We start from the raw sequence: 72089 nt of genomic DNA on the forward strand, positions 1-72089 counted from the left end.
CCCCGTCACACACAGAGATCACCGAAACGTAACAGGTTTTGTGACGTATCAACTACCTCACTAGTGATATCACTGTGTGACAAGCAGCAGGGAGCGGGCCCCTGGTGCGAGGTCGCTGATAGACAAAACTATCAGGACCATTTTTTTGCTTGTTGGGTCTCCTGCTGTGCAGCACGCATTGGTGTGTTTGACGGCGGGAGACCAACAAGCGTCGGACTGGCTACCGGAAGAATCTCCAGTAATGCCATGCCTGGATTCAGTTACCTGCATTGCATTCCGGAGCGCTCACCTGAGCTCCAGATGCAGCCTAGACTGCACCGTGAGCGCCGAGTGATTGATTCCCCAGCGATTGCGGTTCAGTTCATGACAGCTGAAGACATGCTGGGCTGATCTCCGGTGCTCTCACCTGAACTCCGGATTGCAGCCCGGCCTGTCCGCAGCTGTTATAACTGAACTGCAATCGCCAGGGAATCTATCACTGAGTGCTCACGGTGCAGTCCTGCAAACTCTAAGATCAGACCAGGCTGCAGCTAAGAACTCCGGAGTGCAATGCAGGTAACTGAATCTAGGCCTGGCATTACAGGAGATTCCTACAGTAGCCAGTCCGACGCTCGGAGCGCCCGTTCTGAGCAAGCAGGGACCAGTCGTTACACGGGTCTCTGGTGGCTGATCTCTGTGGAGATCTGCCTGATTGACAGCTCACCAGCGACCATGTAGCGACGTTCCAGTGATCCCTGCAAGGTCAGATCGCCGGTACGTCGCTACGTGTAAAGGGACCCTAATTGTAGATTGTTGTTCATCGGAAAATATAAGACATCCCCTGAAAATAAGTCCTAGCGAATCTTTCAGAGAAAAAATTAATTGTAAGACCCTGTCTTATTTTCGGGGTAAGACGGGTATATATATTTTACATTACCTTGGCTATTTAACAGAAAATGAGGAGAAGCGATAAATAACACAACTTTCAGTTGCACTGCGTGCTGATGAGTCGTCATAAGGAGGTATAGATGGAGGGTGCAAGCATATTGTAAGGGAGTTGTGTAGAGGGATGAGTGTAGGACTACTGACATGTCCCAAAGAAGGAATTATTTAAGAACAACAAAACTACAAAAGAGAAGGCATATGGTGTCGAAGACAACACTACAAATGTCAAGATATTGTATTAGTTTTATTTTACGTTACAACTCTTTTAGAAACTCCCAGAAAACCCCTTTAAGCTATATATCACAAGGCATTCTGAGACAGCAGGTTCTAAAATGGAGCTCCACACATGCCACATTTTCTACAATACAAGTATTAAAATTGTTTTCTCTCCTGAATCCATTTTTTGACATACAATTATACCTGATTTCTGGCTAAAACATTTCCCACATAGCAAACATGAATACGGCTTCTCCCCTGTGTGGACTCTTAGATGATCCACAAGATTAGATTTACAATTAAAGCATTTCCCACATTGTGAACATTAAAACGTCTTCTCTCCCGTGTGAGTTTAGATATTCCATAAAAGTTGATTTGGAGAAACTTAGGCGAAATAGGGTTAACTGGCTACAATAAGAATAATAATAATGAGATCTCATCTGGGAAAGTTGTGTGTGACACAGCTACTGCTGCCTGTGTAACAGGCTGTTATAGATCCATGGGTAATGCACACCGAGATAAGAGATCAGGGGGGGGGGGGAACACAAAAAAAAACAAAAAAAAAACGGTTCTTCTGCGCTGCCTCAATGGACGAAAAAAACCTCCTAATGGATTCAGTTGAAAATGCTTTATTAGTCTACTCACTTCAAAGCAATATATAGCAATGGTGACTGCATGCTGTATACTATGGTTTAGTCCTGAGGAAGGGGCTAGATTGCCCTGAAACGAGTACACAATTTTCAACTGAATCCATTCAGAGTCCTTTTTGTCCATTGAGGCAGCGCAGAAAAAAAAACGCTCATTTCCCCCCCCCCCCCCCCCGATTGTCTCCTAAGACTTGATTTGTTATTATAACTCCTTCTACATTCGGAACAAGAAAATGGCTTCTCTTTGTGAATTCTCTGATGGCGAACAAGATATGCTTTTCTATTAAAAGATTTCCCAATTTTCAGGCATGAAGATGGCTTCTCCCCTGTGTGAATCCTCTGATGTCCAACAATCTAGTTTCTTATAAAAACATTTCCCACATTCAGGGCATGAAACTGGCCTCTCTGCTGCGTGAGTTTTCCGATGCGCCACAAGACTTTATGTTTGACTAAAACATTTCCTACATTCCGAGTATGAAAATAGATTTTCATTTCTACGAGTTCTCTCATGCATAGAAAGATGAGATTTCTTTAAAAAAAAAAAATTTCCACAATCAGAAAATGGAAAAATTCTTTAAAGTGTTCGGTACTGGAATGGAGCAGGTTGGACGCTCAGAGAGGGTCAACTCAAGTACTGAGTATAATGGAAATCAATGGGCAACTCAAGAATTTTTTGAGAAGACCCTTAGGCTATGTGCGCACGTTGCGTCGTGTCACTGCAGAAAATTGTGCGGTGATTTGGCAGCGAATGTGCGCTTCACATCGCTGCAGAAACACTGCGTCATGGGTGCAGTGTGAATGCAGAATAGATGCAGATTTCATGTGCTCGGGATGCTGCCTCTCCCATAGACAGAGTGGGGGCTGCATCCAAAGCGCAAGAAAAGTGACATGTTGCTTTTTTTGAGCGCAGCGATTTGGATCAAAATTTCAGCTTGCAAATCGCTGCACTCTCAAACGCAACGTGCGGATGGATTATGCACAATCTTCAGAGATTGTGCTGGGGACGCAGGCGTTTACGCTCCAGTGCAATACGCAGCGTTAAGGCATGCAAAACGCACATGTGCGCACATAGCCTAACAGGAGGACTGGGGATGCAGGAAAAGCACTAAAATGAAATGGGAACAGCATTGGGAACATGCCTGACCGCAACTGTCACTCCAAGGTCGCTGCTGAAAACAAAAGCGGTTAGATTATTACTCCACTTTTATGGACTGAGAATAAGATACACAAAACCATAGATAAAATGGATTTTACAGGAAGAAAAAAAAAAAAGCCACCCCCACCCCTTAATAGCTGGGTCATCACTCACTGTAATTATTGTATTAGACATAAAGGAGGGCACAATACACATTTTGTTAAACTTGTTAGATAGGACTCCTAAACTCAAAGCATATGGATCAAATGTGAGGCCTGCCAAAAATTAGGAGAGACTGCAATACACCCTGGAAGACACAGAGGAGGGCCTAAGAAAACATTTTTTTCCCCATTTTTGAGGACCAGCTAGACTGGTAAAACCTATACACTAAGTGCAAAGGCTGAAAAATATTTATCCCTGGGGATTATACATTTATATACTTAAGAGAATTATAGAGGCAGGCCTCACACACATTCTAAAAAAAATGGAGGGCATCATAAACCCTGGAAAAATTAAGATTGATGATCGCTTGATGATCCTGTTGATATGGTGGCAGAGGAGGATAATAAAAACAAGAAACCATGAACTATGTAACTTTTTTTGGGTATTAAAGAGTGCATGGGAATACACCAGGAAAAAAGGAACATGTGAATTGGCTTTACATTCCGCTGCAGTCATCCGGTGGGGTTAAGAAGTCTGGTCCAACCCAGGTCTTGTTCATTTTGATAAGAGTCAGCCTGTCAGCATTTTCAGTTGAAATACGGATGTGCTTATCAGTTATTATGCCCCCGACAGCACTAAAAACCCGCTCTGACAAAACGCTAGCGGCAGGGCAGGCCAGCACCTCCAAGGCGTAAAGGGACAGTTCATGCCACGTATCCAACTTTGATACCCAATAGTTGTATGGTACAGAGGAATCACGAAGGATGCTGCCACAGTCGGCTAGGTACTCTTTCACCATCTTCCAAAACTTTTCCCTCCTTGTCAGACTAACCGGCACATCAGGGCCTGGGCCCTGGGAGGGTCTAATGAAATTGTCCCAGACCTTAGATAGTATTCCCCGGCCTCTTGTGGACCTGGTGTGTGTCTGCTTTGTCTTGCCTCCTTGGGTGCCCAAGGAAGTATGACCTCTGCCATCAGCATTGTCAGATGGAAATTTTTGCAGCAATTGCTCGACTAAGGCCTTCTGGTATTGCACCATTTTAGTAGCTCTCTCTGCCGCAGGAAGGAGAGATGGAAAGTTCTCTTTGTAGCGTGGGTCAAGAAGGGTGAATAACCAGTAATCAGTGTTGGCCAAAATGCGTACAACGCGAGCGTCATTAGAAAGGCAGCGGGACATAAAGTCAGCCATGTGTGCCAGACTCCCAACAGGCAAGACTTCATTGTCCTCAACAGGAAGACGGCTCTCCATCTTCTCCTCTTCCTCCTCCTCTTCAGGCCATCCACGCTGAACAGATGGGATGAAGTTGGTGTGGGTAGTACCCTCTGTAGTACAGGCAACCATCTCCTGTTCCTCCTCCTCCTCCTCCTCATCATCATCATTATCACCTAAGCCATGCTGATAATATGAGATGAGGCTAGGATCAGTAGTATCACCCTCTATACTTTCTTCCTCTATCTTCACTTGGTCCACATTCAAAGCTTCCTCTTTAATTGTAAGCAGCGAGCGTTTGAGTAGACACAGAAGTGGGATGGTTACGCTGATTATGGCGTCATCACCGCTCACCATCTTGGTGGAGTCTGCAAAGTTTTGTAGAACCTCACAGATGTCAGACATCCATGCCCACTCTTCGGCTCTTATGTGTGGAGGCTGACCGGAATGCCGACGGGCATGTTGTTGTTGGTATTCAACTACTGCCCTCTGCTGCTCACAAAGCCTTGCCAACATGTGTAATGTGGAGTTCCAGCGTGTGGTCACGTCACACACCAGTCGGTGAGCTGGCACTTGAAAGCGCTGTTGCAGCACTGCCAGACTGGCAGCAGCTGTAGCCGACTTGCGGAAATGGGTGCACACATGGCGCACCTTCACAAGTAGCTCAGGCAAATCTGGGTAGGTTTTCAGAAACCGCTGAACCACCAAGTTGAGCACGTGGGCAAGGCATGGTACGTGTGTGAACTTGCCAAGCTTCAGAGCAGCTACCAGGTTGCGGTCATTATCACACACAACCATGCCTGGTTGTAGGTTCAGCGGAGAGAGCCACAGATCTGTCTGATCTTTTATAGCTTTACACAACTCTGCGGCAGTGTGCGGTTTGTCACCTAAACAAATTAGTTTTAGCAGAGCCTGTTGCTGCTTCACCGAGGCAGTGCTGCAGTGCTTCCAGCTTGATATGGATGACGTGCTCCAAGATGACAGTTCGGAGATGGAGGATGAGGAGGAGGAGGGGATGCAGGAATTGGTGTAGAAGGTGGAGGAAACCCTGATGGAACTAGGACCCGCAATCCTCGGTGTCGGTAGCACGTGTACCAGCCCAGGATCTGACTCGGTCCCGGCTTCCACAAGGTTCACCCAGTGTGCTGTCAGGGAAATGTAGCGTCCTTGGCCACAAGCATTCGTCCATGTGTCGGTTGTTAAATGGACCTTCCCAGTAACTGCGTTGGTCAGGGCACGGGTGATGTTATGGGACACGTGCTGGTGTAAGGCGGGGACAGCACACCGGGAAAAATAGTGGCGGCTGGGGACCAGGTACCGAGGGACAGCTGCTGCCATGAGGTTGCGGAAAGCCTCAGTGTCTACAAGCCGAAACGGCAACATTTCCTGTGCAAGCAGTCTGGAAATGTGCCCATTTAGTTTTTGAGCCTGTGGGTGGGTGGCTGGGTATTTATGTTTGCATTCCAAGGACTGGGGTAGGGACAGCTGAATGCTGTGCTGGGACAAAGAATCAGACATGGTTCCTGATGGTGGTTGCGAATGTGCAACGACAGGTGAAGGGCAGAAAGCATCCATGCCTGCGTCCTCGACAGGGGATTGGCAAGCATGTTGCACAGGGAAAGAAGCAGTGGTGTCACCCGCAAACACTGATTGTGGATCCAGGCGTTCAGCCCAATTAGTCGGGTGCTTTGCTGACATATGCCTGAGCATGCTGGTCGTGGTCAGGCTGGTAGTGGTCAGGCCCCTGCTGATCCTGGTATGGCATAGGTTGCAAATGACTGTTCTTTTATCATCCACACTTTCTTGAAAAAAGTGCCAGACTGGGGAACACCTAACCCTTGGCCTGGGAACTTGCCGCATGTGGGTGCTATGGGGAATAGCTGCCCGCCTTCTTCCTCTGGCCACTGCCTCTTCCTGCCTGTTGTGGTGCTGCAGATCCATCCCCCTCTGCGCGGCGGTCCTCGCTCTGCATGGCACCTTCCTAGGTTGGGTATGTGACTTCATTGTCCACCACCTTCCACTTCCGCACTCTGGTAATCCTGACTTTGGACTGCTGATCCTTTTTTTGCCAATCAGCGACTGATAATACTCCACTTCATAAAAGGGAGATAAGAAGTTGTCCTTGGTGGGCCTCTCAACCGGTCTTCATCTGAAAAAAATAATTAGAATTTTTCAAGAACAAAATTGATTTTTCATATTTTCTAGTTAAGCCTGTATAGTGAGCGACATATGAGCACACAGTCAAGTCATATCAGAATACAGTCAATGCGAATTTGTTCTCTCCCAAAACTATCTTACTAATCCCACCTACTGGAGATATATTTTAGCTATCTCCAGTAGGTGGGATTAGTAAAATAGCACTATTGCAGAGAAATGAAAAACTCATTTGCACATGAGACAAAAGCAAAGTATAAAACAAAAGAAAAAAAAGTTGTTTTTTTTTACGTATGTTCATTGTTACGGTGCCTTGAATAAGTATTCATATTCCTGTCAACTTTTCCACATTCTACTCAAAAACAAAATGTATTATATTGGGATTTTAATGATATACCAAAACAAAATAGGAGAAGATATTTGTAACGTTTAAGAGAACTTATACATAGTGTTCTAAATATTTTAGAAATAAACATCTGAAAATCGTGACATGCATTAGCAATCACCGCCTGTAGTCAGGATTTTATTTAGGGGTATCCGAGTAACCAATTGCCTCCACAAGGCACCTAATTAGTACATTGAGTCCTTCCGTGTATAATGTATTCTCAGTATAACTACAGCTATTCTTCGATGAAGGAGGTTTGTTTGAGAACATTAGGAATCAAACATCCTCATGAAAACCAAGAAACACATCAGACAGGTCAGGGATAAAGTTGTAGAGAAGAGTAAAGCTGGGTTAGCTTGGATAGTGGGCATGGCTGGCTTTGTTGATGGACATGGTGAGGTTTCTTCCCGTCCACTATAAATCATACAGATCCCCGGTTCTATTATAATCAACTCTATGCTCACGTGGAATTAGAAAAATAATGTTACTACCAGGTATCAGCTATGTTGGTGGAGGCCCCACCCCATCTGGTCACATGGGCATGACATCAGCAGAGGTCCCTCTGTCCACTGGGATTTAGAGGTTACCCAGAATTGAGCAGTGACGTAGAAACAAGATATAAGGGCCCTGGAGGTGACCGGAAGGAGAGTTCTGGCGTGAAGAAGCAGGAGCTGAGAGACTCATGCAGGGATTAGAAAGGAGGCCTCCACTGCAGAAAAAAGTCAATGGCCCTAAGCAGTCCAGCTCAGGTAGTGTGCCAGAAGGTTACCCAGAGTCCATCCTGTGAGACCAAGTCCCCGACACCGCCTATCAAGACCCAGAGTCCAGACCGCGAGATCAAGCTCCCAACATCACCTGTCAAGACCCCGAGCCGCAGACCTCGCTTGTCAAGATAACCATCCTTGGGTGAATTGAAGGCGCCAGGCTGTGGCTTCTGGCTCGGCCGTGCGGTACTTAATGTGGGGACTGTAATGGTAGTGTCTCAAATGTAATCAATAACACAAGTTAGGGACTTATCGAGACAGAGAGACTTAGGACATAGTATTGTTGGGACCATAGACAGTGGCCCTGACATACATACTTCCCCCATAGTAGTTGATTTTGGGTTACATGTTATTTAGTAAAGTAGTGTTCTCCCTGTCTATTGCATGCGTAATATGGAGAGACTGATCAATTTTTCTTGTGATAATTCCCTGTATCCTCCCCATCCCAGTCGTGTTTTAATAAATACATTTGAGTCACCACTGTGTCTCCCTTCTCTGTGTGCTGCATCCTGCGCCGGCTGTTGCAGCTCCACTCCTGGTTTTGACTTACAAATACTGATGTAAAATACTGAACTTGTGAACGTGGCCTTAGCTGTATACTGCACAAATCTGTCCTTTAAGAAAGAATGGCAAGAAGTTTTTTTTTGTTTTTTTTTTTTTTAAACTTTTCATGACCTATGACGTACTGCTAGGCCATACAGCATGTCCGTCCTTTTAATGCAGGCTCGAATGGCGATCCCGCATGTTTCCTTGCACTTGTTGGCTGCTCTAAATCAGGCAAGGGTGAGTCTTCAATCTACCCGGACCTGTTAACCAGTTAAATCCCGCTGTCAATCTCGGACAGTGTGATTTAACGAGTACAGGACGAGAGCGTGTCATTTTCAGTTGCCATCGGAGGCCCAGTGACGTTATCATGGGGTGTCGATGGGTTGTCATGACAGTAGGGGTGATCTGATAACGTAGTTCCTGTGAACGGCGGCTGATCACTGGCGTTCACAGGAGATCAACACTTCTGCTGTTTGAAGCATCGCTCTGAACAGTAAAAGTGATTGGAGTGTGTGAGCTTCAGGTCCTCTATTAGACTACTAAAAATAATAAAGTGTAAAAAAAAGTTTAAAAATCAGAAAAAAAATTAAAACAAAAACCACAAAAGTTCGAATCCCCCCCCCCCCTCTTTTGCCCCATTGAAAGTAAAATAAAATAAAAAAAAACAAACAAACAACATTTGGCATCACCGCATTCAGAAAGATCAAAATAAATTAAATGAATCAGTAAGAGGAAAAAAAATAGGTTTTTGGTTACCGCAATATTCCAATAAAATATACCGTATTTTTCAGACTATAAGACGCACCCTGGTTTTTAGAGGAGGTAAATGGGAAAATAAAATTTTAAGCAAAAAAATGTGGTCATGACACACTTATGGGGGTAATGTCAACAAATTCTCTACTAAAGGTACCCCATCTTGGTAATGATCCTCCTGCCTTGTATACGATTCCCATTCTGGTATATATGTCCCTCATCCTGATATATACCCCCATCCTGCTCATAATATACCCCCCCATCCTGCTATATACCCTGCACCCTGTGGCACAGAAAAAAAAACAAAACAACCTTTTCCTCACTCCCTGCAGCATCGATCATCTTCCTCTCTTGTCACCGCCGCTGACCTGTGTGGAGCCGTTCCCTGCAGCATCGCGATGTTCTTCTGTCTGCCGATGTGTGTGGAGACTAGCGGTGCGTACATGGATGACGTCATCGCTGTGCTCACCGCTCTCTACACAGATCAGCTGGCCGGCAGACAGGAGGACATCGCGATGCTGCAGGGATCAGTTGCCGGTGAGTTTACCGTACTTATTTACTGCCCCCCTGCGCTGGTGATACGCGGGGGGCAGTGAATACAGCCGCACATGATCACTCCAGGCTGTAGTTGCCAGGGGTGATCACGCGGGCTGCCTCTTTACTATGTGCGCATCCCCCGCCCATCATCCCGCCAACCTGTCAGTGTCTGCTTCAGCGCTGAGAGATGATGGGCGGGAGGATGGGCGTGCATATATAATAAGCGGGCCCACGTGGTCACGGCAGGCGCTGCTACAGCAGCGCATGTCGCCGATGACCTGCACCACCGCAGTACCCTCATTCCTCGCAGCCCTACATTCAGACTATAAGATGCACCCCCCACTTGCCCCCAACATTTGGGGGAAAAAAGTGCGTCTTATAGTCTGAAAAATACAATACAAGGAGGTGGTGATCAAAACATTGCATCTACCCAAAAATGGTGTAATTAAGGCTATATTCACAATAGAAAAATGATTTTAAGAAATTACTTGAGTGAAGGATTAGCACACCTGCGGTAAAAAAAACGCACCAATAACGCAGGCCCGTTTTGGTGCATTTATGGTGTGTTTTCGGTGCATATTTTTCAGGTTGGTCCCTGCGTTTTTTAATGTCTTTACAGCAATAAAGCACGTTCAAAATGAAAAAAAAAAAAAAAAGATAGATGATAGATAGATAGATGATAGATAGATGATAGATAGATGATAGATAGATGATAGATAGATGATAGATAGATGATAGATAGATGATAGATAGATGATAGATAGATGATAGATAGATGATAGATAGATAGATCTATGATAGATATTTAGGGGAATAGAAAGATAGATAATAGAGAGCATAGATAGAGGGATAGATATTCCAGCTTTATTTATGATGTTCCCCCCCCCCCCACACACTGCACTTCTCGCGGCCGGTGGTGTGTTCACATTACCGGCCGTGAGAAATGTCCTGTAGTTACCCGCAGCCTCGCTCAGGAGCCGCATTCAGCACTCGCTCCCTGACCGAGGCTGCGTGGAGAACTGTCACACGCGGCTGGAGCAAGGCTGGAAGCGCCGCGGGACATCGCTGTGGATTACGTCGGAGCTGTGTTTCGGGTGGTTTTATACAGTGGAAAAAGAGGGTATTTTTGTCTTTTATTCAAAATAAAGGATTTTTTGGTGTTTGAGTGTTTCTTTACTTTCACTTACAGATTAGTGACGGCGTGTCATAGACACTGCCATTACTAATCTTGGACTTAGCGGCAGCTATTAGTTGCCGTTAACTCCTTATTACCTGGATGGCCACCGCATCATGGCATCTGGAAGAGCCAGGGACACTCCGGGACTGTCGCATAATGGATGAGACAGTCCCGGGGCAGCTGCGGCTGATATTCTCGGTTGGGGGAGGTGGGGGAGGGGAGGGGGGCATTAACCCTGTCCCTCGCCCTCCCCAGCCTGAGAATACCGGGCCGCCGCTGTGTTTACCTGGCTGGAAGGTAAAAAAAAAAAAAAAACAGCGGAGCACACGCTTTTTCTCCTCTTCTTCCTCCTCTTCCTGTCCTAGTGACATCACTTCCCTGCCCTGCGTTTTGCAGGGATGTACACTATGTCCCGAAAACGCGAAATAACACAGGAGTAACACAGGAGTAACACAGGAATAAGGCCCTGTGCGCACTTACCGGATTTTGCTGCATGTTTCGCTGCAGAAAATGTTCATAACATCTCTGTAGTGAATCACCAGCAAAACCTATGGGGAAAAAAAAATCCTGTGCGCACTGGGCGGATTTTGACAGCTGCATGTTTTGCTGTGGGATTCCCGCAGCAAAAACAATTGCATGTCAATTCTTTTCCGCACGTCGCTGCGGGATTTCACTCCATTGACTGCAATGTAATCGTGAAATCCTGCAGGGAATAACGCAGGCAGCAAATTCTGTGCGGTTCACTGCGTTTTCCTGCGTTACTCCCTGCGGTATTCCGCGGTTTACCTTCGGTAATGTACATCGCTGCCTGCGGTTTGCAGGGAAGTGATGTCATTACAGGAAGAGGAAGCGGAGCAGAGGGTAAACACACACACACACACACACACACACACACACACAGACCTATAGAATACACATAGAAAGCAAACGGAAATATAGAAAGAAAAAAAAAAAAAAAAAAAACAACAACACAACACGTGGGCTCCGCTGTATATTTACCGTCCAGCCGAGGTAAGCACACAGCGGCAGCCCGGTATTCTCAGGCTGGGGAGGGCGAGGGGCAGGGTTGATGTCCCCCGCCTCACTCCCCCTCCCGCAGCAGAGAATATCTGCCGCATCTGCCCCGGGACTGTCGCATGCATTATGCGGCACTACCGGAGTGTCCCCAGCTCTTCTAGATGCCGTGATACAGTGGCGATCCAGGTAATAAGGAGTTAATGGCGGCGGATCGCTGCCATTAACTCCAGGCTTGATCATGGCAGCGTCTATGAGACAGCTGACATGATCAACCCGTAAGTAAAGTGAAAAAACACACACAACGAAAAATCCTTTATTTTAAATAAAAACAAAAAAAAGCCTTGTTCACCCGTTTATTAACCCCTCCCGAAACAAAGCTCCGGCGTAATCCACAGCTCCGGCGCTGCTTACATCCAGCCGCGACTGACACAGCGCTGAATGAATGCAGCCTCGCAGCGAGACAACAGAGGTAACCACAGGGCATTTCCCACGGCCGGTAATGTGAACTCACTACCGACCGTGAGAAATGCAGCGATCTGTCCTCTATCTATCTATCCATCCATCCATCCATCCATCCATCCATCCATCCCTCTATCTATCCCTCTATCTACTATCTATCTCAGAAAGAAATGATTTTTATTTATTTATTTTTTTTTTCAATGTGCTTTATTGCGTTGAATGCAATAAAACACATGTACCAAACCGCACGTGGCAAAACCGCGGCAATACCGCGAACAATACCGCGGTAACACCGCATGCGGTTTGTCGCGGTTTTTTACCGCGGGTGCAGTAATCTTTCAGTGCCTGCGGAATTTTCTTGAGAAAATTCCATTTTTCAGTGCGCACATAGCCTTACACAGGAATAACGCACATCACTTGCTACCTGCGTTATTCCTGCGCCATTTCATGATTACATTACAGTCAATGGAGTGAAATAACGCAGTTAGCTGCAGAAAAGTAGTGACATGCTCATTCTTTTTCTTAAGAAAAAAACGCAGCGTGCGCACAGCTAATTTTTTTTTCCATAGGTTTTGCTGGGGAATGTCTGCAGAAAGGTTACAAGAATTTCTTAAATTTCTGCAGCAAAAACGGACCAAAAACGTGGGTAAAAAACCCAGTGTGTGAACATAGCCTTAAAACGTAAGCTCAAGACGCAAAAAATAAGCAATAACACGGCTCCAGGTCCCGGAAAATACGAACGCTATGGATCTTGGAAAATGGCAACAAAAACGCAAAACTATGTTTTAACCCCTTCAGCCCCCAGCCTGTTTTCACCTTAAAGACCCGGCCATTTTTTGCAATTTTGACCAGTGTCGCTTTGACAGGTTATAACTCTGGAACACTTCAACGGATCCTGGCGATTCTGACATTGTTTTTTCGTGACATATTGTACTTCATGTCAGTGGTAAATTTAGGCCGATATGTTTTGCGTTTGTGAAAATTTCGGAAATTTGGCGAAAATTTCGCAATTTTCAAAATTTGAAATTTTATGCCCATAAATCTGAGAGATATGTCACACAAAATAGTTACTAAATAACATTTTCCACTTGTCTGCTTTACACCAGCGCAATTTTTGAAAAAAAAAAAAAAAAATTTCCGTTAGGAAGTTAGAAGGGTTCAAAGTTCATCAGCAATTTCTCATTTTTCCAACAAAATTTACAAAAAAAAATTTTTTTTAGGTACATCACATTTGGAGTGATTTGAGAAACCTAGGCGACAGAAAATACCCAAAAGTGACCCCATTCTAAAATCTGCACCCCTCACTCTGCTCAAAACCACATCCAAGAAGTTTATTAACCCTTTAGGAGCTTCACAGCAACCAAAGCAATGTAGAAGAAAAAATGAAAATTTTACTTTTTTAAACACAAAAATGTTACTTTAGCCATAAAAATTAGTATTTTCACAAGGGTATCAGGAAAAATGCATCATAAAATGTATCGTGCATTTTCTCCTGAGTACGCAGATACCTCATATGTGGTGGAAATCAAATGTTTGGGCACACGGCAGGGCTCGGAAGGCAAGGAGCGCCATTTCACAGCAAAATTGGTTGGAATTATTAGCGGACGCCATGTTGCGTTTGGAGACCCCCCTGAAGTGCCTAAACAATGGAGCTCCCCCACAATTGACCCCATTTTGGAAACTAGACCCCTCATGGAATTTATCTAGCTGTTTAGTGAGCACTTTGAACCCCTGGAGGCTTCACAAACGTTTGTAATGTTCAGCCGTGAAAATATTTTATTCTTTTTTTTAACCACAAAATTGTTTTTCCAAACAGGTAGCTTTTTTTTCACAAGGGCATCAGGAAAAAAATGCACCATAAAATGTATTGTGCAATTTCTCTTGAGTACACAGGTACCTCATATGTGGTGGAAATCAATTGTTTGGGCGTACGGCGGGGCTCAGAAGAGAAGGAGCGCCATTTCACAGTAAAATTGATTGGAATTATTAGCAGACGCCATGTTGCATTTGGAGACCCCCTGAGGTACCTAAACAATGGAGCTCCCCCACATGTGATCCCATTTTGGAAACTAGACCCCCCCCCCCATAGAAAAAAAAATTAGTTTGGCAAAATAAAAAATAATAATAATTAAAAAAAAAAAATATATATGAGCGCCTGCCACTAAGACCAGTGCCAAACGTGAGAGCAATGCATGAATCTCGCATCGCATCATCCACTCCAGTCTGGAAGCGAGCAACTGCGCTGGATAATGCGATGCGAGAGGACGGGGCGGCAGATGGGAAAGGGCGCAGCGGATGGGAAAGGGCGCAGCGGATGGATGATGGGAAATGGCGCAGCGGATGGAGGAGCGGGAGGTGAGATGGGGATACCTACCTTACAGGATGGATCTAGGCAGCAGGATCACAGCAGACAGAAGAGGCAGCAGATGAAGGAGGCAACAGATTGAGGAGTGTGAGAGGGGGCAGTAGATGAAGAGGATGGGAGAGAGCAGGCAGCAGATCGGGGAGGGGGGCAGAGTCTGATGGGAGAGAGAGATGGCACATGGAGGAGGAAGGGCCCCGGGGGAGGGGGGGCCCCAGAACATGGAGGGGGGAGGGTGGCTTGCAGCACATGTGGGGGGAGGAGGTGTAGTGGCGATGGAGAAGGGGCAGCCGGTGAAGAAGGCTCTGGCCGATTGGGAACAGTGGGGGCCGATTCGGCTGAAAAAGGTGGGTGCGACGGCGGCGGGGACAGTGGCGAGCGTGGCGGCGGGGACAGTGGCGAGCGTGGCGGCGGGGACAGTGGCGAGCGTGGCGGCGGGGACAGTGGCGAGCGTGGCTGGCGGGGACAGTGGCGAGCGTGGCTGGCGGGGACAGTGGCGAGCGTGGCTGGCGGTGGCGATCGGAGCCGCGGCGGGGCGATCGGAGACAGCGGCGGGGCTGGCGGTAGATGAAGAGGATGGGAGAGAGCAGGCAGCAGATCGGGGAGGGGGGCAGAGTCTGATGGGAGAGAGAGATGGTACATGGAGGAGGGGGGGGCCCCGGGGGGAGGGTTGCTTGCAGCACATGTGGGGGGAGGGTGGCTTGCAGCACATGGAGGGGGAGGTGGTGTAGTAGCGATGGAGAAGGGGCAGCCGATGAAGGAGGCGGCGGCAGCCGATCGGGAACAATGGGGGCAGATTTGGGGGCAGCAGCGGCTGAAAAAGGTGGGTGCAACGGCGGCGGGGACAGTGGCGGGCGGGGCGTCCTGCCTTTACACTAGAAACAAAGTCTCCCGTAGCTGACAAGGACCTACAGTGATGTAATGCAGAGGGGTGGCCAGAGCAGCACAGAACAGCACAGTGCCCCGCCTCTTCATTACATCACTGCAGGTCCTTCAGATATGTGAGACTTTGTTTGTAATGCCAGGACCAAACTGAAGCATGGTGAGCAGCACAACAGTAAAAGTAAGGCAATAAATAATATATAAAGGCATTACTGTACACCTGGATGGGGTTGGATCATATACACAGTCATATATATATATATATATATATATATATATATATATATATATACACATACATACATACATACATACATACATACATACATACATACATACACCGTATTTTTCGGACTATAAGACGCACCGGACTAGAAGACGCACCCTTGTTTTAGAGGAGGAAAAGATAGAAAATAGTAAAATTAAAGTAAAAGAATGTGGTCATGACACACTGTTATTTTACTGCTGACAGTGTTGCTGAGGTAATAATATCCCCAAATTCTGTCCTCATATCCTCCTTTCTGGGTACCTTGTATATATGGCCCCCATCATTATGTGTGTGATCCTCCAATCTGGATTGTGTGTATATAGTGTGTGTGTGTAAAGAGATATATATATATATATATATATATATATATATATATATATATATATATATATATATATATATATATATATATATATATATATATATATATATATATATATATATATATATATATATATATATATATATTTATATATTTATATATATATTATATATAAATAATTAAATAAATTATTATTAGAGCTCTTCAAAGAACGGGAGAAAAAAAAAACAAAAACCAAAAAAAAAACGGAAAATCACAGTGAAGCGATAAACGCAAGCAATATGAAGTTCCATTTTCAATTTGTAAAACGCCATGTGGGGTAGATAGGAAGCAGATGAGACCAAAGTAGAACTTTTTGGGCTAAAAGGCAAAAAAACACTGTGGAGAAAACTGCACATCACCCTTAAAACACCATCCCCACGGTCATACATGGTGGTGGCAGCATCCTGCTATGGGTGGCATTTCTTCAGCAGGGGCAAGGAAGCTGGTCAGAGTTGAAAGGAAGATGGATGGAGTGAACTACATGACAATTCTGGAGTAAAACCGGTTAGAGGCGCAAAAAAAGACTTGAGACTGGGGTGTAGGTTCACCTTCCAGCAGAACAACGACCCCAAAGATATGTGCCAAGGAGACAACATACCCGCAGACTTTTCTGCAGGTTTGTCTGCAGGTGTACTGCAGCTGCTCCCCGGAATCCACAGCTATCCATTGCTGTGGTATATCTGCGAAGTTGTTGCGGTAAACCTGCGGAAACAGTGCCGATTTTGAGCGGAATTCCCGCGCGGTATCTCCATAGTGGAGGAGCGATAATTCCGCAGATATTTCCGCATGAATAATTGACATGCAGTTACGTGCGGCTGTGGGACATACAGCACTCCCCAAATCCCATAGAACAACATGGGGAGTGTCTGTACTTGCAAAAACCTACAGATTTATCTAGAAAATCCAGATTTTTCCGCAGCAAAATCTGCGGGTACGTTGTCCCGTGGGCAAATAGCCTAAACATTCTACCAGAGCTACAAAGGATGGTATACATCAGAGCATATTCCTGTGTGTGAACGGGCCCAGTCACAGTCCACATCCAAATTCCATTGAGAATCTGTGACAAGACGGGAAAAATCACAGACGTCTAATTACAGATAAATGTGGTCCTACAAAAGTATTCATTAAGGTGGTGGGGGGGGGGTTGAATACAAATGCACATCGCAGTGTTCAGATTAATATTTTTAAAATATCTAGAAAACCAGATATTTGCTTTACACTTAACAAATACATGTTACTTATGCGGGCTTTACACGAGACTATCGTGTGATGCATCGTCGGGGTCACGGTTTTCGTGACGCACATCCGGCATCGTTCACGACGTCCTCTCGTGTGACATCTCCGAGCGACGCAGTATCGCTCATAAATCGCGAGTCGTGTACTCGTCGCTCAGTTTTAAAAAGAAGGGAATTTTACTTCCTGTTCCTGTCCTGGCTGAGGTGGCAGCTTAGAGGAGAGCTCCTGCCACCCCTCACAGAAACCGACTAAAAACAGACCCCCCCGGACGAGCCACCAAACAGAGAGCAGCACAGGAGGTTACCTAAAGCAGACAGCTATGGAACGGTACCTCCTGAGAAGCTCTGGGAGCGGTGAATCAGCCTGGAGAAGCTTTGATATGGACAGAGGAGAAGATAAGATAATGGCGCCGAGCCTGATGGGGGAGGAGCCTGAACGCATGGTGAGAGACACAGAAAAGCAAACACAGAGCTGGAAGGGGAGAGTTAAGGGAGATATGAGCCAGGAGACAGGAGATAAGGAAGATATGAGCGAGGAGTCACAGGAGGACACAGCAGAAGAGAGGTGGATGCAGGGGACTGATGACGGTGGATCCCAATGGGAGGATGAAGGGGATATGGAGGCAGAGGGGAGAGAAGATGCAGGCAAAGCAGGGCAGCTCAGAGACACAGCAGTGTTGGAGGATGAAACTGACAAACAGTACAGGGAGATTAATCCCACTCAGACTCACAGGAAGTCAAATGCAAGAATTAATAATACCCCTTCCAAAGGAAACAAAAAGCAGCCTACTACACCAACATCACAAGCCTGCAAGCTATTGGGGGATGGAGGTGGTGGCCCAGTCCAGACAAAGAGAACTAAGAAAACAGCACCACCTGCAGGCCAAGACAAGTACACACAAAAGCTTAATGTGGACTATAAAAAACTGGCTGAAGAAGTGACATCACACTTGTCAAAAGAGATTAAAGTGGCTATTGAGGCAGCCATACAAACATCATTAGCTAATATGCAAAAACAGATAAATGCCCATGCATCTAGACTGGCAGAATCAGAGCAGAGAATATCTGACTCCGAGGAGACAATACTGGCTATGCAAGCACAAATAGCAGCTCTAGCAAAATCTAATGAATACTTGAAGGATAAAGCGGACGATTTGGAAAACAGATCGAGACGAAACAACCTACGTATAGTCGGGTTGCCAGAGTCTGTGTCGATTGGACAGTTGGATAATATATGCGAGTTGGAGCTACCGCAGGCCCTGGGCATAAAGGCGAAATTCAGAGTTGAAAGAGCCCACAGAGTGGGTCCACTGAGACACCAGGAGGCTAATAAGGGAGAGGGCCAAAACTCAAACAAGAATACCCCGATAAGAGCCAGGCAGGTGATTGTCAAGTACCTTGATTATAAGCATAAGGAGGAAATATTGAGGGCCTTTAGAGAACGAAAGCGTCCACTACAATATCAAGGCAACAGACTGCTAATTTTTGGGGATTATTCAGCGGAAGTATCCAGAAGGAGAAAAGAATTTACCAAAATTTGCTCATTTCTGTACAACAAAAAAGTAAAGTGCCAGCTATTATACCCTGCTACACTGAAAGTTAGAAACCCCAATGGCTCGTTTGTATACTACAAGGACTACAAAGAAGCAGAAAACATTCTCATGGCAGAGCTCAACAAGACTAGGTCAGAAAGGCAAGAAAAAGGAGCTAGTGGAGAAGGGAATAATAGAAGAGGATCCCCCACAAGCTCAGGAAGAGATGTGGGACATCTTGGGGGACAAAAGCAAGTCGAGACCAGGGAGGAAAGGAGGCCAAGCCCGGGTCGACAGCATAATTCTCGCCTGGAACACAGGAACCAACCCTTGGAGAGAAACCATGATACCTGAACTGGAACTCGCTCATTGTTTTTCCTTTTTTTGCCTGTTTTTTTTTTTTTTCTCTTCCCAAACAGGGAGAGGCGTTGAGGAGGATGCATTACGGAGAGAGGGTTGGGGAGGTGAGAGGAGGAGGGGGAAGGGAGAAAAGAGAGGAAAACATCCCAAAGTCTGGGTCCTCTTCCCCCCCCCCCTCTCTTTTTTTTTTTTTTTTTTTTGTTCTTCTCCTTTAATAATAATAATAATAATAATCTTTATTTCTATAGCGCCAACATATTCCGTAGCGCTTTACAATTCAGGAGGATCATATACAAACAAGTAACAGTTATAGAAATACAATATTTAGAGGGGAAAAAAAAAATACAACCCTGCTCGTGAGAGCTTACAATCTACAATGAGATGGGGGGAGAGGCAAGGTTCAAGTGCTTATTTACAATGACAATCCAACCATCTCACGGAAATGGGGCTGGATAATGGTTTCCTGGACCAGTGGGCCCGAGCCTTGAGATGCCTTTGGGTGCCATGGAGTTTGATGTGGAGCTATGTTGTGAGAGGTTGTAGAGGGACTATGTGAATCGAATCTGATTAGGGAGTGTGATAGGCCGCCCTAAAAAGATGCGTCTTTAGGGTGCGTCTGAAGCTGAGTAAGTTGTGATTTGTCCTAACTTCTTGGGGTAGAGCGTTCCAGAGGGTTGGTGCAGCTCGGAAGAAGTCTTGGATCCGGGAGTGGGAGGTTCGAATTAGTGTGGATGTTAGTCGAAAGTCGCTTGCAGAGCGTAGAGAACGGGTGGACTGATAGACAGAGAGGAGGGTGGAGATGTAGGGGGGTGCTGCACTGTGGAGAGCTTTGTGGGTGAGAACAAGCAGTTTGAATTGGATCCTATGATATATGGGCAGCCAGTGCAATGACTGGCACAGAGCAGAGGCATCCGAGTAGCGGTTAGCCAGATAGGTGACCCGGGCTGCTGCATTAAGGATTGACTGTAGAGGAGAGAGTCTAGTTAGGGGGAGACCAATTAATAGAGAGTTACAGTAGTCCAAGCGAGAGTGGATCAGGGCCACGGTGAGGGTTTTTGTCGTTTCCATTGTGAGAAAGGGGCGGATTCTAGAGATGTTCTTGAGGTGCAAGCGGCAGGTGCGGGCAAGAGATTGTATGTGGGAGGTGAAGGAAAGATCAGTGTCAAGTATAACCCCCAGGCAGCGGGCTTGTGGCCTAGGACTTATCGTTGTGCCACACACAGAGAGGGAGATGTCAGGTTGAGGAAAGTTGGAAGATGGAGGGAAAAGAAGAAGTTCAGTTTTGGAAAGGTTAAGTTTCAGATAGAGAGCAGACATGACATTGCAAACTGCAGTCAGGCAGTCACTGGTGTTCTGTAGTACAGCGGGGGTGAGCTCAGGGGAGGAGGTGTATAGCTGTGTGTCATCAGCATAAAGATGGTACTGAAAGCCAAATCTGCTGATGGTCTGACCAATTGGGGCAGTGTAGAGGGAGAAAAGAAGAGGGCCAAGGACTGAGCCTTGAGGGACCCCAACAGTGAGAGGAAGAGGAGAAGATGTGGAGCCAGCAAATGATACACTGAATGAGCGGCCAGAAAGATAGGAAGAGAACCAGGAAAGAACAGTGTCCTTTAGGCCGATAGAGTGGAGCATAGAGAGAAGGAGATGGTGGTCAACAGTGTCAAAGGCAGCAGAAAGGTCAAGAAGAATAAGCAGAGAGTGGTCACCGTTACGTTTTGCTGTCAATAGGTCATTGGTCACTTTTCTTTCTCCATCTTCTCTCCCCTTGGTCTTTTTTTTCTTTTTTTCTTTTTCTCCTTTGTCCAGGAACATCATCCAAATTCAAATGAAGTGGGCCTGTTCTGGGCGGACTGATGGCTACCTGGAGTCAGAGATAAGTAGGACTGGAGAATCTTGCTGAGGTTTTGACATACTGTGCTAATTTTTGCATAATTTTCAAAGGCTTATTCAAGTTAGTCCGGGGATAGAACATATATTTTTTGGGGGGTGATTAGGGAGCTACATATTTTGGCTAGGAATAGGGGAGCTCACCAACGTGGCGGGAAGCGCCGTGGATTTCTCGGAAGGGAAATTATGTTTTACAGTTACATGCTTTTTGTTGTATTTGTTATATTTGCAAGGTGGGGAAAGGGAGTGTCGATTTTGTGGTACCAACTGTGATTCTAGTGTCGAACATCTCGTCTTCCTTGATGCAGGGGCCCATAGGGGAGGGAGTAGTAAAAGCAGAATACCCAGGTAAACATGATACAGATAACTACGTGGAATGTTAAAGGGCTGAGATCACCTAACAAACGAGCAATGATATTGAGACATCTGAAAAGACTAAAGACAGACATTGCCTTATTACAGGAAACCCACTTGGGGGGGGAAGACTTTTTCCGCATGAAGAAACATTGGGTGGGCACCGTTTACGGGGCAGCGGCACAAGGTAGAAAAGCGGGCACTATGATTCTAATAAATAAACAATTCAGTCATGAGGTAGTGGCACATGAGGCAGACGACCATGGAAGGTGGCAGCACTTAACAATCGTTAGTCCAGCGGGTAAACTCAGTATTTATAATGTCTATGGCCCAAATTCACAACAAATCACATTTCATGATGACATAAAGGCCACCATATTAGCAGATGGGGAGGCTAACATTATAGTGGGAGGCGATTTTAACACTGTCCCAGACTCAGCTGAAGATAGGAGGAGGGGCGAGGAGGGGACAGCTAATGTGGGCAGGAGTTTAGACAATAGGGATGTAACATTAGAAGACGTAGGACTGAAAGACATCTGGAGACTAACTCACCCACATGACAGAGAGTATACACACTTCTCTCACCCTCATGATAGCTGGTCACGTATTGATCAGTTCTGGATCTCGCAAGACTTACTGAGTGGAACGCAAGATTGTGTGATAGAGAATATGGTGATCTCTGATCATAGTCCGGTGAGATTGGGCATTAGAGAGAAATTCAGGAGAGGTACAGATATCATATGGAGATTCCCATCGTTCCTTCTCAGGCAAGATAATTTCCATAAGGTGCTACAGGAGTGGTGGGGAGAATTCGCAGAGGACAATAAGGAACATAGAGAGTCCCCAGTGATATTTTGGGAAACGGCAAAAGCGGTCCTAAGGGGCCGTCTGGTGGGGTACGCAGCCATGATCAAACGGAAAACCAATGAGAATTATAATTTCCATAGTGAAGCAGTACGGGTAGCATATACAAATTATGTGACAAATAGATCTCCCATGACAAAAGGCAGATGGTTGGAGGCAAAAGAGGGATTTGACGAATGGGCCAAAAAAAAGGAACAACTATTCTGGTCGCACAAGGAGGTTGACTTACATAGGTTTGGCAACAAGGCGGGAAGGATGTTGGCCAATCTGGCAAGGGGCAGCAGAAAGATGACAGTGATCTCTAAACTGAAAACAAAGGGGGGAGAGGTGACTACGGATCCTAAGGACATTAATAAACTGTTGGGAGATTACTATAGAAAACTATATGGGTCAGGGAATAACGACATGACTGATGAGGCAGAGTGGCTAAGACAAGCCCAAATGCCTAGCTTGACGGAGGAAGATTTGAGTGCCTTAAACGCAGATATCACAGTAGAGGAGGTGACGAGAACAATTGGGGAGCTTAACACCAACAAGGCACCGGGACCTGACGGTTTCAATAGTGAATTCTATAAGGCTCTGAAGGATCTGATCTCGCCGGATCTAACCTCAGTCTTTAATGCTTTCCTGGGAGGGGCGGAAATACCCAAAAATTCCAACATAGCATATATTAAATTACTCCCCAAGGGAACCAAGGACCTGGATGATCCCTCTAGTTATAGACCTATATCGCTCATAAATCAGGATTTAAAAATTATGTCCAAGATCATGGCTAATAGACTGGCCGAGATCTTACCTAGGATCATTACGAATCACCAGGTGGGGTTTATTAAGGGGAGAAATGCCGTTACCAATATCCGAAAGACAATTCTAGTGGTAGACGCGGTTAGACTGGGTCTCACTGAGGGAGGGGCTAGACCTGCCCTAGTTACACTTGACGCAGAAAAAGCGTTTGATAATGTAAATTGGGGGTGGTTAGACAGGGTAATGGAGGCCATAGGGATTGTAGGCAAGATGAGACTTTACATTAGAAACCTTTATGCCAACTCGGGAGCTAGGGTACACACTCCGGGCTTTCTATCAGACGTGTTCCCTTTGATGAAGGGAACAAGACAGGGCTGCCCATTATCTCCTCTTTTATTCAACCTGGCAATCGAGCCGTTGTCAAGAATACTACAGGGACAAAATAGCTTTAAAGGAATCAAGATAAGGGGTTCAGAAGTAAAGACAGCGCTTTTTGCTGATGACATCATACTTTATATGGGGGACCCCGGTGCGGATTTGCCACAGACTCTTGCCTTGATTGAAAAATTTGGCTCATTCTCCGGTTTCAAACTGAACAAAAAAAAATGCGAGATCATGTTCCTAAAGGGGCATCATGGGACAATGGGGGGACAAATAAGGGATGGCTGTCTATGTGGAATTCCTATAGCACAATCTTCAATTAAATACCTGGGAGTGCATATAGGAAGATCGGTGGAAACAATCTATAACTTGAATTATGGACCGCTAATCAGGAAAATTACAGTTCAATTAAAGGGATGGAAAGGTCTGCCACTTCCATTACTGGCAAGATGTCACCTGATAAAAATGATGAGCTTTCCTAGGCTGCTGTATCCCTTCCAGACAATCCCGCTATTGCTAAAACTAAAGGATGTGAATAAGCTCAACTCCGCGTATACAGAATTTCTGTGGAGGGGAAGGAAACCCAGAATAAAGCTGCGTACGCTGATGAAGTCAGCAGAGGAGGGAGGTCTAAACTTTCCAGATGTCCAAGGGTATAATCTTGTATGTATCATGAGGCATGTAATTGATTGGGTGAGAGGAACGAGTAGGCACTCAGATCATGCGATGGAAACTAAATATGCGTCACCGTGGGATCTGACGTCCATTCTACACTCCCCACTATCCAGGGTTGAAGGGCACATAAGGAACTCAATTATATTCCGAGACACCATGCTAACATGGAAGTCTGTAAGGAAAAAACTGGGGCTCTCATGGAAAGTGTCCAAGTACTTGAACCCCTGGGCATTCCCAAATTTTCCCCTGGGACGAGAAAACAAGCTATTTACTAGATGGAAAGAGAGGGGAGTCAGGAGAATGATAGATGTTATGAATGTGGAGGACAGGAGGTGGATGACAGGTCGGGAAGTGTTGGATAAGTACAACCTTAATAGCTCACATGTCATCCAGTATGAACAATTGAAACATGGAATAATAGGAGACCTGGGTGTGGTTGGAAGAGAGCTGAACAGAAGTTCGATTGATGAGTTACTGGAATGTGATGTAACAAGTATAAATGTCTCTAAAATTTATCGATCGCTAAGGGGGGTGCTTATCTCACGGGAGGATAGTCGGACTTTAAAAGCGTGGGGGAAACAATTGGGAAGGGAAGAAGTGGTGGATGATATACTGAGAGGATGGGTACAAGTGCGGAAACATATTACCAATGAGAGATGGAGAGACACTCAATTCAGAATTCTACATAGGGCCATTATAGGTTTCAACATACCAGGTAGGGATAGGTGGTGTCCTAAGTGTCAAAAAGAAAAAACGGATATGCTACATGGGCTATGGGAATGTGAGACAATCGCTAGGTTCTGGAACCAAGTCAGACTATTTGCCCAGTCAACATGGGGAATTTTCAGCAAACTAGACTTAATGGTGTGGATTTTCCACTCCTTTGAGGGAGGAGTAGGAGGAGGACCGAACACGCTGGAAAAGAGGAAATACGCAATAATGCATGACATAGCCATGATAGCTAAGCGTTGCATCTTAAAACACTGGATTCAAAGGGAGGGCCCATCCATAAAGGAGGTTGTGGGCGAACTACACAACCTTCTGAAGTGGGAAAAACTAGAAGCGGAGAGGGATAAAGATGGGTTGACAGCCAAGTTTTTTGTGAGATGGAGACATTTTATTGAAAGCCAATTCACACAGGGAGAAATAATTAACCTGATGGCACCTTTTGTTCACTCAGAGTGGTATATCCTGAGCGATATTCAGGACAGCCTGGGTAAACTGAGAATCACCTAGGAGGGGGCTCTGGCGGGAGGGGGAGACGAGACGGTTGGGAATACCAAGACACGCTAGCAAAATTGAAATCATTCAGGGACGACACAGAGATTTAACGAATTGTATTGCATATGTTATATTATATTTCATTACCTATGTTTTGGTTTAATGTTACTGTATACTATCTTAAATCGAACAGCAACATGGAACTCCAAATTGGGGTATCACCCACCTCTATGTCACATTTTGTCAGACGAATGTTCTTCTTTTGCAATGATACTTGTCATGTTTTTACAAATTTGAAAAATCAATAAAAAACGTTTTGGAAAAAAAAAAAAAAAAGAAGGGAATTTTGTTTACTTACCGTAAATTCCTTTTCTTCTAGCTCCTATTGGGAGACCCAGACAATTGGTGTATAGCTACTGCCTCCGGAGGCCACACAAGTATTACACTTTAAAAAATGTAACCCCTCCCCTCTGCCTATACACCCTCCCGTGCATCACGGGTCCATCAGTTTTGGTGCCAAAGCAGGAAGGAGGAAACTTATAAATTGGTCTAAGGTAAATTCAATCCGAAGGATGTTCGGAGAACTGAAACCATGAACCAAAAGAACAATTCAACATTAACAACATGTGTACACAAAGAACAACAGCCCGAAGGGAACAGGGGCGGGTGCTGGGTCTCCCAATAGGAGCTAGAAGAAAAGGAATTTACGGTAAGTAAACAAAATTCCCTTCTTTGTCGCTCCATAGGGAGACCCAGACAATTGGGACGTCCAAAAGCAGTCCCTGGGTGGGTAAAAGAATACCTCGATAAAAAGAGCCGAAACAACGGCCCCCTCTTACAGGTGGGCAACCGCCGCCTGAAGGACTCTCCTACCTAGGCTGGCATCTGCCGAAGCATAGGCATGCACCTGATAGTGTTTCGTGAAAGTGTGCAGACTCGACCAGGTAGCCGCCTGACACACCTGCTGAGCCGTAGCCTGGTGCCGCAATGCCCAGGACGCACCCACGGCTCCGGTAGAATGGGCTTTCAGCCCCGAAGGAATCGGAAGCCCAGAAGAACGGCAGGCTTCAAAAATCTGTTCCTTGATCCACCGAGCCAAGGTTGACTCGGAAGCCTGCGACCCCTTACGCTGGCCAGCGACAAGGACAAAGAGCGCATCAGAGCGGCGCATTGGCGCCGTGCGAGACACGTAGATCCGGAGTGCTCTCACTAGATCTAACAAATGCAAATCCTTTTCATATTGGTGAATTGGATGAGAGCAAAATGAAGGTAAGGAGATATCCTTATTGAGATGAAAAGTGGACACCACCTTAGGGAGAAAGTCCGGGACCGGACGCAGAACCACCTTATCCTGGTGAAATACCAGGAAAAGGCCTTTACATGACAGCGCTGCAAGCTCTGACACTCTACGGAGTGAAGTAACCGCCACTAGAAATGCCACCCTCTGCGAAAGACGCGTAGAACCATGTTGAGATCCCAGGGTTCCAGCGGACGCTTGTAAGGTGGGACTATGTGGCAAACTCCCTGCAGGAACGTGTGGACCTGCGGAAGCCTGGCTAGACGCTTTTGAAAAAACACGGAAAGCGCCGAGACTTGACCTTAGAGAGAGCCGAGAGACAACCCTTGTCCAATCCCGATTGAAGGAAGGAAAGAAAACTGGGTAAGGCAAACGGCCAGGGTGTAAACCCCCTCTCAGAGCACCAGGCTAAGACGATCTTCCAAGTTCTGTGACAGATCTTGGCTGACGTTGGTTTCCTGGCCTGTCTCATAGTGGCCACACAGTCAGGTTGAGGGCCGCAGAATTCAGATGGAAAAATGGCCCTTGAGATAGCAAGTCTGGTCGGTCTGGGAGCGCCCACGGTTGCCCCACCGTGAGATGCCACAGATCGGGGTACCACGACCGCCTCGGCCAATCTGGAGCGACGAGAATGGCGCGGCGGCAGTCGGACCTGATCTTGCGCAACACTCTGGGCAGCATTGCCAGAGGAGGGAATACATAAGGCAGTTGAAACTGCGACCAATCCTGAACTAAGGCGTCCGCCGCCAGAGCTCTGTGGTCCTGAGACCGTGCCATGAATGCCGGGACTTTGTTGTTGTGCCGAGACGCCATGAGATCGGCGTCCGGCGTTCCCTAGCGGCAACAGATCTCTTGAAACACGTCCGGGTGGAGAGACCATTCCCCCGCGTCCATGCCCTGGCGACTGAGGAAGTCTGCTTCCCAGTTTTCTACGCCCGGAATGTGAACCGCGGAGATGGTGGAGGCTGTGGCCTCCGCCCACAGCAGAATCCGCCGGACTTCTTGGAAGGCTTGACGACTGCGAGTGCCGCCCTGGTGGTTGAAGTACGCAACCGCCGTGGCGTTGTCCGACTGTATGCGGATCTGCCTGCCCTCGAGCCACTGATGGAACACCTTGAGGGCTAGATACACTGCCCTTATCTCCAGAACATTGATCTGAAGGGAGGACTCTGTCAGAGTCCAGGTTCCCTGAGCCTTGTGGTGGAGAAAAACCGTTCCCCATCCTGACAGGCTCGCGTCCGTCGTGACCACAGCCCAGGATGGGGGCAGAAAGGATTTTCCTTTCGACAGAAGTGGGGAGAAGCCACCACTGAAGTGAGGTCTCGGCTTCCAGAGACAGAGAGACGTTCCTGTTTAAAGGACGTCGGCCTCTTGTCTCATTTGCTGAGAATGTCCCATTGGAGAGGATGCGCAAATGGAACTGCCTCCATTGCTGCCACCATCTTCCCCAGGAAGTGCATGGGGCGCCTCAAGGGGTGCGACTGGGCCCGAAGAAGGGATTGCACCCCTGTCTGCAGCGACCGCTGTTTGTCCAGCGGTAGCTTGACCATCGCTGAGAGAGTATGAACCTCCATCCCGAGGTACGTCAGTGACTGGGTCGGAGACAATTTTTAACTTTGGAAAATTGATGATCCACCCGAAGCCTCTGGAGAGTCTCCAGAGCAACGGTCAGACTGTCTTAACAAGCCACCCAAGAGGGTGCCTTGACTAGGAGATCGTCTGGGTAAGGGATCACCGAGTGGCCCTGAGAGTGTAGGATCGCCACGACGGATGCCATGACCTTGGTGAAGACCCGTGGGTCTGTCGCCAGGCCGAAAGGCAGTGCCACAAACTGAAGGAGTTCGTCCCCGATGGCGAAACGCAGGAAGCGTTGATGCTCTTGAGCGATCTTCCATGGAGATAGGCATCTCCTGGTTGTCACGTTTGTTGAGCAATTTGAGGTCCAAAACGAAACGGAATGAGCCGTCCTTTTTTGGCACCACGAACAGATTGGAGTAAAAACCGCGACCGCGTTCCTGTGGGGAACGGGGATCACCACTCCTTCTGTTGTCAGAGTGTCCACCACCTGAAAAGCGCAACGGTCCGTTCGGGGGGCGGAGATGTTCTGAAAAAAACGAGTCGGAGGAGGAGAGCTGAACTCTATCCTGAAACCGTGAGACAGAATGTCTCTCACCCATCGGTCTTGGACATGTGGCCACCATGCGTCGCAAAAGCGGGAGAGGCTGCCACCGACCGAGGATGCGGTTTGGGGCGGCCGAAAGTCATGAGGAGGCCGCCTTGGAGACGGTGCCTCCGGTGGTCTTTGGAGGACGTGACTTAGACCGCCGTGTAGAAGAGTTCCTCTGGCTCTTCTGTGGCCTGTTGGACGAGGAGGGCTGGGACGCTTGAGAAGCCAAGGACACAACCTGCGGGGCAGAGATACGTGCGACCGCATTAATCTCAGCCAGAGAAGCTGAGATAGCTTGGAGAGCCCTCACGGCTGCGAAGGCCGGAGCAAAAGATGGATTTCATCATAAGCTTTATTTGCCTGTCAGTGGCATCCATGAGAGATGAACCATCTGCCACTAATACTACGGATCTAGCCGCCAGTCTGGAGCCTGGAGGATCCACCCTGTGACACTGAGCCCAACCCTTAACAATGTCAGGGGGGAAAAGGGTAACGTGTGTCATTAAGGCGCTTAGTAAAGCGCTTGTCCGGAAAGTTCTGTGCTTCTGGACAGCCTCTCTGAAGTTAGAGTGATCGAAAAAAAACGCACTCCGTGTACATTTGGGAAACCTAAACTGGTGTTTCTCCCGCCGTGAAGCCGACTCCTCCATAGAAGATGGGGAAGAGAGGTCTAGCACCTGGTTGACGGACGCTATAAGGTCATTTACTATGGCGTCCCCTTCAGGTGTATCCAGATTGAGCGCAACGTTAGGTTCAGAGCCCTGAGCTGCGACCTCCGCTCCATCCTTAACTACGACAGTGAAGTCGTGGAAGGTTCCCAGCGAGCCCGGTTAGCCTGTGTGAGGCCGCGGTCCGTGTCGGAGTTCTCACCGTGGGATCTGGGTGTTACCCCAGGAGCCCCTTGTTGTACCGACCCAGAGGGGCCTGGGGGCGATGAACTCACAGCTCCCTGGCCCTGTGTTACCGGTCTGGACTGCAAAGCTTCCAGCTTAGCAGCCCCTTTCATAGACTGGGCCATGGAATGACTCAGAGAGTTGCTCAGTCAAACGTGCAAACTCTGTCCCTGCCATCTGTGCCGTGGAAACCGGTGGTACCACCTGAGCCGAGGGTCCCACCCGTGCCAGAGGCTCCGGCTGAGTGAGTGCCCCAGGGGCCAAGCATTGCAATGTCTCCACCGGCAGAATCATCCCATATAACAATGGCTGCCGGCGTTCCGAGGGGAGGAGGGAGCCGAGGGCGGAACCACAAAAGTGCGGGAATCTGCGCCCCATAGTGAACAGTGAGGGGGGAGGAGGACAGCGAAGTGTCCTCCAGCCCTCACCGTCGGCGTCATACCGACCGTCCCGCTCTTCCCCCTGACTGGCAGGCCCAGGGGCGGGAGTTTAACACACTAGGCCGCAAAAGCCGGGGACTAAAGTAAAAACCGCGGCCGGCGCGGTAGTCCCGGTCAAAAAAAAAAAAAAAAACACACCGCAGTCGCTGCAGCGTCTGAGGCCAAGGTGCTTCATGCACCGTCCCAAAGGGGACACAGAGTACCTGTAGATGCAGGGCCATGTCCCTGACAATACTCAGTCTCCTGTCCGGCAGATACCACCAGGGGCTGCGGAGGGAGCCCGGTCCCAGTGGCTGGATGACCGGTTAGGATCCCACTTCACCCAGAGCCCCTAAGGGATGGGGAAGGAAAACGGCATGTGGCTCCTGCCTGTGTACCCGCAATGGGTACCTCAACCTTAACAGCACCGCCGACTCAGTGGGGTGAGAAGGGAGCATGCCGGGGGCCCTGTTAGGGGCCCTCTTTTCTTCCATCCGATATAATCAGCAGCTGCTGCTGACTAAAATGTGGAGCATTGTGTGAGTATCAGCCTCCTTCAACACAAAGCATAAAAACTGATGGGCCCGTGATGCACGGGAGGGTGTATAGGCAGAGGGGAGGGGTTACACTTTTTAAAGTGTAATACTTTGTGTGGCCTCCGGAGGCAGTAGCTATACACCCAATTGTCTGGGTCTCCCAATGGCGCGACAAAGAAAAAATTGATTAAAATGGCGCCGGTTGTTCATCGTACCCGGGGTAGCACACATTGCTCCGATGAACACAGCTTACCTGCGTCTCCCGGCGGCTATGCGGAGGAAGGAGGTGGGCGGGATGTTTACGTCCCGCTCATCTCCGCCCCTCCGCTTCTATTGGCCGGCGGCTGTTTGACGTCGCTGTGACGCCGAACGTCCCTCCCCCTTCAGGAAGAGGATGTTCGCCGCCCACAGCGAGGTCGCTCAGCAGGTAAGTCCGTCTGACGGGGGTTTCACGACTTTGTGCGACATGGGCAGCGATTTGCCTGTGACGCACAAACGACGGGGGCGGGTGCGATCGATTGTGAAATCGCACGATCGATCGACTCGTGTAAAGCCCGCATTAGTGTTGGTATATCACCTTCAAAATTGTCTGCAATCTGTATACCAGAAATGTCATTCCAGTCGCTGATTGAAATAACATTTTTGGTGCCACTGATCAGATTTCCTGAATTCAAGTGGTGTTCATTAGTCATGCCATTATCTCATTCCCGAAATTCCATTCTTAATAAATTGGGGTCTATGTATTTTTTGGGGACTGCAGCTATTGTTCTATAGCTAAGATCAATTAGTAGTACTACAAAGTCCCGGTCCCTTAGGCTACACATACTTCCTTTCTCCTTAATGGATTTCCATTCTCCTTGAAGGTCAACTCTCTAGATGTGTCTATGCTAATCCCTTGTCTACTCCATCTGTATTATACCAAAACTGCCTAAAAAAAATAAATAATGCTCTTCTTGCTAGAATAAAGTTCATCTTCTTATGTACATCCATGTCTCCCTTCATACAGTGTGGAAAATAAGTATTTGATCCTGACTATTTTGAAATTTTTCCCACCTACAAAGAATGGAGAGAGCCATAATTTTTATCGTAAGTAACTGCAACTGTGACAGACAGACCAAAAAAAAATAAAAATATATATATATTCGGAAAATCTCATTGTACGTTTTAAATAATTAACGTGCATTTTATCGCATGAAATAAGTATTTGATACAGGAGAAAAACAGAACTTAATATTTGTTAGAAACCTTTGTTTGCAGTTACAGAGGTTGGACATTTCCTGTAGATCTTGACCAGGTTTGCACAGACAGATCTTCTCCAGATCTTTCAGGTTTCGGGGCTGTTGCCTCCAAAGATTTTCTATTGGGTTCAGGTCTGGAGACTGGCTAGGCCACTCCAGGACCTTGAAGTGATTTTTACGGAGCCACTCCTTAGTTGCTCTGGCTGTTTTATGTCGGGTCAATGTCATCCTAGAAGACCCAACCACGACCCATCTTCAATGCTCTGAGGGAAGGAGGTTTTTGGCCAAAATCTTGCGATGCATGACTCCATTCATCCTCCCTTCAATACAATGCAGTCATTGTATCCTATCAGCAGAAAAGCATCTACAAAGTATGATGTTTACACCACCATGCTTCACGGTTTGGACGGTGTTCTTGGGGTTGTACTCATCCTTCTTCCTCCAAACACAGCAAGTGGAGTTGATACCAAAAAGTGCTATTTTGGTCTCATCTGACCACATGACCTTCTCCCATGCCTCCTCTGGATCATTCAAATGGTCATTGCTGAACTTCAAACGGCCTGGACATGTGCTGACGTGAGCAGGTAACGGGCTCAAACAGGTGCAATTAATACAGGTAATGAGTGCATAGTAGGAGCTTCTTGAGAAGAAAAAAAACAAACAAAAAAACAGGTCCGTGAGAGCCAGAATTCTTGCTTGTTGCTCGGTGATCAAATACTTATTTTTTGCAACAAAATGCAAATTAATTATTTAAGAATCATACAAATGGGATTTTTATTTTTTTTAATTTTGTCACAGTTGAAGCTACCTACGATAATAATTTCAATATAATAAAATTAGTTTATTAATCAATCATTTTAAAATGTACATATCAAAATTCATAAAATTAATAATAGTAATAGTACTTCAAAACATGAGGGATGATATATGAGCAGTATAATAGCAATAATTAGTGCACAGAATTACTATGGAGCCAACTTGTTTGTAGTAGTAATAGTGAAAATAAATAAATCAATAAATAAAAATTAAATGTAGTGAGACGGGGATATTGTGAAAGTTAAAATCAAAAATTGATATTAAAATTGAGGTAGGAAACTTTCCCATTCATCTTTTTGGGAAATCTAAAAAAAATTCCATCCCTTAACAATCTGTTCAGCTGTTGATATCTTTGTAAGATTGGTTACGCAAGAAGTTGAGTGCTTAGTGGCCAAACATCGGGGTCCATCCAATCTTAATAAAAATGAAAGAATAGCACTGGATGAAATTAAAAACTGGACAGATGTGGTTATAAAGCCCGCGGATAAAGGGGGGAATATTGTCATCTGGCCCCAAACCTTGTATGAAAAACAAGCTGGTTTCCTATTGAATAATATTACTTGCTATAAAAAAAACTAGCTATTAATCCCACTCCTTTTAAAAAGGAATTGTTCGATATTTTGGATGGGGCGGTTTCAGGTGGTACTGGTCCGAAAAAGTTTTTTGACTATATTAAAGATTACCAACCATGTACAGCTACTTTCTACCTAATGCCAAAAGGTTCACAAAAATATGGTAGATCCTCCTGGGAGACCTATTGTCTCAGGCAACCAGAACCTATGTGAACCTATTTGTGCATTATTGGATTATTATCTGAAACCGTTCGTATTAACCTTACCTTCTTATATAAAGGATTCCACGGCTGGTTTACAGAGATTAGACCAAGTTAATCTAACCTCCAATATGATCTTAGTAACGGCAGATGTGGAATCATTGAACACTTCCATCCGACACACGGACGGTCTGGAAGCTGTGCAGTGGTTTCTCAATACCAGCAGTCTGGGTTCTGATTTGATATCACTGCTCCTGAAACTTTTGAGGTATATATTGACCCATAATTTTTTCCTTTTTCATAATCAACTGTACTTACAAACTCAAGGCACAGCAATGGGGGCGTCTTGTGCCCCCAGCTATGCCAATTTATTTTTGGGCGCCTGGGAGCGAGAAATATTCCAGTGTGAAACCATTCCTCACATTGATAAGATACAACAATGGATGCGATACATCGATGATATACTATTCATCTGGGAGGGCTCCATTAGTGAGCTGGAATCAATGATGCAGACACTTAAAAAATATTAAACTTACCTATAAATATGGAAAGAGAATTGATTTTTTGGATCTGCAGATTGATACCCTCCCTGATGGAAGAGTTGTCACTGATGTATATCGCAAAGAAACCTCTACTAATTCATTATTATCTGCAAAGTCATCCCACCCACAGTCCACAATTACAGGAAGACCTATGGGTCAATTTTTACGTTTACGAAGGATCTGTTCATCTCAAGAATCTTTTGTTAAACAGTCTGCTGATTTACAAAATTGTTTTAAGGAGAGAGGGTATAGTGCTAGAAGTATACGAAAAGGGTATAATAGGGCACTTAATACGTCCAGAGATCAATTGCTGTACAGTCAATCAAGAAGGATGGTGGCATCTAAACAACAAATCTATGGCCCCACACGTCTTATTAGGACCTACAATAACCAGTGGGATCAACTTAGGGATGTTATTTCTAAATACTGGTCAATTATTCAAACAGATCCGGTCCTTAAAAAGACTTTATCAGATCGGCCTATGATAACAGCTAGGAGATCCAACAATTTAAAAGACTTAGGGGTGCTTCACACACAGCGAGCTCGCTGCCGAGATCGCTGCTGAGTCACGCTTTTTGTGACGCAGCAGTGACCTCATTAGCGATCTCGCTGTGTGTGACACTGAGCAGCGATCTGGCCCCTGCTGCGAGATCGCTGCTCGTTACACACAGCCCTGGTTCGTTTTCTTCAAAGCCGCTCTCCTGCTGTGACACACAGATCGCTGTGTGTGACAGCGAGAGAGCGACAAATGAAGCGAGCAGGGAGCAGGAGCCGGCGTCTGACAGCTGAGGTAAGCTGTATCCAAGATAAACATCGGGTAACCAAGGTGGTTACCCGATATTTACCTTAGTTACCAGGGCTGTGGAGTCGGTAAGCCAAACCTTCGACTCCGACTCCTCAAATTCTCTTGCACCGACTCCGACTCCGGCTCCGACTCCGACTCCTACATATATTGCTTATAGTTAGGTGAAAAATTTATTGTAGTACATGAATATGTGTATGTGAACATCAGACATTTAATAATTTTTATGATACAATAATCAAGATATTTGGATAGAACATAAAATATATTTATTGGAATACAACTTTAGAACACAAAAAACTGTAATAAATTGTAAATATGTAATACACTATGTAATATACAGTAGATTACATATATATCTTGTGTGTGTGTATATACACTGTATATATATATATATATATATATTATATATATTACATATTTACAATTTATTAGTTTTTTGTGTTCTAAAGTTGTATCCAATAAATATTTTATGTTCTATCCAAATATCTTGATTATTGTATCATAAAAACAATTAAATGTCTGATGTTCACATTATACTACAATAAATTTTTCACTTAAATATAAGCATTATACTAAATATTGTTATTTAGTAAAATATTCAGCACATTCTGCATTGCACTCCTGTCCCCAATTTATTATATATTTTAGGAGTCGGAGTCGGTGCATTTTATACCGACTCCGACTCCACCAAAATGAGCTCCGACTCCGACTCCGACTCCACGACTCCGACTCCGACTCCACAGCCCTGTTAGTTACCAGCAGCTCTCACGCTGCCTGTGCTGCCGGCTCCGGCTCTCTGCACATGTAGCTGCTGTACACATCGGGTTAATTAACCCGATGTGTACAGCAGCTAGGAGAGCAAGGAGCCAGCGCTCAGTGTGCGCGGCTCCCTGCTCTCTGCACATGTAGCTGCATTACACATCGGGTTAATTAACCCGATGTGTACTGTAGCTAGGAGAGCAAGGAGCCAGCGCTCAGTGTGCGCGGCTCCCTGCTCTCTGCACATGTAGCTGCATTACACATCGGGTTAATTAACCCGATGTGTACTGTAGCTAGGAGAGCAAGGAGCCAGCGCTTAGTGTGCGCGGCTCCCTGCTCCCTGCTCACACTGGTAACTAATGTAAACATCGGGTAACCATACCCGATGTTTACCTTAGTTACCAGTCTCCGCAGCTTCCAGACGGCGGCTCCGTGCAAGCGCAGCGTCGCTTGCACGTCGCTGCTGGCTGGGGGCTGTTCACTGGTCGCTGGTGAGATCTGCCTGTTTGACAGCTCACCAGCGACCATGTAGCGATGCAGCAGCGATCCTGACCAGGTCAGATCGCTGGTCGGATCGCTGCTGCATCGCTAAGTGTGAAGGTACCCTTAAGCTGGTGTCACACATAACGACGACGACAACGACGTCGCTGCTACGTCACCATTTTCTGTGACGTTGCAGCGACGTCCCGTCGCTGTCGCTGTGTGTGACATCCAGCAACGACCTGGCCCCTGCTGTGAGGTCGCCGGTCGTTGCTGAATGTCCAGCTTCATTTTTTGGTCGTCACTCTCCCGCTGTGACACACACATCGCTGTGTGTGACAGCGAGAGAGCGACGAAATGAAGCGATCAGGAGCCGGCACTGGCAGCTGCGGTAAGCTGTAACCAGCGTAAACATCGGGTAACCAAGGGAAGACCTTTCCCTGGTTACCCGATGTTTACGCTGGTTACCAGCCTCCGCTCTTGCTGCCAGTGCCGGCTCCTGCACTGTGACATGTGGCTGCAGTACGCATCGGGTAATTAACCCGATGTATACTGTAGCAAGGAGAGCAAGGAGCCAGCGCTAAGCAGTGCGCGCGGCTCCCTGCTCTCTGCACTGACATGTAGCTGCAGCACACATTGGGTTAATTAACCCGATGTGTGCTGCAGGAGAGCAAGGAGCCAGCGCTAAGCGCGGCTCCCTGCTCTCTGAACTGTGACATGTAGCTGCAGCACACATCGGGTTAATTAACCCGATGTGTGCTGCAGGAGAGCAAGGAGCCAGCGCTAAGCGCGGCTCCCTGCTCTCTGAACTGTGACATGTAGCTGCAGCACACATTGGGTTAATTAACCCGATGTGTGCTGCAGGAGAGCAAGGAGCCAGCGCTAAGCGCGGCTCCCTGCTCTCTGAACATGTAGCACAGCGACCTTATGATCGCTGCTTCTGCTGTGTTTGACAGCTAAGCAGCGATCATAACAGCGACTTACAAGGTCGCTGTTACGTCACCGAAAATGGTGACGTAACAGCGACGTCGTTGTCGCTGTCGTTTAGTGTGACACCAGCTTAACTTGTACACAGCCATTATGATCCCCCTTATCAAGGAAAAAGTATGGGTCATTCTGACCTTAATGGATTTTTTCCATGTGGGCTGTGCAAGGGATGTGCTAATCACACTAAGTCGAAAGTCTTTCATAATTTTGATGGATCCAAAGAATTTCAGATTAGAAAGAGAATTACTTGTGTTTCCAAAGGGGTTATTTATGTTGCAGAATGTCCCTGTAAATTAATCTATGTGGGTCTTACCACCAGAGAACTGCGTGTAAGAACAAGGGAACATTATAGGGACATAGAAAAAGCTAAAACTGAAAATGAGGATGTTGTGTTAAAAACTATACCTAGGCATTTTAAAGCACATCACAATTGTAACCCTAGACTTTTAAAAGTCAAAAGGAATTGACCAAGTTAGTATGGGTCAGAGGGGAGGAAATTTAGCTAAAATTCTGGCCCAGGTGGAGAGCCGCTGGATTTACCGGTTGGGTAGCTTAAAACCAGGGGGATTGAATGAACAATTTGGTTTTGGTGCCTATTTGTAGGTTGGTCTCTGTCTAATGAATTTTATATGTCCATTTTCATATATTTTTTTAGTGATTTAATCTTTATACAGAGTATCTTATTTTATGCGTATTAGTAGGTTTGGGTCTTCTTAATGATTTTTGGCTCTGTACTTCCAAAAAAATGTTTACATTTTTTTTTATTTTTAAATAAAACTTTACAAAAAAAAGGGACAAAAATGTGTTTTTATATTATATTTTTTCATAATTTATTTTGGATTTATAAATAAAATAATGTCTTTTTTAATAAATATGATTATAATTGGTTCTGTTTTTTATTCTATTTTCAGATAATGTTATTTTCATTGATATGGAAGACATTTATTTTCTCATTGGAAGGCTTGGTGATCGTTGGATTACAGATTTTAACAAAGAATGAATTGATTTTATATACCTCCAGTTCTGATTTATCAGCCTATTTAATGTAATATTTATTTTTGTTTGCTACAATATTTGTACCGTATATACTGGCATATAAGACGACTTTTTACCCTTTTAAAATAATGGCTACAGTGGGGGGACGTCTTATACGCCGGATATACGGGGGGGGGGGGGGGTGTATATATATATGTACACTGCAGCGTCCAGGGGAGGTGGGGGCAGCAGCTCTGGAGCACAGGGGAACGCTGCGGGCTGCAGCCTTTGATCTCCTGCACCCGCTCATATAATATGCACAGCCGCTGTCCATCTTCAATGGTGCTGAAATCGCACGCAGTGAGGGGCTGGGGCAGCGGTGCATATTATATGAGCCTGCGTCCCCCTGTGATGGCACATGCCCACCCCTGTGTTAGATATGGCCCCCAGGCTGCTGCTCATTCTAAAATAAAAAAGCTTTACTTACCCCTGCAGCGTTTCTCCCCGTGCCCCTGCTTCCACTGTGATCAGGCAGGCAGAGAGCTCAGGCTGCTGTGCCGATCACATGACCGCACTGAGAACCAGGAAGTGGAAGAACAGAAGCACGGAGCCAGACAGGAGGGAGCTCAGCGCTGCAGGAGATAAGGAAAGAGGGTTTTATTTTACTTTGGGCAGCAGCCTGGGGGCGATATCTGACACAGGGGGACTTGTGCGATCTATAGGGGCCATGGGCAGCACTATGGGGGCCATATCTGACACAGGGGGACTTGTGCGATCTATAGGGGCCATGGGCAGCACTATGGGGGCGATATCTGACACAGGGGGACTTGTGCGATCTATATAGGGGCCATGGGCAGCACTATGGGGGCGATATCTAACACAGGGGGACTTGTGCGATCTATATAGGAGCCATGGGCAGCACTATGGGGGCGATATCTAACACAGGGGGACTTGTGCGATCTATAGGGGCCATGGGCAGCACTATGGGGGTGATATCTAACACAGGGGGACTTGTGCGATCTATAGGGGCCATGGGCAGCAGCATGGGGGCGTTATCTAACACGGGAACATGTGCAATCCATAGGGGACCATAGGCAGCACAGGGGAACGTGTGCCATCACAAGGGGGCTATATTCAATATAAGGGGGCCATATCCAGATTAAGGGGGCTAATTTTAGGATGGGGGGCTATGAGGGACATATACCCTATATGATTTGTTAGAGGGACACTGGCATTATAAGATGGACCCCATTTAACATTAAAAAAAATAAATTCTCTTTTCCTTCACCAAATTTGGGGGTGCGTCTTATAATCAGGTGCGTCTTATAAAGCGAAAAATACGGTATATATCATACAGCAGGGGTCGGGAACCTATGGCTCGCGAGCCAGATATGGCTCTTTTGATGGCCGTATCTGGCTCGCAGACAGGGCTCCTACCTGTCTATGGGCAAATGCCGGGGCCCTGGAGAGCCGGGGGGGCCCACTCGGCCTCGTCAGTTCTCCTGTCCCTTGGCCGGGGCCCACTCGCCTTTATAGTTCTGCTGCCCCCGGCCGAGTTCTGGGGACCGCAGTCCTCGGCAGCAATCTGCGGCGCCGTCACTTTAAGGCGCGCAGACATCCTGTTTTGAATTTCATCTGTGGGCGGAGCTACCGCCTTCTCAGTCCCACAGATGAAGGAGGCGAGCTTCTGTCCGGCGCTGTGTGGGCCCCCTCTCCACCGTGACCTAATCGGGTAAATGCCCTCCCCGCCTCCCTATTATGGGCCCCGGTGAGCTGCTTCTAACCCCCCAGATGTATGCCCTGCCAATCCCCCCCCCGCCGATGCCACGGGTGCTGTACCCGCCGAACCGCGGGTGCAGGCCCCACAGAGCAGCAGAGTTGTATGTGTTTGTCTGTATGTAGCAGAGTTGTATGTGTTTGTCTGTATGTAGCAGAGTTGTATGTGTTTGTCTGTATGTAGCAGAGTTGTATGTGTTTGTCTGTATGTAGCAGAGTTGTATGTGTTTGTCTGTATGTAGCAGAGTTGTGTGTGTTTGTCTGTTTGTAGCAGAGTTGTGTGTGTTTGTCTGTTTGTAGCAGAGTTGTGTGTGTCTGTTTGTAGCAGAGTGTAGTACCATTGTTTCAGTCCAGTTGTGGCTTTATACAGCAGGGAGGAGCATTCCTTGCTGTACTAAGTGAACATTGGAGCGATTGATCTGTCAATGGCCCTTTAAAAACATATTGTACGGCTCTCGCGGAATTAAAATTAACATGTTGCAATCAAAGCAGACTTTTTTTCATTTGGGAGCGGGGTAGTCTTATACAGTGAGTATATCCCAAATTCTATATTTTTAGGGCAGAAGTTGGGGGTCGTCTTATACGCCCAGTCGTCTTATACGCCGGCATATACGGTATATATTTACTAGTTTGTATTTATAGATGGTTACACTTGTATATATCCAACAATAACTATGATTGTAGATTCTGAGATATATTTAATTTTTTTCCAACTACTTGTTTTCCTGTATTGATCAGTTTATATGAATCCCGAAATCATATATTTTATCTATATTCTTTTTCTATTCGTTACCATTGCGGGAATTTTCCTAGAGCACATATGCTCCCATGGTGTAACGTCATTCCCTGATTTCGCGGCGTACATGGTTGCTAGGTGTCTATACTAATGACTAGCACCACGGACTCGGGAATATTTAACTGACCGGAACACTATTGGGATCCATGCGCCGCATGTGGAGACAATTCCTCGTAATGGCTGGGGTATTTAAGACCCATTCCCTCTACCCTGTACATACGCCCCCTGAGGAAAAATACATTGAAACGTACGTCGGGGTAGAGGGACGATACAGCATACATTTAGGTAATTACTATTGTTTTGTAGCACGTTCGCACTTTGCCATCTCTTGGCAGCCGCTTGCTTGTTTTTCAAATTGCCGTCTTTTCCTTGCACAGCTCATGCACTTTGGTCTGATTCATGATTATTTGCACACTGCACCTTATTATGTGAAAGACTGTGCGACTTTTTTTTGTCTTTTTTTATCTGTGCTCATTTTAATATATGCGATTTTCAGTTTTTCACACAGTCAGTGGATAATCTTTTTGATCCAGACATCCAGTTATTGTAATTTCTTTTCTGGTTACTCTTGATGATATCCGGGAATTTTTTCCAAACCAGCACTATGCACTTTAAATACACGTGTTTTCTATAAAACCCTATATAAACACTTTAATATAGTTTGGTTCTCTGCACCTTGGTCCTAGTTTTATGTCTTTCCAGTCATATGTTCACTATTCAGTAGTGTGAATTTTTGAGTTAATTGTTTTTACACTAGTCACCAGGAGTGTTTTTTTCTACAATTTTTTCACTTATTTTTGGTATTTTTTTGACCACTGTGTATATATTTTTATCTCTTAGATCATATTGACACGTTCTAACAATTGGCTGGTGGATCTCCTATTTAATTGATACATATTTTCAATTATAATATCAATTTTTGATTTTAACTTTCACAATATCCCCGTCTCACTACATTTAATATTTATTTATTTATTTTTTTTTTCACTATTACTACTACAAACAAGTTGGCTCCATAGTAACTCTGTGCACTAATTATTGCTATTATACTGCTTATATATCGTCCCTCATGTTTTGAAGTACTATTACTATTATTAATTTTATGAATTTTGATATGTACATTTTAAAATGATTAATTAATAAAAACTAATTTTATTATATTGAAATCACTTTTTCTTGTTGAGTATTTTTTTACTCCACAAACGTTGCTTCTAATTGTTTTTACAGTGAATATTGTTTTCAGACCTTGTTGTTAATCTACGATAATAATTACAGACCTTTTCATTCTTTGTAAATGGGAAAACTTTAAAAATCAGCAGCATATTAAATACTTATATTCCCCACTATATATCTCATGATTTTCTTGGCCTTGACAGCAGCTGTCTGATAAAGTTAAGATTATCACTCACCATTATTTTATGATTTAAATCCTTACTTTATCAGTCAAGTGGGCTGTCCAATTCGGAAAGTTTAGTTCCTCGGTCCTTTAGGCTGGGTTCACACATAGCGACAACGACGTCGCTGTTACGTCACCATTTTCTGTGACGTAACAGCGACCTTGTAAGTCGCTGTTAAGATCGCTGCTTAGCTGTCAAACACAGCGACGCAGCAGCGATCATAACGTCGCTACATGTGCAGAGAGCAGGGAGCCGCGCACACTGCTTAGCGCTGGCTCCTTGCTCTCCTAGCTACAGTACACATCGGGTTAATTAACCTGATGTGTACTGCAGCTACATGTGCAGAGAGCAGGAGCCGGCAGCATGAGAGCGGCGGAGGCTGGTAACAAAGGTAAATTTCGGGTAACCACCTTGGTTACCCGATGTTTACCCTGGTTACAGCTTACCGCAGCTGCCAGACGCCGGCTCCCTGCTCGCTTCATTTCGTCGCTCTCTTGCTATCAGCGATCTGTGCGTCACAGCGGGAGAGCAACAATAAAAAAAAAAACGAAACAGGGCTGTGTGTAACGAGCAGCGATCTCACAGCAGGGGCCAGATCCAGTGTCACACACAGCGAGATCGCTAATGAGGTCACTGCTGCGTCACAAAAACAGTGACTCAGCAGCGATCTCGCTGTGTGTGAAGCACCCCTTAGGCTATGTGCGCACTAGAGCTTTTTACCCGCGGATTTACCCGCGGATTTGCCGCGGAAATTTCTTGAGAAATGTCTGCAATCTTTGTGCAGACATTTCCCAGCAAATTCTATGGAAAAAAAAATAGCTGTGCGCACTGGTGCGGATTTTTCTCAAGAAATTTCCGCGAGAAGAATTTCTCGAGAAACTTTCTTGAGAAAATGAACATGTCCATTATTTCCGCAGGTACCCTGCGGATTTCAACACTACAGCCTGCAGAAATCCGCAGGGAACCACCTGCGGGAAAATCGCGGCTATTCCGCGGCTAATCCGCGGCAAATCCGCATGCGGATTTGGTGCGGATTTTTTCCGGAGGTCCGGAAATCTTTCACTCCCAGAAGTTTCTCGAGACATTTTCTTGAGAAACTTCTCATTTCTAGTGCGCACATAGCCTTAGTTTAGTTCCTTTAGTTATTCGGTCAGTGACAGATAAGTGTCAATCACTGAATAAAACCAATTGCTGGACTGAAAAAGTAGGGATTTTTGTATAAAAAAAAAAAAATAAAAAAAAAATTATATAATAAAATATATATACACACACACATATATAATATATATATATATATATATATATATATATATATATATATATATATATATATATATATCTCATTGTACTAATTTTAATCTTTTCCTACAAAATTATAAACACATCTACTCATGTCTTCCTGCTGTACATAAAACTGCCTGAACAACTGGACATTAATAAAAAAAGAAAAACCTTTAATACATACTGTACTTGTACAATTTATTGGGATTCAAGGCATCCAGTTGAGAGCCAAGACGCAAGTTCATATTGAATGGAAGAAGCTCTCTTATAGGGGATAATTTTTTTGGGGGGGGGGCACGGGGTAATAACCATATAATAGTAATAATCATTAGGAAACACATTCTTTCGTGACTTCCTATTAGTGATCAGCGAGCATGCCTTGAGTGCTAGTGCACACTCGGTACTTGGCTGAGTATTGGGGTTGCTCGTGTGACATGCCTGTTTCACGGCTGTTTTTGAGCCACTAAACCTGTTGGAATTGCTTGCCAATCACAGTAGTACCGTTACCATGTTGGCTACTGGAATTACTGTGAATCAAGTGGATCCGAATGTCTTATCAGAAGAAAAAAAAAAAAAAAAAAAAAAAAGAAAGAAAGAAAGAAAGAATCTGAGAACTGATCAAACTCGCTGGGCGAGGAATTTCATGCAATATACCGTATATACCAAAGTATAAGCCTACCCGATTATAAGCCGAGGCCCCTAATTTTACCACAAAAGACTGTGAAACCTTATTGACTCGAGGATAAGCCTAGGGTGGGAAATGCAGCAGCTACAGGAAAACTTCAAAAATAAAAATATATACCAATAAAATGTTATGTGCCCATATTGTCCCCACCTTGTAGTAATGGGCCCCATCATTGTGCCCCATAGTAATGTGCCCATCCTTCAGTAATGTACCCTGCAGTAACGTGTCCCATGCTGTAGTAATGTCCTCATTCCGGTCCCCTTCTTGTCCTCTATTATGCAGTCACACACACACTTCTCCCCTGTCCTCCATTCCTGCGGTGTCCTTACCTGCTTCGTGCAGTCCACCAGCACACAGACCCCTCAGTGATCTCGTCCGGTGAACGAAGTGACCGCTGCAAGCTGCAATCATGGCTTTATTGTAGTTGAATTCTTTGCGGCACCGTAAAGCATTTAACTGTAGTAAAACCATGACGACAGCGGCCCTGTGCATCGGACATGATCACTGAGGGGTGCTTCTTGCAGTACGCAAGCACATAGACCCTTCAGTGATCTTGTCCATTGCACAGGGCCACCGCCGTCAGTTTTACTGCAGTTGAATGGTTTACGGCGCCGCAAAGCATGCAACTGCAGTAAAGCCATGACGGCGGCCTGCAGCGGCGGCTCCTGGCACAAGAGGAGATCAGCGAGGGGTCTGTGTGCCTCTACACTGCAATAAGCAAGTAAGGACACCACGAGAACGGAAGACAGGTGAGAAGAATTTTTATATGGGAAGCTCACGCGAGTATAAGCCGAGGGGGGAAGTTTTAAAGCATAAGAATAAAAAATAATGGGCTGAAAAAACTGAGCTTATACTCGAGTATATACGGCACATAAATCACTACGTCATAAGGAAGGCCCTTACCTTTCACTGATAGTACTTTTTTAAGGCCACTTGTCATTTCACCATAACTTTCCTGAAAAGATCACAAATAAAGCAAATGAGAAGAAAAAAAAAAAAAATTAAAAAAATATATTATATATATATATATATATATATCTCATACAGGTCATACACTATGGTTTTCTCTTCTGAGCCAACAAATGGTATTTATGCAGGCCCTGTGATGGGTCACCTATGATTGAGCTCTTTCCTGTGTTTTGTTTACATGGCTCTGGAAGCATGGTAACTGTTTCCTTTTTCTTCCATTGTTGCAGCAATTTTGAGGTGACAATTGTGCATGCTGTGTTTTGTTGAATGCAGATCCTTTGTGTGACTTGTTTTCACACTTAGGCTATGTGCGCACGTAACTGCATGCGTCCTGCGTCCCCTGCACAGTCTATGGGGCCGTGCGCACGTGGCGTTTAAGAGCGCAGCGCTTCGGCTACTGCCGAAGCGCTGCGCAAAAAGAAGTGACATGTCACTTCTTTCCTGCGCTTTGCCGGCAGCTCCTGCTCTGTCTATGGCAGGAGCTGCAGGCAGAGCGCATGGAATCGGCGCTCACTACGGACATTTCTGCAGCGATCTAAAGCGCACATGTGCTCTTCAGATCGCTGCAGAAGTTTCTGCAGGGCTAGTACGCAACGTGCGCACATAGCCTTACTGCATTTCTGTGCCTGATGTTCATTTTTGGGCTATATTCCATAGGGCCCAATTGCACATCTTTTATTCTTTTATAGTGGCAGTTCACTTTTTAATGAATATCTAATAAAAGCTATGTTTTAAGAGTTTGTTTCTCTGGATTTTTGCCCCCCGTTGCTATTTGTATTGTCACGTTCCCTAGAAATTGTATAATTATCATTTGTATCTATTTCTCCTTGTTAAAATGTAAAATTTGGGGCTAAAAACAACATTTTAGTAGTAAAAATGTAATTATTTCTTCTACACCGCCCAATGGTATAACATTTTGTGACACACAAAGCAAATGGGAGCCTTTTATGAGCATCCTGAATAGGGCTTGTGCAGAAAATATACCCTATGGGAACAAACATGCTAGAAATAGGAGGAAACCCCTATGGCTAAATAGAGCTGTAAGGGAAGCAATAAAAGAAAAACAGAAAGCCTTAAAAGAATTAAAGAGGGTAAGTAGTGATGAGGCATTATATAATTATAGAAAATTAAATAAAATATGTAAAAAGCAAATTAAGTTAGCTAAGTTTGAGACAGAGAGACTCATTGCGAGAGAAAGTAAAAATAATCCTAAAATATTCTTTAACTACATAAACAGTAAAAAACTGAAAAGCGATAGTGTTGGCCCCCTTAAAAATAGTCTTGGTGAAATGGTGGAGGGGGATGAGGGTAAAGCCAACCTGCTGAATGACTTTTTTTCTACGGTTTTTATACAAGAAAATGCCATGGCAGATGACATGACCAGTGATACCATAAATTCACCCTTGAATATTACCTGCTTAACACAGCAGGAAGTACGCCGCCGCCTCGAAATCACTAAGGTTGACAAATCTCCGGGCCCGGATGGCTACACCCCAGAGTACTACAGGAATTGAGTTCTGTGATAGATAGACCATTATTTTTAATCTTCTCAGATTCCTTAATAACAGGGTCGGTACCGCAGGACTGGCGCATAGCAAATGTGGTGCCAATATTCAAAAAGGGGACAAAAACTGAGCCGGGAAATTATAGGCCGGTAAGTTTAACCTCTACGGTTGGTAAAATCCTTGAGGGTTTCTTGAGAGATGCTATACTGGAGTATCTCAAGAGAAATAACCTTATGACAGAGTATCAACATGGGTTTATGAGGGATCGATCCTGTCAAACTAATTTGATCAGCTTCTATGAAGAGGTAAGTTCAAGCCTGGACCAGGGAAATGCAGTGGATGTTGTGTATATGGACTTTTCAAAAGCTTTTGATACGGTGCCACACAAAAGGTTGGTACATAAAATGAGAATAATGGGGATAGGGGAAAATATGTGTAACTGGGTTAAAAACTGGCTCAGTGATAGGAAACAAAGGGTGGTTATTAATGGTATGTACTCTGACTGGGTCTCAGTTCATAGTGGGGTACCACAGGGGTCAGTATTGGGCCCGCTTCTTTTCAACATATTTATAAATGACCTTGTTGGGGGCATGCGGAGTAGAATTTCAATATTTGCAGATGATACTAAACTCTGCAGGGTAATCAATACAGAGGAGGATAATTTTATATTACAGGGAGATTTATGTAAATTGGAGGATTGGGCTGAGAAGTGGCAATTGAAGTTTAATGTAGATAAATGTAAGGTCATGCACTTGGGTAGAGGAAATAACATTTATGATTATGTACTTAATTGTAGAACACTGGGTAAAACAGACACAGAAAAAGACTTGGGTGTATGGGTGGATGGTAAACTTCACTTCAGTGGCCAGTGTCAGGCAGCTGCTGCCAGGGCTAATAAAATAATGGGATGTATTAAAAGAGGTATAAGTGTTCATGAAAAAAAATATAGTTCTACCTCTGTACAAGTCACTAGTGCGACCGCACTTATATACTGTGTACAATTCTGGTCACCGATATATAAGAAGGACATAGCTGAACTGGAGAGGGTGCAGAGAAGAGCCACCAAGATTATTAGAGGAATGGGGGGGCTGCAATACCAAGACAGGTTATTAAACTTGGGGTTATTTAGTTTGGAAAAACAAAGGCTTAGGGGGGGATCTAATCACAATGTATAAATATATGAGGGGACAGTACAGAGACCTTTCCAAAGATCTTTTTACACCTAGGCCTGCGACTGGAACACGGGGGCATCCGATACGTCTTGAGGAAAGAAGGTTTAATCATAATCACAGACGAGGATTCTTTACTGTACGAGCAGTGAGACTATGGAGCTCTCTGCCGCATGATGTTGTAATGAGTGATTCACTACTAACATTTAAGCAGAGCCTGGACGCCTTTCTTGAAAAATTTAATATTACCAGTTATGTATATTAGATTTTATGACAGGGTATTGATCCAGGGAGCTAGTCTGATTGCCGGATGTGGAGTCAGGAAGGAAATTTTTTCCCCATTGGAACTTGTTTGCCACATTGGGGTTTTTTTGCCTTCCTCTGGATCAACATGTTAGGCTACGGGTTGAACTAGATGGACTTCGAGTCTCCCTTCAACCTTAAAAACTATGATACTATGATGATGATACCTGTGATGTCAATATTCTCACTGCACCACTAAATGAATTAATTGGGTGGGGGGGTGCAGTTTGAAAATGGGGTCACTTGTGGGGGATTTCTGCTGTTCAGCTCAGGGGCTCTGCCAATCTGACATGGCACCCGCAAACCACTCCAACTAAACATGCAAATCGATATGACGCTACTTCCCTTCTGCGCTTTATACTGTGCCAGGAGAAATAGCAAGATCAATTTTGTGGTCCAAGATGTTCATCACACGCCTACATAATTTTTTATTGTATGTAGTTTCCAAAGTGGTGTCACTTTTGGGGGGTTTCTGCTGTTTTGCAACGTCTGTGGCTCTGCAAACGAGACATTGCCTGGAATATATTGTGAAGGCTATTTAGCACTCTAAGGGCATGTGCGCACGTTGCATCGTGTCACTGCAGAAAATTCTGCAGTGATTTGACAGCTCATGTGCGATTCAAATCGCTGCAGAAACACTGCATAATGGATGTAGTGTTTCTGCAGAAAAAAAAATGCCGATTTCATGCGCTCTGGATGCTGCCTCTCCCATAGACAGAGCAGGAGCTGCATCCACAGCGCACGGAATAATTGACATGCTGCATTTTTAAACGCAGTGATTGTCAAATTTTTGACACTCAAATCGCTGCGTTCAAAAAAGCATCGTGCGCACGGATTATGCACAATCTTCATAGATTGTGCAGGGGACGCAGGACGCATTGCGCTTACGCTGCAGTGCTAAACGCTGCGTAAACGCATGAAATTACGAAACGTGCGCAGGAGCCCTAAAACTCAAAAGGGGTTAAGGTTTGTTTTGTGGGGGTTTTTTTTACCATATGCTTCTTATGCTTTAGAGTAGGATCTGCAGTCTCAAGTCACATTAGATTTACATCAAATGTATTATTAAAGTTCCTGACTGAATCTGACTAAGGCTATGTTCACATTTCGGTTTTGCTTCCGTCGCCGTGAGGAATTACGGTATCTTGCAAAATATTTTGCAGGAATCAGTTTTTTCCCCCCATAGATTTCTATTAGTTACGGATGGCCTTACGTTGCATCCGCCGCGTGACGGATCAGTTGTTTAGTGACTGGCCGTCAGGCGGGAGCAACGCTGAATGTAATGTTTTTTGGAGCGGCAAAAAAAAACAAAACAAAAAAACGGACTCCACAGGTGTTCGTCGCCATCCGTCACAAGCTATAATGGATGTCTATGGTGCTGGATTCCATCATACTCTACTGAGCATGCCCAGGAAGTTTGGCACACCCACTGGGCTGTCCCAAACACAAACAGATCACAACGGATTCATCAAAAAACGGACGCACAATGGATGGAATGGATCAGTTTTTTCACAGGATTCCGTTCATATTTCACAGGATTCCGTTCACAGGAATTCTGTGAAAAAACTGATCCTTTGCGTCTTTTTTGACGGATCTGTCTGTGTTTGGGACAGCCCAATGGGTATGCAAAAAATGCTGAGCATGTTCAGTAGAGCATGACGGAATCCAGCACCATAGACATTCATAATATCTCTTGACGGATTGCGACAGAATCCTGCGGCGTGCGTTTTTTTTGCCGCTCCAAAAAAAACATTACATTGTGCATTCATTCCACGACTGATCCATCGCAAGGCGAATCCGTCGTTAATACAAGTCTATGGGGAAAAAAAACGGATTCCTGCAAAATATTTTGCAAGATACTGTAAAGGGGGCTTTACACGCCACGTATCGTTAATGTTTTATCGTTGGGGTCACGTTGTTAGTGACGCACATCCGGCGTCATTAACGATATCGCAGAGTGTGACACTTACCAGCGACCTTAAGCGACCTCAAAAATGGTGAAAATCGTTCACCATGGAGAGGTCGTCCCAAAACCAAAAATCGGTAATGGTTGATTACTGATGTTGTTTGTCGCTCCTGCGGCAGCACACATAGCTATGTGTGACACCGCAGGAGCGAGGAACGTCTCCTTACCTGCCGCCGGCCGCAATGCGGAAGGAAAGAGGTGGGTGGGATGCTACGTCCCGCTCATCTCTGCTTTGATTGGCCGGCCGCTTAGTGACGTCGCTGTGATGCCAAACGTCCCTCCCCCTTGAGGGATGGGTTGTTCGGCAGTCACATCGACGCTAGTGATGGGCAGTCCGGCTCTTTTTGGTGATCCGGCTCTTTTTGGTGAACGGAGCCAGATCTTTCAGCTCGTTCTCGGCTCCTTATTAAATGTGTTCACCCAAGGTGAACACATATTTAAGATTATAGTAACGCCGAGAAAAGCCCTGCCTACCCGCGGCTAAGCCCCGCCCACTTAGATTGCTGAGTAGGCGGAGTTTAGCCGTGGGTGGGCGGGGGGTTTTGACGGTGAAAAGAGCCGTTTAGATATTTAAGTGGCTCATACCGGTGATCCGGCTCCTGTCGTTCACAGCAGGGAGCCGGATCTTTGTGTCGGATCGTTCGTGACCAACATCACTAATCGACGACGCCGACCAGGTAAGTGCGTGTGACACTGCTGTAGCGATAATGTTCGCTACGGCAGCGAACACACGATATCGCTCACTTGACGGGGGCGGGTGCTTACACGCTCGATATCGCTAGCAATATCGTAGCGTGTAAAGCCCGCTTAATTCCTCAAGGCGACGGATTGTGCCTGATGCAAAACAATGGAAGTGTGAATGTAGCCCAATTTAAAGATTGTCAGATTTGTTGATCTCCACCTCATTGACGAAAACCGACAGAAAAGGGCAATTTATGGGTCCTTTGCAGCCCAAGAGCTCATTATAATGCACAACTCCTCCTGCCTTGCAGGTAGAAATGGGCCCTATTACCTCTTGGGGCCCCGTGTGGAAACACAAGTTGCCCCAAAGACATGTCCGCCCTTGTCTCCACTAACTACAAACGATGTAAAAACAAAAATTGCACATTGGTCGGCCGAACAGGCGCCTGTTTCTGTGACTATCCACAGTCACACACGATATTGCTGCACTTCACACAGAATCGTCCGACTGACAGGAATGAGCCCGTGAGCAGCACTCGCTTCTTACACTGCTGAGGTAAAATGAAAGCTGAGCTCTAATTGGTTGCTCCGTTAAGCAAGAACTCTGATTGGTTGCTGTGTTGAAAATGAACGCGCAGCTCTGATTGGTCGCTATGGGCAACAAAGACATTTTTTTACAGTAGGACGGTTCTGATAAACGAGGCCTGAGACCGTCGTACCGTACAGAGCGCACGAGAGGGACCCGGAGGCGGTCACTGCGGCCCGGGCTGCGCTGTCCCTCTGTACAGCAGCACTGGCGGCAGCAGCTTTCCCTCCACCCCTCCATTACTAGCAGCTGCATTGTGCTCCCTCCCCGGCTGCAGCACTCAGTCCCTTCCCCACACAGCGCAGCGCTCCCGGCCCCCTCCTCCTCTCGGTGGGGCCGAGCTCTCCGCCGCCATTCTTACCTCCCCTGTGGTGGCTTTTCAGGAGCGGACGCTGCGATACTCGGGGCTCTGTGCTCTTTACTCGAGACGAGTAGGTGTGACGCTCTGACGAGCTCCACTCGAGTAACGAGTATAACGGCAGCCAGTGATTGGGCAGGCCGCTCTCCGCCCACACACAGCCAAGCATGAACAGAGCATTTCCGGGGAAGGGAGGGCAGGGGCTACACAGGCATCCCCCAGCGAGAGACCCTGCGAGCATATCTACAGCAGAGGCAAGAGTGCAGTGTATAGACCCAGTAACATACCGCCATATAGTAACCACATTGCACTGTATAGACCCAGTAACATACCGCCATATAGTAACCACAGTGCATTGTATAGACACAGTAACATACCGCCATATAGTAACCACAGTGCATTGTATAGACACAGTAACATACCGCCATATAGTAACCACAGTGCATTGTATAGACACAGTAACATACCGCCATATAGTAACCACATTGCATTGTATAGACCCAGCATAATACCGCCATATAGTAACCACATTGCATTGTATAGGCCCAGCATAATACCGCCATATAGTAACCACATTGCATTGTATAGACACAGTAACATACCGCCATATAGTAACCACATTGCATTGTATAGGCCCAGCATAATACCGCCATATAGTAACCACATTACATTGTATAGACACAGTAACATACCGCCATATAGTAACCAGATTGCATTGTATAGGCCCAGTAACATACCGCCATATAGTAACCACAGTGCATTGTATAGACCCAGTAACATACCGCCATATAGTAACCACATTGCACTGTATAGACCCAGTAACATACCGCCATATAGTAACCAGATTGCATTGTATAGGCCCAGTAACATACCGCCATATAGTAACCACATTGCATTGTATAGGCCCAGCATAATACCGCCATATAGTAACCAGATTGCATTGTATAGGCCCAGTAACATACCGCCATATAGTAACCACAGTGCATTGTATAGACCCAGTAACATACCGCCATATAGTAACCACATTGCATTGTATAGACCCAGTAACATACCGCCATATAGTAACCACATTGCACTGTATAGGCCCAGCATAATACCACCATACAGTAACGAGAGTGCATTGTATAGGCCCAGCATAATACCGCCATATAGTAACCACAGTGCATTGTATAGACCCAGTAACATACCGCCATATAGTAACCACATTGCACTGTATAGACCCAGTAACATACCGCCATATAGTAACCAGATTGCATTGTATAGGCCCAGTAACATACCGCCATATAGTAACCACATTGCATTGTATAGGCCCAGCATAATACCGCCATATAGTAACCAGATTGCATTGTATAGGCCCAGTAACATACCGCCATATAGTAACCACAGTGCATTGTATAGACCCAGTAACATACCGCCATATAGTAACCACATTGCATTGTATAGACCCAGTAACATACCGCCATATAGTAACCACATTGCACTGTATAGGCCCAGCATAATACCACCATACAGTAACGAGAGTGCATTGTATAGGCCCAGCATAATACCGCCATATAGTAACCAGATTGCATTGTATAGGCCCAGCATAATACCACCATATAGTAACCACATTGCACTGTATAGGCCCAGCATAATACCACCATACAGTAACCACATTGCATTGTATAGGCCCAGCATAATACTGCCATATAGTAACCACATTGCACTGTATAGACCCAGCATAATACCACCATATAGTAACCAGATTGCATTGTATAGACCCAGCATAATACCACCATATAGTAACCAGATGGCATTGTATAGACCCAGCATAATACCACCATATAGTAACCAGATGGCATTGTATAGACCCAGCATAATACCACCATATAGTAACCAGATTGCATTGTATAGGCCCAGCATAATACCACCATACAGTAACGAGATGGCATTGTATAGACCCAGCATAATACCACCACACAGTAACCAGATTGCATTGTATAGGCCCAGCATAATACCACCATATAGTAACCAGATTGCATTGTATAGACCCAGCATAATACCACCATATAGTAACCAGATGGCATTGTATAGACTCAGCATAATACCACCATATAGTAACCAGATTGCATTGTATAGACCCAGCATAATACCACCATACAGTAACCAGATTGCATTGTATAGGCCCAGCATAATACCACCATACAGTAACCAGATTGCATTGTATAGACCCAGCATAATACCACCATATAGTAACCAGATTGCATTGTATAGACCCAGCATAATACCACCATACAGTAACCAGATTGCATTGTATAGACCCAGCATACCACCATATAGTAACCAGATTGCATTGTATAGACCCAGCATAATACCACCATATAGTAACCAGATTGCATTGTATAGACCCAGCATAATACCACCATATAGTAACGAGATGGCATTGTATAGACCCAGCAGAATACCACCATATAGTAACGAGATGGCATTGTATAGGCCCAGCATAATACCACCATATAGTAACCAGATTGCATTGTATAGGCCCAGCATAATACCACCATATAGTAACCAGATTGCATTGTATAGACCCAGCATAATACCACCATATAGTAACGAGATGGCATTGTATAGGCCCAGCATAACACCACCATATAGTAACCAGATTGCATTGTATAGGCCCAGCATAATACCGCCATATAGTAACCAGATTGCATTGTATAGGCCCAGCATAATACCACCATATAGTAACCAGATTGCATTGTATAGGCCCAGCATAATACCACCATATAGTAACCAAATTGCATTGTATAGGCCCAGCATAATACCGCCATATAGTAACCAGATTGCATTGTATAGGCCCAGCATAATACCACCATATAGTAACCAGATTGCATTGTATAGACCCAGCATAATACCACCATATAGTAACCAGATTTCATTGTATAGGCCCAGCATAATACCACCATACAGTAACCAGATTGCATTGTATAGACCCAGCATAATACCACCATATAGTAACCAGATTGCATTGTATAGACCCAGCATAACACCACCATATAGTAACCAGATTGCATTGTATAGGCCCAGCATAATACCACCATACAGTATCGAGATGGCATTGTATAGGCCCAGCATAATTCCGCCATATAGTAACCAGATTACACTGTATAGACCCGGCATAATTCCGCCATATAGTAACGAGATTGCACTGTATAGACCCAGACCCAGCATAATTCCGCCATATAGTAACCAGATTACACTGTATAGACCCAGCATAATTCTGCCATATAGTAACCAGATTGCATTGTATAAACCCAGCATAACTCCGCCATATAGTAACGAGATGGCATTGTATAAACCCAGCATAATACTGTCATATAGTAATGAGATTGCATTGTATAGACCCAGTATAACGCCATATAGTAAGCACATAGCATTGTATAGGCCCAGCATAATACCACCATGTAGTAACGAGATTAAATTGCATAGACAAAGCATAATTCCGCCATATAGTAACCAGATTGCATTGTATAGATCCAGCATAATTACATCATAGAGTAATGAGATTGCATTGTATAAACCCAGCATAATACCACCATACAGTAACGAGATGGCATTGTATAGGCCCAGCATAATACCACCATACAGTAACGATATGGCATTGTATAGGCCCAGCATAATACCACCATACAGTAACGAGATGGCATTGTATGGACCCAGCATAATACTATCATATAGTAACCACATTGCATTGTATAGACCCAGCATAATACCACCATACAGTAACGAGAGTGCATTGTATAGACCCAGCATAATACCACCATACAGTAACAAGAGTGCATTTTATAGACCCAGCATAATACCACCATACAGTAACAAGAGTGCATTGTATAGACCCAGCATAATACCACCATACAGTAAAGAGAGTGCATTGTATAGACCCAGCATAATACCACCATACAGTAACGAGAGTGCATTGTATGGACCCAGCATAATACCACCATACAGTAACAAGAGTGCATTGTATAGACCCAGCATAATACCACCATACAGTAACGAGATGGCATTGTATAGGCCCAGCATAATACCACCATACAGTAACGAGATGGCATTGTATAGGCCCAGCATAATACCACCATACAGTAACAAGAGTGCATTGTATAGACCCAGCATAATACCACCATACAGTAACGAGATGGCATTGTATAGACCCAGCATAATACCACCATACAGTAACGAGATGGCATTGTATGGACCCAGCATAATACTGTCATATAGTAACCACATTGCATTGTATAGACCCAGCATAATACCACCATACAGTAACAAGAGTGCATTGTATAGACCCAGCATAATACCACCATACAGTAACAAGAGTGCATTGTATAGACCCAGCATAATACCACCATACAGTAACGAGATGGCATTGTATAGGCCCAGCATAATACCACCATACAGTAACGAGAGTGCATTGTATGGACCCAGCATAATACTGTCATATAGTAACCAGATTGCATTGTATAGACCCAGCTCGATACTGCTATATAGTAACGAGATTGCATTGTTAAACCCAGTAAATACCTCCACATAGTAAGCACATTGCATTGTATAGGCCCAGCATAATACCACCATATAGGGCGGCACTAGATTGTGAGCCCCAATGGGGACAGTGTTGCCAATGTATGTAAAGTGCTGTGGAATTAATAGCGCTATATAAGTGAATAAAATTATTATTATTATATAGCAATGAGATTGCATTGTATAAACCCAGTAAATACCTCCACATAGTAACCACATTGCATTGCATAGACCCAGCATAATACTTCCATATAGTAACCACATTGCATTACATTGTATAGACACAGCATAATACTGCCATATATTAACCACATTGCATTGTTTAAACCCAGCATAATAACGCCATATAGTAACCAGATTACACTGTATAGACCCAGCATAATTCCGCCATATAGTAACGAGATTGCACTGTATAGACCCAGACCCAGCATAATTCTGCCATATAGTAACGAGATTGCATTGTATAGACCCAGCATAATTCCGCCATATAGTAACCAGATTACACTGTATAGACCCAGCATAATTCCGCCATATAGTAACGAGATTGCACTGTATAGACCCAGACCCAGCATAATTCTGCCATATAGTAACGAGATAGCATTGTATAGACCCAGCGTAATTCCGCCATATAGTAACCAGATTACACTGTATAGACCCAGCATAATTCTGCCATATAGTAACCAGATTGCATTGTATAAACCCAGCATAACTCCGCCATATAGTAATGAGATTGCATTGTATAGACCCAGTATAACGCCATATAGTAAGCACATTGCATTGTATAGGCCCAGCATAATACCAACATGTAGTAACGAGATTAAATTGCATAGACAAAGCATAATTCCGCCATATAGTAACCAGATTGCATTGTATAGACCCAGCATAATTACATCATAGAGTAATGAGATTGCATTGTATAAACCCAGCATAATTCCGCCATATAGTAACCATATTGCATTGTATAAACCCAGCATAATTCCGCCATATAGTAACCACATTGCATTGTATAAACCCAGCATAATTCCGCCATATAGTAACCAGATTGCATTGTAAGGACCCAGCATAATTCCGCCATATAGTAACCATATTGCATTGTATAGACCCAGCATAATTCCGTCATATAGTAATGAGATTGCATTGTATAAACCCAGCATAATTCCGCCATATAGTAGTGAGATTGTATTGTATAAACCCAGCATAATTTTGCCATATAGTAACCAGATTGCATTGTATAGACCCAGCATATTACCACCATAGAGTAACTACATTGCAGTGTGTAGACCCTGCATAACTCCGCCATACACTAACGAGATTGTACGGTATAGACCCAGCATAAGACTGCCATATAGTAATGAGATTGCACTGTATAGACACAGCATCTTGCTGCCATATAGTAACCGCAATAAATGGCATTGTATGGACCTAGCATAATATCATCATATAGTAACAAGATTACAGTGTATAGACCCAGCATAATTCCGCCATAAACTAACCACATTGCATTTTATAGATCTAGCATAATACTGTCATATATTGACCACATTCCGTTGTATAGACACTGCATAATACCGCCATAGAGTAACTACATTACAGTGTATAGACCCTGCATAATACTGCAATATACTAAAGAGATTGCACGGTATAGACCCAGTAAAACACCGCCATATGGTAATGAGCTTGTACTGTATAGACCCAGCATGTTGCTGCCATATAGTAACTGCAATACATGGCATTGTATAGACCTAGGATATTATCATATAGTAACAAGATTACAGGGTATAGACCCAGTATAATACCACCATATAGTAACCACATTACATAGCATTGTATAGATCCAACATAATAGTACCATTGCCTTCATCTGTGTCTACTCTGCTACATGTGACCACCTCACTCAAATGTAGCAGAGCTGAGACAGTCAGATATAGAAAAGCAGAGATGAGATTGCATTATATAATCCAGCGTAATATCGCCATGTAATAAAAAGATTGCATTATATAGACCCAGCATAAATACTGCCATATAGTAACGAGATTGCATTGTATAGACCCAGTATAATACTGTCATAAAGTAACCACATTGCGTTGTGTAGACCCAGCATAATAACTCAATATATTAACAAGATTACTATGTATAGACCCAGCATAATACCGCCATATAGTAGCCACATTCCATTCCATTGTATAGACCCAACATAATAGTACCATTACCTTCATCTGTCTCAACGCTGCTACATCTGACCAGCTCACTCAGATGTAGCAGAACAGAGACAGTCAGATATAGCAGAGACGGGCAGAGATGCTACATTTGTCTCTGCTCTGCAACATGTGAACGTTTCACTCAAATGTAGCAGAACTGAGACGGTCAGGTGTGGCAAAGCAGAGACAGCTGTAGCAGAGCGGTTGTTTGTGGGTCTTTAAGTTTGATCTAAGCATGTGAAATGCATACTCGATAGGGTTGAGATCTGGTGAGGACTCGTCCATTGCAGAATATTCCACTTCTTTGCTTTCGCAGTATATTTTAGGTCATTGTCCATCTTTGAAGCGCCGTCCAACCAACCTTTCTGAATTTGAGCAGAAAGTCTCGGCCGATGCACTTCAGAATTCATCCGGCTGCTTCTGTGTTCAGTCACATCATCAATAAACACCAGTGCCCCAGGGCCATTGTTAGCCCTGCATGCCCGGCCAGCACACCGCCTCCGCCATGTGTTACAGAGGACGTGCTGTGCTCTGGATCAGGAGCCGCTCCAAGCCTTCTCCAGACTCTCTTCTTCCATCATTCTGGTACAGGCTGATCTTAGCCCCCATCGTCCTCTGCTGCTTTTCCTGAATTTTAGATATTTTTTTTTTTGGCAAAGTGTAATCTGGCATTTCTATTCTTAAAGCTGATTAATGGTTTGCCCCTTGTAGTAAATAGTGATGGGCGGACCCGGAGTGTGAAAGTCTGGATCCGCGCGGTTTAGAAAATATCTGGGTGCAGAGTCGGGCCCAGAGTTCTCAGAGAATTCCAACTAATGATTGGGGTCCGGCAACTTAGGAAATAAAAAAAAGAAAAAGAAAACAAATGCACTACACTTACCAAGTCTCGGGTGCGGCTGTAACTGATTTCGGGCCGCTCACTCTTCTTCCGGGGCTGCTCATTATCACTCAAACATATGCACTGCTTCCTCTGACCACTGGCAGACCTGGCATCTGTGATTGGTTGCAGTCAGACACTATTCTGCTGGTGCAGTCACTGTGTACATACACTACATTACTGATCCTGAGTTACCTCCTGTATTATACTCCAGAGCTGCACTCACTATTCTGCTGGTGCAGTCGCTGTGTACATACATTACTGATCCTGAGTTACCTCCTGTATTATACTCCAGAGCTGCACTCACTATTCTGCTGGTGCAGTCACTGTGTACATACATTACTGATCCTGAGTTACCTCCTGTATTATACTCCAGAGCTGCACTCACTATTCTGCTGGTGCAGTCACTGTGTACATACATTACATTACTGATCCTGCGTTACCTCCTGTATTATACTCCAGAGCTGCACTCACTATTCTGCTGGTGCAGTCACTGTGTACATACATTACATTACTGATCCTGAGTTACATCCTGTATTATACTCCAGAGCTGCACTCACTATTCTGCTGGTGCAGTCATTGTGTACATACATTACATTACTGATCCTGTACTGATCCTGGGTTACCTCCTGTATTATACTCCAGAGCTGCACTCACTATTCTGCTGGTGCAGTCACTGTGTACATACACTACATTACTGATCCTGAGTTACCTCCTGTATTATACTCCAGAGCTGCACTCACTATTCTGCTGGTGCAGTCGCTGTGTACATACATTACTGATCCTGAGTTACCTCCTGTATTATACTCCAGAGCTGCACTCACTATTCTGCTGGTGCAGTCACTGTGTACATACATTACATTACTGATCCTGAGTTACCTCCTGTATTATACTCCAGAGCTGCACTCACTATTCTGCTGGTGCAGTCACTGTGTACATACATTACTGATCCCGAGTTACCTCCTGTATTATACTCCAGAGCTGCACTCACTATTCTGCTGGTGCAGTCACTGTGTACATACATTACTGATCCTGAGTTACCTCCTGTATTATACTCCAGAGCTGCACTCACTATTCTGCTGGTGCAGTCACTGTGCACATACATTACATTACTGATCCTGAGTTACCTCCTGTATTATACTCCAGAGCTGCACTCACTATTCTGCTGGTGCAGTCACTGTGTACATATATTACATTACTGATCCTGAGTTACCTCCTGTATTATACTTCAGAGCTGCACTCACTATTCTGCTGGTGCAGTCACTGTGTACATATATTACATTACTGATCCTGAGTTACCTCCTGTATTATACTCCAGAGCTGCACTCACTATTCTGCTGGTGCAGTCACTGTGTACATACATTACATTACTGATCCTGAGTTACCTCCTGTATTATACTCCAGAGCTGCACTCACTATTCTGCTGGTGCAGTCACTGTGTGCATAGATTACTGATCCTGAGTTACCTCCTGTATTATACTCCAGAGCTGCCCTCACTATTCTGCTGGTGCAGTCACTGTGTACATACATTACTGATCCTGAGTTACCTCCTGTATTATACTCCAGAGCTGCACTCACTATTCTGCTGGTGCAGTCACTGTGTACACACATTAGAATGTGTCTCTACTGACAGATTCCATGTGGGTGTTATCCCATAGTAACTGATATAGGGAGAAGTCCACGTCCCCAGTGAAGACTATTTAATAACACCCTTTTGGACTTTACAAAAATGATCTTGTTATGTGCCAAGTACTTTAATTGCTGATATCTGTGAAATAGAAGTCACTCATTGGGCAGTCCAGGTCTCCGCTCACCTGCAGCCTTATACAGATCACTTCCGGGGCAGGCAGGGCAGGATTTTTTCCAGTTTTTGGGTGCACACTACATCTGATCATGCTGTTGTTACCCCCAGTGCACGCCGATCAAACACTGCAAGTGGCCGCACTGGGCCAAGCACCGAGTGTACTAGAGCACAGTGATGCTCGCACGAGTGGTGTTCATATGTAAAGCACCCAAAGTCTGTTTTTCTCATAAAATCTGAATACCAAACCTCGGGTTCGCTCATCTCTACTAACAAGGATAACGACCAAGTCATTTAAAAAAAAAAAAAAAAAAACCTGTAATGCCCTAATGTCACCACCAGGTGGCATATAACACATGACTATTGAATTGCGCTGTGCGAGAACATTGACTATTATTGACAGTTTGTGCTGACGGATTCCTTTTTGCTGTATTTTTACGGGAGAAAAACAAAATAGTCATAAATAATGGAATGAGCGGATATCGGTTATCACCCGGTATGGACCAGCATCTAGCCGCAGACCAGTAAGCTAGTCAGCAATTTTGTGAATTTGCTTATCCCTAAAAAAAAAAATGTATTAACCCCTTCGTGCTGCAGGAAATTTTTGCTTATGCATTTTCGGCTTTTCCTCCCTTTCTTCCAAGAGCCTTATTTTTTTTTTTTTTTTAAATCTTTCTTTCGACATTGACGTCTGAGGAATTATTGTTGGCGTTTATCATATAGTAAAACTTACCCTGTCTGCATAAGTGCTGCAGAAATGCTGCCGAGCAGGCTGTCAATTAACGTTCAGATTACAGCTCACTCACTGTGTAGCGATGACTGACTGTAAGTTCATTTTCTCCCTGCACCCTCTGCTCCAGTAAGGAGCACTAACAAGATTTTAATGCGATTTACCTGCAGATTAACCCTATATCTGCTGGTAACATGTTTCTAGACATGACAGGCTCACTTTAAGCCCTGGGCCTTGGTGCGGATAGAAGGTAGCTGGAGAGCAGGTGCCCATGGTGCAGTGCTAACAGACGGTTTTGCAGTGTTGGCCTTGGACAGTCTGTTCTGTTTGCAGCATGTGCTGCAGATAAGAAGATCATTCCCATGAGAGAAAGCTAAAAAAACTGCTACACCGCATGAAGGTCATGCTTTGCTTTACCCTTTAGGTGCCGTCACACTTAGCGACGCATCCCAGAGAGATGGAGGAGCACGGCACCCCTCTCGCTGGTTCAATGGATCAATAAGGTCAATGACCTCATGTATATGGAGGATCTAACTTCATCATTACACAACTCATATGAGAAATTTTAGGCCACGTGGAGGGAGTGGATGGACTTCCAGCACTCGGAGGACTATGGTGCTCTGGTGGGCAGTGTTGAGGCGGCTGAGGGAACCACAGAAGGTAGTACATAAGCGGATCCCCAGACCCCCACCCCTTCTTACCCTCACCTGGCCCCTTCAACTCCCAGCCCCCCCCCACCCCTTCTTACCCTCACCTGGCCCCTTCACCTCCCAGCCCTCCCCCCACCACCCTCCTCCTTTTCCCCAGTTTCTCACTCTTTCCTATTCTTTGTTTTATTTCTCTTGCTTTCTTTCTGGTCTTTTCCTCTTTCGCTTCTTACTATTCTTGGTGAGTTACGTATGTTACCTGTTAAATGTGAATTTATTCTTTGAAAAAGCTAGATGGAACCTTGAATGTCTATACACCTGAAAGGGGGCATTTGAGGTAACATTTTCTGTCACAATGTAAAAATGTAAAGTGTGCCTTATGTCCTATTTTTTGGTGTGTTGAATGTATCTTACAAAGGTCCATTTGATCTTAAGAACTGTTACGTGTACTGTTAAAGGATTACATTTATAAATAAAAGAATTAAAAAAAAAAAGAAATCAGCCACTAGCGACCCGTGTAATGACGCTGTGCTTGGTAACCATGGTACACATCGGGTTACTAAGCAAAGCGCTTTGCTTATAGTTACCCGATGTGTATCTTGGCTACGTGTGCAGGGCGCAGGGAGCCGGCTTCTAGAAGCTGCGGATGCTGGTAACCAAGGTAAATATCGGGTAACCAAGCAAAGCGCCTTGCTTGGTTACCCGATGTGTACCTTGGTTACCAGCCTCCGCAGAAGCCGGCTCCCTGCTCCCTGCACATTCAGATCGTTGCTCTCTTGCTGCCAAAACAGCGATGTGTGCTTCACAGCAGGAGAGCAACGACCAAAAAATTGTCCAGGACATCAGCAACAACCGGCGACCTCACAGCAGGGGCCAGGTCGTTGCTGGATGTCACACATAGCGACATTGCTAGCAAGATCGCTGTTGCGTCACAAAAACTCAGCAGCGATGTCGCTTAGTGAGACGTGGCCTTGAGTATGATTGTTTAATTGTTCTCCTGTTTAGTTACACAGCTGTGCAAAAGGGTGAGGTGACCCAAACAATAACACGATGAGCTACCACCATGCAGACGAGAGGCCTATAGATGAGCTTTTACTTAAAGGGGTTTTTCCACAAACAAAATTAATTTCAAAGTTAATATTAATTAATAGATCTTGGAATAATAATAATTTCCACAATTGGATGTGTTTTAAAAAAATGTTCCTGTGCAGAGATAACCTTATATACAGTATGTGTCTCTGCTATGTGCTGTGTAATGGCTGTGTCTGGCCAAATATTGAAGTAGTTTAGATTTCTCTTCTGTGCATTTCACTAACTGGAAAAATAAGCTATCAACACTCCTATTTTTTTTAAATCATTCTTACTTTACATAATTTTTTGCACGCCTGCTTAAAAGTTTGTTACAGTATTGTATATACTCAGGGGCGGAACGATCGCGGTCACAGGGATCGCAACTGCGACTGGGCCCGGGGATGCAGGGGGCCCGCTGGCCCCGGCCCTGCTGCACATCCAGCTGAAATACATCGCGATACTGTCGGGTCCCTGTACTGTGATACACACTGCTGGCCAAACAGCATCCCCGTGACCGAGGGTGGTGCAAGGCAATGACATCAGGCGTCACAATAGCACTGACACAGATGAAAGCTGCCGGACACTGTGCGCTGGCTACACAGGAGGATGCTGCGCAAACGTGGGAGCCAAGGATGGGTTACAATGTTGTTGTTTTTTGCATTAGACAGAATAGAGATATATTTACCAGGATGGGGACATATATACCATGAGGAGGACAGGAGATACCAGGGAGGGGACAGGATATACCAGGAGGGGGACAGTATATACCAGGATGGGTCAAGTAGGGGGACAGTATACACCAGGAGGGCACCAGGAGAGGGATTGTAGTTACCAGGAGAGAGACAGTATATACCAGGAGGGGCCCAGGATGTGGACAGTAGATACCAGGAGGGGGACAGTATATACCAGGAGGGGACACTATGCACCAGGAGGGGGACAATAGATACCAGGAAGTGGACAGTATATACCAGAAGGGGCCCAGGATGGGGACATTTTTACCAGGATGGGGTTATATATACACCAGGATATGGGCTAGAATGGGGAACATATATACTAGGATGGTTGACATATATGCCAGGATGGGAGACATATTTACAAGAAAAGAGCCCAGGATGGGGAGCATTAGAACAGGGTGGCGGACATTACTACATATTGGGGGGGACTAAATGTATACATACATATACATACATCTGACCATCATAAGTGGGAGGGCAGGTCAAAATTTTGCACCAGGGCCCAGCGAACTCTAGTTATGCCACTGTATATTTGTCACATAGGTAATACGATTGAAAAAGATGCTACCTATACTTACCAGTAATTAGATTTTCCTGAACCCATGACCGCACCTGAGACAGGATCTAAAGGTTGTCCACTACTTTATCATTGATGGCCGATCCTTAGGCAAGAGTCATACATTTTTGGGTTTTTTTCCGGAGAGGAAAAAAGTAACCTATGCCTTCTTCTTGTACTGGGACCAACACCATTACTGCCTTCTTTACCGGTTTTAAGACTTCCATTTCTAACATTGATTTTTGTTACTGGAAACCCTGACTTCTTGTAAGCATGAATTTTTGAGGTTGTTTTAGACCCATCTAGTTTTAGACCCATTCTTTTTCTATTGAGGATCCAGGGGTTTGATGAGATCTTTGTCCAGGAAGGAATACATTTCTTTAACCGTCCTCCTACCTTGTCTGTGGTGTCACTTTTGGTTGAGTTTCCCTGTTTCAGACCTATAAAACAAAGTTTTGTTTTTTCTAGGGTCTCCACATCTACCCTTATCTTTTGGAGATTGTACCTCCTTTTGACCTAAAGGCATTTCCTAAAAGTTGGGATAGAGTAGGAAACCTTTTCTTCCAGTCTCCTGCCTTCTCTAAGATGTCATCCAAAACATGACCAAAGAGGAACACCCCCTGGCATGGTTCCATGGTCAAAATCTGGAGTTAGGTTCAATATCCCCACCCCAACATTTGTAAACATAGGGCTTAACGTGCTGCATTTGATAGGGTCGAGGGCCTTTCGGACAGATGTAATGCATCCACCAAAGCAGCCACTAGAAAATTTGCTTTCTGGATCATCGAGAGAGATGACCGGATATTTTCTTTAGGGGCTTTACTTTTTATCTGTGCATCCAATTGATTAAGCCAAACAATTAAGGACCTTACTGTGCAGGTGGCTCCTATGACGAGGCTTAGAGGTGCCCACTGTGGATTCCCAAGTATTTTTCAGGAAACTATCAGCCTTCCTGTGTAAGGGGGTCTTTCAGCGACCCCATGTCATCAAAAGACAGCAACAAATTCCTGGAAGTTTTGAAGACTGTGATTTGCATCTTCGGGGGCCTGTCTCAGCTAGCTGCTCTCTACTCCTCAAAGGGAAATTTACATTTAACCATGGATGGGATAAACCCCTTCTCATCCGGCTTCTTTAATTGCCACTTTTTTAGCAAGAGAACATTTCTGTACATTGGGAAAGGCCTACAGTCACATTGCCCCATGCTACCAAGTATTATATCCTGAATCAATCTAGGGTGTATTTTTTGTTCCTAAATTCTCTTGGACCTAACCACCTTAATAATTTTATTGGCATATTTTACTGAGGAGCAAGGTATGCCTGATTCTTCATCATCTGAAGATTACGAAGAGCATGAGACATACAACCCATCTGAATCCTCCAGCATCTACTCAGAATCGGAGGGAAAAGAGACCGAACACCTGTTAGGGTGGGCCGAAACTATATTCTTGGGAAGATACACAGCTTCAAGTGTATTCCATATTTCAGGTTTAATCATAGATCTAATATCCATGGAAAAGGATGGGGTTTCCTCACAAACAGTCTTCTCCATGTTGTACTGACAGATCCTAATAATGTTGATTGGGTGTTTTGGCCTTACACAGTGCAAAAAAGATGTCATCCATGAACAGGACCCAAAGAGGAACCTCCCCTGGCAGAGTTTTATGGTCAAAATGTGGACTTAGGGTAAGAACGCACTTCGCGTTTCCACCTGCGTTTTTGCTGCTTTTTTGGTCCGTTTTGAGATGCACCTTTTTCATGCCAAAAGGCATGCGTTTTGATTTTCCAGCAAAGTCAATGGAAAATGGTGATTTTCAGACCGCACTTTGCGCTTCTAAACGCTGCGTTTAATTTGCATATTTTGTGGCAAAAACCATGCGTTCAAAGAAGCAGCATGTCAGTTGTTTTTGCCATTTTGGGTGCGTTTTGCTAACATTGAAGTCAATGAGAAATGGCAAAAAACAAGATTCCTTCAAATTCCTGCTTTTTCAATGCAGAAAACATGCGTTTTGGACATCAAAATAATGATTGATATGTCCCTTTACACACAAAATCCGACAATTAAATTTAAAAAAAATATGGATTTATTGCTATTTTAGCGATAAAATGTATATTAACGCTATAATTTTATTAAATATATCTATTTTCATTATTTTTCCCATTAATATAGATTTGATCCTTTTTTTTCTCTTTTTTCATTCTGTTTGACTGTTTAAACTTTATTTAGCAGTGTCTTGATGTTAAAAACGCATCTGTCAAAATGCAGGTGAAAACGCATGTAAAAAGCGCTGAAAACGCGGTAAATACGCATGCGTTTTCAGCGCTAAAGTTCAGAAAAAGGCAACTTTGGTCAAATCAATTAAGCCCAAAACGTGCGTTTAGAACTGCAAGTAGGTGAACGCAAAGTGCGTTCTTAGCCTTAGGTCCAATATCCCCAGCCCGCTATTTTATGTTAAGTTTTGGAAAAGGATTTTCTAGATCTATCATATAATACAAGAACATAGGGTATCAATTAACACGGATATGCTTGCAGAGGATCATTTATGGACATCAAAAGCCACTAACCACAATGGCATTTGATTGAGTTTTCTGAGTGCTCTCCCCTGGACAGTATCATCCATGTTCAATCTGGATGGAACCTTCATTCTGGAGAAAAGTGACTTTTTAAAAAGATACATTTGGCGCAAATGTTCTCCATTCCCCCCGTATACTTTTTTTGTGTCCATCATGTGTTTCGGTGCTAATTTTACATGTGTGACTTTCAGCAGATAAGTTGCAAATCAGGTCAAAAACAAAACTAAAGACCATTTTTTAGTTTGTGCAAAATTCATGAACTACGTGCTCCATTTTGAAGAATTTGGCACAAAAAACGACAAAAAAGAAGAGAAACACAAATAATGAATTGGGACCTATATGTGTGTAAAGGGGCTAATGCCAGAAACTTCTGTCAGAGGTGTAGTCTGAGGAATCATCCTAAAAGACAATTTTGTAGTTTGTGCAAAATTCATGAATCGCGTGCTCCATTTTGAAGAATTTGGCACAAAAAACGACAAAAAAGAAGAGAAACACAAATTATGAATTGGGACCTATATGTGTGTAAAGGGGCTAATGCCAGAAACTTCTGTCAGAGGTGTAGTCTGAGGAATCATCCTAAAAGACAATTTTGTAGTTTGTGCAAAATTCATGAATCGCGTGCTCCATTTTGAAGAATTTGGCACAAAAAACGACAAAAAAGAAGAGAAACACAAATTATGAATTGGGACCTATATGTGTGTAAAGGGGCTAATGCCAGAAACTTCTGTCACAGGTGTAATCTGAGGAATCATCCTAAGGCGGGCTTTGCACGCTGCGACATCGGTAACAATGTGTTACCGATGCTGCAGCGATAGTCCCGCCCCCGTCGCACGTGCAATATCTAGTGAAAGCTGCCGTAGCGATTATTATCGCTACGGCAGTTTCACACGCACATACCTGCCGTGCGACGTCCCTCTGGCCGGCGACCCGCCTCCTTCCTAAGGGGGCGGGTCGTGCGGCGTCACAGCGACGTCACACGGCAGGAGGCCAATTGAAGTGGAGGGGCGGAGATGAGCAGGATGTAAACATCCCGCCCACCTCCGTCCTTCTCATTGCAGCCGGCGGCAGGTAAGGAGATGTTCCTCGCTCCTGCGGCTTCACACACAGCGATGTGTGCTGCCGCAGGAGCGAGGAACAACATCGCCCCTGTCGCTGCACCGGCATTATGGAAATGTCGAAGGCTGCAGCGATGATACGATAACGACGCTTTTGCGCTCGTTCATCGTATCAAAAAGGATTTGCACGTTGCGATATCGACTGTGACGCCGGATGTGCGTCACTTTCGATTTGACCCCATCGACATCGCACGTGCAATGTCGCAACGTGCAAAGCCGCCCTAAGAGACTATTTTTTAGTTTGTGCAAAATTCATGAATCGCGTGCTCCATTTTGAAGAATTTGGCACACAAAACAACAAAAAGAAGGGAATTTTGTTTACTTACCGTAAATTCCTTTTCTTCTAGCTCCAATTGGGAGACCCAGACAATTGGGTGTATAGCTATGCCTCCGGAGGCCACACAAAGTATTACACTAAAAGTGTAAAGCCCCTCCCCTTCAGCCTATACACCCCCCGTGCTGCCACGGGCTCATCAGTTTTGGTGCAAAAGCCCGAAGGAGGAAAAAATTATAAACTGGTTTAAAGTAAATTCAATCCGAAGGAATATCGGAGAACTGAAACCATTTAACATGAACAACATGTGTATACAAAAACAGGGGCGGGTGCTGGGTCTCCCAATTGGAGCTAGAAGAAAAGGAATTTACGGTAAGTAAACAAAATTCCCTTCTTCTTTGTCGCTCCTTATTGGGAGACCCAGACAATTGGGACGTCCAAAAGCAGTCCCTGGGTGGGTAAATAATACCTCATAATAGAGCCGTAACGGCTCCGTCCTACAGGTGGGCAACTGCCGCCTGAAGGACTCGCCTACCTAGGCTGGCATCTGCCGAAGCATAGGTATGCACCTGATAGTGTTTCGTGAAAGTGTGCAGGCTCGACCAGGTAGCTGCCTGACACACCTGCTGAGCCGTAGCCTGGTGTCGCAAGGCCCAGGACGCTCCCACGACCCTGGTAGAATGGGCCTTCAGTCCTGAGGGAACCGGAAGCCCCGAGGAACGGTAAGCTTCGAGAATTGGTTCCTTGATCCACCGAGCCAGGGTTGACTTGGAAGCTTGTGTCCCTTTACGCTGGCCAGCGACAAGGACAAAGAGTGCATCCGAGCGGCGCAGGGGCGCCATACGAGAAATGTAGAGTCTGAGTGCTCTCACCAGATCTAACAAGTGCAAATCCTTTTCACATTGGTGAACTGGATGAGGACAAAACGAGGGTAAGGAGATGTCCTGATTGAGATGAAAAGTGGGCAAGGCAAATGGCCAGGGAGAAAATCCCTGAGCAGAGCACCACGACAGGAATATTTTCCACGTCCTGTGGTAGATCTTGGCGGACGTTGGTTTCCTAGCCTGTCTCATAGTGGCAATGACCTCTTGAGATAATCCTGAAGACGCTAGGATCCAGGACTCAATGGCCACACAGTCAGGTTGAGGGCCGCAGAATTCAGATGGAAAAACGGCCCTTGAGACAGCAAATCTGGTCGGTCTGGCAGTGCCCACGGTTCGCCGACCGTGAGATGCCACAGATCCGGGTACCACGACCTCCTCGGCCAGTCTGGAGCGACGAGGATGACGCGGCGGCAGTCGGCCCTGATCTTGCGTAACACTCTGGGCAACAGTGCCAGAGGAGGAAACACATAAGGAAGCCGAAACTGCGACCAATCCTGAACTAAGGCGTCTGCCGCCAGAGCTCTGTGATCTTGAGATCGAGCCATGAATGTTGGGACCTTGTTGTTGTGCCGTGACGCCATTAGGTCGACGTCCGGCATCCCCCAGCGGCAACAGATCTCCTGAAACACGTCCGGGTGAAGGGACCATTCCCCTGCGTCCATGCCCTGGCGACTGAGAAAGTCTGGTTCCCAGTTTTCTACGCCCGGGATGTGAACTGCGGATATGGTGGATGCTGTGGCTTCCACCCACAGCAGAATCCGCCGGACTTCCTGGAAGGCTTGCCGACTGCGTGTCCCACCTTGGTGGTTGATGTAAGCCACCGCTGTGGAGTTGTCCGACTGAATTCGGATCTGCTTGCCTTCCAGCCACTGCTGGAACGCTTTTAGGGCAAGATACACTGCCCTGATCTCCAGAACATTGATCTGAAGTGAGGACTCTTGCTGAGTCCACGTACCCTGAGCCCTGTGGTGGAGAAAAACTGCTCCCCACCCTGACAGACTCGCGTCCGTCGTGACCACCGCCCAGGATGGGGGTAGGAAGGATTTCCCCTTCGATAATGAGGTGGGAAGAAGCCACCACCGAAGGGAAGCTTTGGTTGCCTGAGAGAGGGATAAAAAAATTGTTTAAAAGAACAGAGAGTCCTCAGTGGTTGATACCTTTTAATGGCTAACTGAAAAGTTTAGTTAGCCATTAAAAGGTATCAACCACTGAGGACTCTCTGTTCTTTTAAACAATTTTTTTATCTCTACTGGCTAACACGGTACAAAGATATATTTTACTGAGAGAGGGAGACGTTCCTGTCTAGGGACGTCGGCATCCTGTCCCACTTGCGTAGGATGTCTCATTGAAGTGGACGCAGGTGAAACTGCGCGAAAGGGACTGCTTCCATTGCTGCCACCATCTTCCCCAGGAAGTGCATGAGGCGCCTCAAGGGGTGTGACCGACCTTGAAGGAGAGATTGCACCCCTGTCTGTAGTGAACGCTGTTTGTCCAGCGGAAGCTTCACTATCGCTGGAAGAGTATGAAACTCCATGCCAAGATATGTCAGCGATTGGACCGGTGTCAGATTTGACTTTGGAAAATTGATGATCCACCCGAAACTCTGGAGAATCTCCAGAGTAACGTTGATGCTGTGTTGGCATGCCTCTTGAGAGGGTGCCTTGACCAGCAGATCGTCTAAGTAAGGTATCACTGAGTGACCCTGAGAGTGGAGGACCGCAACTACTGTAGCCATGACCTTGGTGAAAACCCTTGGGGCTGTCGCCAGGCCGAACGGCAGTGCCGCGAACTGAAGGTGTTCGTCTCTTATGGCGAAGCGCAAGAAGCGCTGATGCTCTGGAGCAATTGGTACGTGGAGATAAGCATCCTTGATATCGATCGATGCTAGGAAATCTCCTTGGGACATTGAGGCGATGACGGAGCGGAGGGATTCCATCCGGAACCGCCTGGTCCTTACGTGTTTGTTGAGCAGTTTTAGGTCCAAAACAGGACGGAAGGACCCGTCCTTCTTTGGAACCACAAACAGGTTGGAGTAGAAACCTTGACCCTGTTGCTGAAGAGGAACCGGGACCACCACTCCTTCTGCCTTCAGAATGCCCACCGCCTGCAGAAGAGACTTGGCTCGCTCGGGAGGCGGAGATGTTCTGAAGAATCGAGTCGGAGGACGAGAGCTGAACTCTATCCTGTAACCGTGAGACAAAATGTCTCTCACCCAACGGTCTTTTACTTGTGGCAGCCAGGTGTCGCAAAAGCGTGAGAGCCTGCCACCGACCGAGGATGCGGTGTGAGGAGGCCGTAAGTCATGAGGAAGCCGCCTTAGTAGCGGCACCTCCGGCGGTCTTTTTAGGGCGTGATTTAGACCGCCATGCGTCGGAGTTCCTCTGATCCTTCTGCGGCCTTTTGGACGAGGAGAATTGGGACCTGCCCGCACCCCGAAAGGACCGAAACCTCGACTGTCCCCTCCTCTGTTGGGGTGTTTTTGGTTTGGCCTGGGGTAAGGATGTTTCCTTTCCCTTGGATTGTTTGATGATTTCATCCAATCTCTCACCAAACAAACGGTCGCCAGAAAATGGCAATCCAGTTAAGCACTTTTTGGAAGCCGAATCTGCCTTCCATTCCCGCAGCCACAAGGCCCTGCGTATTGCCACCGAATTGTCGGCTGCAACCGCCGTACGGCTCGCAGAGTCCAGGACAGCATTAATAG

General features: G+C 45.3%; 1 protein-coding gene across 2 annotated transcripts; it reads right to left on the bottom strand.

Moving 5' to 3' along the window:
• Window positions 1-1934: 1934 nt before the first annotated feature.
• On the bottom strand, window positions 1935-51500 carry LOC142290869 (zinc finger BED domain-containing protein 6-like). Of its 2 annotated transcripts, XM_075334926.1 has the most exons (3): window positions 51374-51500; window positions 44740-44791; window positions 1935-6443 (listed from the first exon to the last, which is right to left on the bottom strand). In XM_075334926.1, exon 3 carries the CDS (start codon window positions 6296-6298, stop codon window positions 3581-3583), a length of 2718 nt encoding a protein of 905 aa, XP_075191041.1. In that variant the 5' UTR covers window positions 6299-6443; window positions 44740-44791; window positions 51374-51500; the 3' UTR covers window positions 1935-3580. The 2 variants fall into 2 exon arrangements, with proteins under 2 accessions (XP_075191041.1, XP_075191042.1); XM_075334927.1 differs by lacking the exon at window positions 44740-44791.
• Between the last annotated feature and the right edge of the window lie 20589 nt (window positions 51501-72089).

This window comes from Anomaloglossus baeobatrachus, chromosome 2 (genome assembly GCF_048569485.1).
Source record: "Anomaloglossus baeobatrachus isolate aAnoBae1 chromosome 2, aAnoBae1.hap1, whole genome shotgun sequence".
Taxonomy (NCBI): Eukaryota; Metazoa; Chordata; class Amphibia; order Anura; family Aromobatidae; genus Anomaloglossus; species Anomaloglossus baeobatrachus.

Coding starts and splice junctions, on each gene's coding strand:
- LOC142290869 (XM_075334927.1), bottom strand. CDS start 6,298: ATGAAGTCACATACCCAACCTAGGAAGGTGCCATGCAGAGCGAGGACC.